Below are 72,089 nucleotides of genomic sequence, written 5' to 3' on the forward strand. Positions count from 1 at the left end.
GAGTTGACTCACTGGAAAAGACTCTGATGCTGGGAGGGATTGGGGGCAGGAGGAGAAGGGGACGACAGAGAATGAGATGGCTGGATGGCATCACGGACTCTGTGGACATGAGTTTGAGTGAACTCCGGGAGTTGGTGATGGACAGGGAGGCCTGGCGTGCTGTGATTCATGGGGTTGCAAAGAGTCGGTCACGACTGAGCGACTGAACTGAACTAAACAGAAAAAATAAGAATAGGAGAGTCTAGAATGATGTCATTAATAATTTAAATATAATAGATTTATATTTAATTAATTTATATTAATCATATCCTACACAAATATATTTAAAATTTTGTATCTCAAACGTTGTTATTAGATGTCCATAAGACATTTTAAAAAACTGGCAAATAGATTAACATTACTAAATTTCAAAAAGTAGAATTCTTTTTTGTGTAAGACTCACTAATTTAAAACCCTTCAAATAAAAGGTCAAGAACAGGGACAAAGGAATTTCTCATTTGCCTTTTGAAGCCTGAGCTCAGATGGAGAGTGAAGAAAGTGAAAGTGAAGTTGCTCAAGTCGTGTCCGACTCTTTTCAACTCCGTGGACTGTAGCCCACCAGGCTCCTCCATCTATGGGATTCTTCAGGAAAGAATACTGGAGTGGGTTGCCATTTTCTTGTCCAGGGGAGTGGTTTTCCAGACCCAGGGATCGAACCCAGGTCTCCTGCACTGCAGGCATATGTTTTAACCTCTGAGCCACCAGGGAAGAGAGTGGAGGGTCAGGCAGAAATCCCTCCTTGCCTTTCCTGTTCTCTTAGGTTCTGCGATGAAGCCTCAGGACAGCCTGTTCTGAGTGTGGGTAGAGAGCAGGGGTTGGACATCCAGAGAGGCTTAAGTTACTCAACTGAATGTGGAGTCCATTCTCTCTGTTGGCGATAGCTGATGGTCTGGCTGCCCTGCCTGAGTAATTAGTCTGGATCTTGGAATCAACAGCGTTGTCAAGCAGTGATGCATATAATCCCAACCTAGGAACTCACCTGGCAGCTCTTTCTCAAATGCATTTAAAAATGGCTGTGACCGAAGTTTAACAGAGAAGTATGACTATGAATTAAGTTACTAATTCCATATTTTAAAAGAACAAACACACTTTCCCCCTTTGTTATTTTTTCATTATGTCCTTGAGCCAAATTTTTCTGGACTTCAAGAGTATTATTATTTTTTCTTTTTTTTCCTTTTTCTTTGCTCAAATCTAGCACCCAAGTATAGCATGGGAAAGTTGATTCAGAAGCATTCTCCAAGTAGTCTACTTGGGGGGTCCAGCCAGCCCTAAATGAAAACCATCATGGCAAGTGCTGGGGTCGGGGGAGACTAAAGTTGGAACACATGCTTTGTAATGGGGGCAAGTTGCCAGGGACTTTCCTGTTTGCTACAAAGATCTTAGGATACTCAATTAGGTGTTCCAGAATGTTCCCTGCTGAGCCTCTAGAAATCTGTGTACACAGCATATGGCTCCTTGACTTATTTTTTTAATTTGGGACCTTTTTTTTCCAAAAATGAAAACAGAGACCTGGGCATCTTTAAGAAACCCCTTCAGCTAAGTGGTAATCTTGGAATACGTGAAAGCCCTGTCTGCAGGAATTAAATAAAGCAGCACCACTCCCTGCCTGCCTCAGACCACCTCTCAGTGTCTCATTGACTCCTTTCCACAGCTCCTAGGGAGCCAGACTGGCTATGGCTCTTTGCTTAGAGCATGGTCTCGTGTTGAGTTTTGTACGCTGCTTCACGAGTTCTGACCCCTGATATATGTCTCATCTTCAGTGTGTCTAAGCCGTGACTTGGGATCCAAAAGACCCCAGTATACTTTCACTGGATGAATCTTATGCCTGAATAAAGGATTTCTGTCTGTTACTTCATTCATTTGACCTTTTTAGTCCCAAGCTGTCCATAAAATTAATAAAGAACCATGATTGTAAAATAACCTTTGCAAGCTCCTTTCCCCATCAAAGAGCTAAATACAACACACAAACACTTCAGTACAAAAAAAAAAAAAAAAACCTTCGGAAATCTAAGATAAATGGGTTTTATCAATGTCAATTTCCTTATTGGGATAGTGAACTATGATTTTGTAAGTTGCTACTGTCGGGGCATGAGGATTACTGGGTAAAATGAGTAAGATCTCTCTTTATTCTTTCTTCTTTTTCCTTTTTTAACTGAGAAAAAAAAACTAGCTAATAAAGTTTTTTTCTTTACAGTTTTATTGAGATTTACTAGACACGCGGCACTACATAAGCTTTAAGTATACAACAACAAATTATATACATCATGCAATAATTAACATTTTAAGTTTAGTGAACATCCATCATTTCATACAGATATAAAAGGAAATGAAAAAAGTTTTTACCTTGTGAAGGGAACTGTTAAGATTCACTCTTAACAATTTTCATCTATGACAAACAGCAGTGTTAATGACATTAACCATGTTTTGCATAATATTCCCTTGTACTTATTTATCTTATAACTGAAAGTTTATATCTTTTGATCACCTCCATCCAATTCTTTCTCTGCCTACTCCCCACTTCCGGTAACCACAAATACCGTCTCTTTTTCTATGAGTTCTTGTTTGTTTTTTGAAGTGTAATTGACCTACAACACTATGTTAATTCTTGATTCACAAAATGGTGATCTGATATTTCTATACATTACAAAATGATCACCATGGTTAGTCTAATTAGAATCTGTCATCATACAAAGATATTATTTTATTATCTACTCTGTTCCTTATGCTATACATTTCATCCCCATGACTCATTCATTTTATGTCTGTCTGGACCTTTTAATCTCCCTCACTATTTAACTTGCCCCCCAACTCCTATGCTCTGGCAACCACCTGTTTGTTGCTTGTAACTATGACTCTGCTTCTGTTTTATTATGTTTGTTTGTTTGTTTTAGATTCCATGTGTAAGTGAAATCATGCTATTTGTCTGACTCTGTCTGATTTATTTAGCTTAGCATAATACTCTCCAGGTCACTGCACATTGTCACAAATGGCATGACTTCATTCTTCATTATGGCTGAGTAATGGAATATTATTCAGTCACAGTAAAGAATGAAATAAAGATTAGTGGTTATGGAATACCACATACTCTTTATCCATTCAACTGTCACTGAGGACTTAGGTTTCTTCCATTTTTTGACTTCTGTAAATAATGCTATGTTGAGCATAGGAGTAACTATATCTTTATGAATTATTGTTTTTGTTTTCCTTGGGAAAATGCCCACAAGTGGAATTGGTGGATTGTATGGTAGTTAGTTCTATTGTTAATTTTTTGAGGAACCCTCATATGGTTTTCCATGGTAGCTGTACCAATTTACATTCCCATCAATAGTGAGCAAGTGTTCCCTTTTCTTCACATCCTCATAAACACTTTTTTTTGTTGTTATCCTTTTGATAATAGCCATTCTGACAGGTGTGAGGTGATATCTTAATGTGGTTTTGATTTCTATTTCCCTGGTGATTAGTGATGTTAGGAATCTTTTCAGGATCTATTGACCATCTGTATATCTTCTTTGGAAAAATGTCTATTCAGGTCTTCTGCCCATTTTTAATTTTTTTGACATTGATTTCTGGTTCTTTGTATATTTTAGAATTGACCCCTTATCAGATATTGTTTGCAAATATATACTTCCATTGAGTAGGCAGCCTTTTAATTTTGCTAATAGTTTACTTCACTGTACAAAGTTTTTTTCAGTTCAGTTCAGTTCAGTTGCTTAGTCGTGTCCGACTCTTTGCAACCCCATGAACCACAGCACGCCAGGCCTCCCTGTCCATCACCAACTCCCGGAGTTCACCCAAACTCATGTCCATCAAGTCGGTGATGCCATCCAGCCATCTCATTCTCTGCTGTCCCCGTCTTCTCCTACCCCCAATCCCTTCTAGCATCAGACTGTTTTCCAGTGAGTCAACTCATCGCATGAGGTGGCCAAAGTATTGGAGTTTGATGCAGTTCCATTTATTTATTTTTGTTTTTGATTCCCTAGCCTAAATAGCCAAAATAAATGACTGATGTCAAAAATAATACTGCCTGTGTTTTTTCTAGTAGTTTTATTGTTTCAGGTCTTACCTTGAAGTCTTTAATCCATTTTGAGTTTTTAGAGTGAAAAAGTATATGTAGTGTGAGAAAGTAACCCACTGTGATTCTCTTGCATGTAGCTGTATAGTTTCTCCAAAACCATTTATTGGTGATATTGTCTTTCCTCCATTGTTTATTCTTGCCTCCTGTGTCTTAGATTGATTGATCATGTAAGTGTGGGCTCATTTCTGGGCTCTCTAGTGTGTTCTATTGCTATGTGTCTTTTTTACACCAGTTTTGACTTAGCTTTATAGTATAGTTTGAAATCAGGGAGTGTGATACCTACAGCTTTGTTCTTTCTCAAAATTGTTTCAGCTATTTGGGTTCTTTTGTGTTTCCATACAAATTTTAGAATTATTTATTCTAGTTCTGTGAAAAGCATCATTAGTATTTTGATAGAGGTTGTATTGAATCTGTAGATTTCCTTAGGTAGTACGGTCATTTTAACAATATTAAATCCCCTCAGTTTCAGTTTGTATGTGTCTTCACGTCTGAAGTAGATCTCTTGATGGAAGTATTTAGTCCCTTTACATGTAAAGTGATTGATAGAAATCTACTTATTGCCATTTTCTTAATCATTTGGAGGTTGTTTCTGTATTCTTTTTTGTTCCTTTCTTCTTGTTTTGCACTCCTCCCTTATGACTTAAGATTATCTTTAGTGTATTATTTGGATTTCTTTTGTGTGTATATATTATATTATTCTAGACTTTTGTGTTGTGGTTACTCTGGGATTTATGTGCATGTACCTGGTCTTCCTTTGACTGTGTGGATCACAAGAAACTGTGGAACATTCTGAATGAGATGGGAATACAAGACCACCTCACCTGCCTCTTGAGAAACCTATATGCAGGTCAGGAGCAACAGTCAGAACTGGACATGGAACAACAGACTGGTTCCAAATAGGAAAAGGACTACATCAGGGCTGTATATTGTCACCCTGTTTATTTAACTTATATGCAGAGTACATCATGAGAAATGCTGGGCTGGAGGAAGCACAAGCTGGAATCAAGATTGCTGGGAGAAATATCAATAACCTCAGATATGCAGATGACACCACCCTTATGGCAGAAAGTGAAGAGGAACTCAAAAGCCTCTTGATGAAAGTGAAAGAGGAGAGTGAAAAAGTTGGCTTAAAGTTCAGCATTCAGAAAAGTAAGATCATGGCATCTGGTCCCATCACTTCATGGCAGATAGATGGGGAAACAGTGGAAATAGTAACTGACGTCATTTTTCTGGGCTCCAAAATCACTGCAGATGGTGATTGCAGCCATCAGATTAAAAGATGCTTACTCTTTGGAAGGAAAGTTATAACCAACCTAGAGAGCATATTAAAAAGCAGAGACATCATTTTGCTAACAAAGGTCCAACTAGTCAAGGCTATGGTTTTTCCAGTGGTCATGTATGGATGTGAGAGTTGGACTGTAAAGAAAGCTGAACGCCGAAGAATTGGTGCTTTTGAACTGTGGTGCTGGAGAAGACTCTTGTGAATCCCTTGGACTGCAAGGAGATCCAACCAGTCCATCCTAAAGGAGATCAGTCCTGGGTGTTCATTGGAAGGACTGACGTTGAGGCTGAAACTCCAGTACTTTGGGCACCTGATAGTGGGAAAGATTGAGGGCAGGAGGAGAAGGGGATGACAGAAGATGAGATGGTTGGATGGCATCACCAACTCAATGGACATGGGTTTGGGTAGACTCCGGCAGCTGGTGATGGACAGGGATGTCTGGCGTGCTGCGGTTCATGGCGTCACAAAAAGTTGGACATGACTGAGTGACTGAAATGAACTGAACTGAATTGAACCTGGTCTTCCCAGGTGGCGCCAGTGGTAAAGAATTTGCCTGCCAATGCAAGAGATGCAAGAGATGAGAGTTCGATCCCCGAGTCAGTAAGATCCCCTGGAGTACGAAATGGCAGCCCACTCCATTATTCTTGCTTGGAAAATCTCACGGACAAAGGAGTCTGATGGGCTACAGTCCACGGGATTGCAAAGAGTTGGACAAGACTGAGTGACTAAGAACACACACATACCTGCTGGTGCAGTATTTGAAACTCATCAGGACTGGTGAGGGCTGGTGAGGTTCACTGATGGGTGAGGCTTAATACCAGCATGGCTGGCTTCAGTGTCCAGGGGGGTCACAGGGCTAATGCAGGCTCACTAGTGAGTCAATATGGTCCCATGATATCTAGCTGTAGGGTCTAGGGTATCTCAGAGCTGGTACTAGTGCACTGTGGCTAAGTTAAGTCCACAGTGCTAATTGGCTAGAGGGAGGCCTCCAAAATGGCACCAGCCTGCAGCAGTGGACTCAGGGCAGAACAAGCTCCCCAAATGGCTGCCACATCCTGAGAAAGTCCCAGTTGCCTCCTGCCTCTCTGGGAGGTTCTCCAAGTTCAGCAGATGAGCTTGACCCAGGGTCCATTCAAATGACTGCTTCTGTGCTAGGTCTCAGAACTTGGGAGCTTTTATCGGTGCCCTTTAAGAGCACCTGCTTTCAAAACCAGAAGTTCTGGCAGCTCATACTCCAGTGCAGGACCTTGGAGCTACGGAGCCCACTGTGGGGCTTGGGCTTCTCTCTCCATGGGGATAACCTCTGCAATTGTAATTATCCTCCCACCTGAAGGTCACTAACCCAGGGATGTGGATATGAACTATACTGTGTCTCCACCCTTCTTACCTGTATCACCATGGCTTCTTCTGTATATCTTCCGTTTTGGGAAACATTTTCATCTAGTCTTCAGGTCATTCTCAATGATAGTTACTCTGCAAATTGTTGTGATTTTGGTCATTCTCAATGATAGTTACTCTGCAAATTGTTGTGATTTTGGTGTGTCTTGGGAGGAAGTGGGCTCAGAGTCTTCTTACTCGCCTTCTTGGCCACTCCTCTCTGTATTATTTCTAACAATGTTGTTGAATCTACAATTATCTTAACATGAAAAGTTTAATTAAAAAAAAAAGTTGACTCCAAAAAGAAGTGTTTTGTGGTTGACATGTGGAGGTCATGCTAGTCCAGTTCTTGTTGATTCTAGCCAGCTGTGCTGTGCTCAGCCCTATTGAATCTAGCATCTTTGTGACCCCATGGATCGTAGCCTGCCAGACTCCTCTGAATTTAGGTCTGTGTGTTAGTCACTCAGTCACGTCCAACTCTTTGTGACCCCAGGGACTGTAGCCCACCAGGCTCCTCTGTCTATGGAATGCTCCAGGCAAGAATACTGGAGTGGGCTTCCATTTTCTCCAGGGGATCTTCCCAACCCAGGGATTGAACTTGTGTCTCCTGTGTCTCCTGCATTGGCAGGTGGATTCTTTACTACTAGCGCCATGTGGGAAGCCTTATTGACTCTGGTATCAACAACTCTTTAAAAAAAGGATCTGTCTTATCTGAGAAAGGATTATGTAGACTTTTTTCTTAAGTAAGAGGTATTGAAATTGATTAAGTTATCTTATTCCATAGAGGATTCTCCTTCTGGATAATAAGAGAACATGCACAGATTTTCCCTGTTGCACTTGTGAGTTACCTTTGCTTATGCCTACTTAGCTTGGTAGAGAGGATTCTTGGATTTGTATTTTCAGAAAACCTAAATTTAGGTCTAGGCCATGGCACCAAATTTACTTTGCTTCTCCTTTCAGATCCGAAGTCCACAGCATCCTTAGTTGACTCTTCTGAAATACAAGAAGATGTGAACATAAAGAATGACAATGACTAGAAAATCTCTCTAACGTCAACTTCATCTAAAAGGTTGTGACTCTGGACTTCCAATCTTAGCACCAATGTTCTTTATAGGCAGAAATAACCCTCCACATTTGGGCTTCGAAGAAAACAGCTGAAGGTACCATGCTTACTCTTGTGTCATAAAGCATATTTTTACCCAGCAAGTCTTGGGAAAACCACTTACTCAATTTTCATTCAAGAAAAGCCAAGAGTTTAAGTGACAGACCTCCAGGAGACCCTGAAATTTCATCCCAAGTTTTGGTAATAAATTGCAATATTTTTTTGCAGACTGGTTAGAACTAGGCTTACTGACTTTTGGAGTGATCAGCATTATTCTACAACCATTTCAGGAAAAAAAGTAGGAAAAGATTATGAGTGAGAAGCAACATAAGGAAAAATGAAAGGACCTTGTACTTAGGAACTCTCAAGTGTTAAAGAAGTCTTAAATCTAAAGATCCATTGTAGGGACTTCCCTGGTGGTCCAGTGGCTGAGACCTTGTGCTCCCAGTACAGGAGGGGCTGGAGTTCAATCTCTGGTTGGGGAACTAGAGCCCTCACACCACAGCTAAGACCCAGCACAGCCAAATATTTATACATACATACATATGAAATGGTAACCCACTCCAGTATTCTTGCCTGGAGAATCCCATGGATGGAGAAGCCTGGTAGGCTACAGTCCACGGGGTCGCAAAGAGTCGGACACGACTGAGCGACTGAACGGAACGGAACATATGTATATGTATGTAAACACACACACACACACACATATATATATATTTTAAGTGATCCATTGCCTGTAATCTGGCAAGCAGAAGGTCTTCTGATAAACAGGAAAATTCTGATGGAGAATGGGGAGAAGAAGAATATTAAGAAAAGTGTTCTTCCAGTTCAGACATTGACTCAACGTTTATCAGAATAATTTTTACCCAAACAGAAGCACAAATTACATGAGAATCACTGTGGCTATTGTTGAGATGTACAGATTCCTAGGGTTTCCCAGGTGACTCAGATGGTGAAGCATCTGCCTACAATGCAGGAGACCCAGGTTTGATCACTGGATTGGGAAGATCCCCTGGAGAAGGGCATGGCAACCCACTCCAGTATTCTTACCTGGAGAATCTCACGGACAGAGGAGCCTGATAGGCTACAGTTCATGGGATCACACAGAGTTGGACACAACTAACACATTTTCACTTTCACAGATTCTTAAGGTCCACCTAGGGTCTATTAGCTAAGAAGCTCTACCTACCTAGGAATCTGATTCTTAATGGGTACACTCTAGGAAAGGCAATCCCTATTTCTCTGCTTTGGGACAGAGGTACTTGTACTCCGAGCCACCAACAGTACTGGGGGCTTCCCAGGTGGTTCAGAGGCAAAGAATCTGTAGGGGACATAGGCGATGCCAGTTTGATCCCTGGGTTTTGAAGATACCCTGGAGGAGAAAATGGCAACCCACTCCAGTATTCTTGCCTGGAAAAATCCCATGGACAGAGGAGCCTGGCGGGCTGTAGTCCATAGGGTTGCAAAGAGTCGGACATGACTGGACACAGACCAATTAGTACTGACTGTCGTTAAATGAGTTGAGTTACTCTCCTGGAATTTCCAATTGCTCAAGTGAGCTTCCTTGCCCACGGCTGAGTCTTTTCTTCTGTCTCCCACCCCAGAACACCTTTCACCCAATTACTGATTGATATGAAGGGAGAAGGGGTATTAACAAAAGCATGGTCCCCTTGTCTAAATTTAGGACAACTCTGGAGGGCCATTCCATTTCTAGAAACTTTGATGGATAGGCTGGAGCCTTGGTTGCAACTGCATCTTAAACAACTTTTTCTCTGTATACTCCTGTTTCTCACACTATCTTCTGTTTTTGTTTTTTGTTTTCCTCTCAAAAAGCAGACTCAATACAAAATGTGGTCCACTGGAGAAGGCAATGGCAAACCACTTCAGTATTCTTGCCTTGAGCCCCATGAACAGTATGAAAAGGCAAAAAGACTCAATAACCATCTGGGAAATAAAAACATTAATTTCAAAGAATTTATGCTGAGGAACTGGATGGAACACTGTAGTTCTGGGTAAGTGCTTAGTTGCTCAGTCGTGTCCAACTCTGTGCGACCCCATGGACTATAGGCCAGCCAGACTCCTCTGTCCATGAGATTTTCCAAGCAAGAATATTGGAGTGGTTGCCATTTCCTCCTCCAGGGGATCTTCCTGACCCAGGGATTGAACCTGTATCTTATCTCCTGCATTGGCAGGCAGGTTCTTTAGCACTAGCGCCACCTGGGAAGCCCATAAAAAATGTTATTGGAACACCAATAAAAAACCAACTTGTTTACATATGGCCTATGGATGATTTTGTGCTACAATAGCAGGGGTAAGTAGTCACATGACAGACCATATGGTCAGGAAAGTCTTTCCTTGTATACCATCTAGCTCTTTACATTAAAAGATTGCCAACCTCTAGTATAGCACCAGTGGCATTTATCAGCAAATTACTGGGACTAGAACCATCACTATGTTGGTGTTCAGAGTGGCAGGAATGTTCAATGGCTAGTGTTTTGTTCTTTCATGTAACTGTATGAAGGTAATGAAGAATTCTTAGAAAGCAAATAATAAAAAGAATTGGGAAATAAGATGAATCTGAGGGATAAGTAGTAAAATGAATTACTATTAAAGCTCCTCAAACCAGGAAATGTTATTAGATGCCCCAACCCACTTTTTGAAAAAAAAGCAACATTTATTGTCCTTTTCTGATCATAAAAGCAATACATAATTAAGGTACTTGGAAAATACAAAAAAATGTATACAGAATATAAATCGGTCATATTCCCACGAGTAGAGATAACCATGTTTTAACATTTTTGTTTTTACAAAATCAGGGTATTATTGTACAAAATGGTTGTATTTTTAAATGTAACATTTCTTCAACAGCCTCATATTCTCTAGGAACATTATATTTAATGGGTAATTATAGTCCATTGTTTGGAAATGCCATATTTCATTTAATTATTACCCACATTATTAAATATTAAATTAGGTTAAGATTTTGTTATTTGTAAATAATGCTATAACAAACTTGCCTATGACGTCTCTGAAATGTTGGTTTTTTTCGTACTATGATAGATTACTATAGTAAAACAACTTCTGTCTAAATTGGGGCTCTTTTCAGGGACAAGGCAGAAAAGAAGATTCAAGAAAGACAAAGTCATGTTAATTGGAACCGTCTCTCTCATTTTTCTAGATTCCCAACCATACTGACTCTAGAGATTTCTGCCTTTTTATTAATAACATTAAATGACCTCTACTGTTGACCAACAAATGTGTATTTTTCTATATACCCCATTCTTAAATCCATACCCTCACAATCAAAATAAAACATTGTTTTGTTTGAATTCCCCCTTCCCTTAGAAAAAAAGGCAATAATCTTATCAAAAATATTTTATTTACAAAAAAATTCAATTATACTATACATCCTATACTGGAAATACATTGAATAATTGCTAAAATAAATACAGGCAATTAATTCAATCTTTTATAAGAATGAGAGAATCTGAATGTTATCAAGCTTAACTTAGAACATAAATAATTAAAAAGGCAAACTCAAGTTTTAGTCTCATTTAATGGCATGGTCTGTTTGTTTCCCACAAGCTCTCCAATCAGTGAGAGTCTACGTTGTAGAAGTTATGTACCTTTTTGTACTCTGAAGGTAGAATGTGCAGTTTTTTCTTAGGCAGGATGGATGGACTATAGATGTCTGTATTAAAAGGAAGCAGAAAGTTAGGAAGAACATGGCCGAATACTTCTCCACATTTCTGCTTCATCACAATGCTTTTCATGCGACTCTACATGTATTTTTTTTAACATGGGTCTACACAGCACCAGCTACAAGGTAAGATGGGTCATGCCAAAAGTCAAACTGGATAACTGAGGGCCCAGAGTAGCTAAATCAACCAGGCTGAGGGTACCTGATCCTTCAGTTTTTTATGTGTCAATTACTCTTGATACAACTATTAAACCTTGATATGTCTACTCTGTAGACACATTTATATAGGCCAAGAACAGAAGAGATAAAGCAATTATCTGTATAATTCAGAAAATATCTTCTCTAGAAAGCTAAAGAGGACACCTGGAGCTTGATTCTGCTGGTTTTGAATTTATATGCTTTATCCTTATACTTTATCCCATTCACCCATATAAACCTCATACTGACATGCAAAGTAAACTAACAAGCTGGGGGAAAAAAAGGGAGGTAAAGTATGTTCCACATATAAACAGAATCCAGTGAATACAGGTCACAGAACAAAAGATGAACTGAATTGTATTTGTCCAAATTATACAGATAATTTTTCCTACATTCCTCTTTACTTAGCCTGGGAAAATACTGTGTGAATGTCCAAAGACTATCTTTGATAACCAGATTTTGTCCACTGCTGGATGCCTAGTATTTTCTTTCAAGAATTAACATTCCCTTTTTCAATCTTTTGAAAAAATTGCACTTTCCTACCCCTTTGGCCTTGATTTTCAATGACTTCTTTGTACAGATAAGTATGAATTTCTACTCTCGAAGTGTGACACGTGTATTGGCCTTTTCTAAAAGAAATTTTTTGAAAAGTTAAAACATTGAAAGTTCACTTTTTCACAGAAATAAACTATTCAATTTTAAAGGTAGAGAGAGAGAGAAATATTTTATTCTTTCTATCATGAACAACGTCAACCAAGCTTCACATTTTGGGTAGAAATCTTTTTAAGTAGGAATTTTTTAAGAACCTATTTTATTTAAAAAAAAAAGGAAAAACAGGTGTATTTTGGCAGAGAAGTAAAATATAAAATATGCAAAATTTGTTTTAAAATTGGCATACAAAAATTTTAAAACACAGTACAATTATATAAAAATACAGCACAGCCAACGGCCTATAAAATTTCCTTTGGCATTTCATTTGGTAGAATTAAACAGAAAAAATCATTCTAAAAAAAAAATTAGCTATCAACACAGTCCATAAGTTAGGTTGTATATGTTGAAAGAACTTTTCCTTGAGTTTCCAAAATCCTTTTCTTCCATGATAACCCACATAAAGCATGGCTAGTGAGGTATATAGGGCAAAACACTGTTAGGCAGATGTACAGTAAGGAAAAAGTGCATACACAAAGAATCTTCCCATTTTCATAGAAATATCAGGTTAAATCTGAGTTGTTCTTCTTGATGTATCATTTTCCTTTGGCAGAATTAAAATAAACCCATACAAATGTCTTTGTTCAAGTCCCAGCAGCAGCGATATGTCTCCTTTGGTGGCGTTATCTGACGCCACAATACCGTACAGTCCCTAGAGGAGCTAAGGTTTTGTGTGTCTGCAACTGCAAACATCAAACATAAGATCATACATCAAGCACCATGTCATACTGTTGTCCCTTCTTCCGCCTGCCACATTTATTGATGAGAACCACATACAGTGTCAAAAGCATGACCCAATAACATGCATAGAGCAACGTTCCAACAATTAAAACTGTCTGTTTGGATTCTGAGAATGGCTTTTTAGATTCCTTATAAATGGTGAAAATCACACCACCCAGGAGTATTGTAAACCAAACGGATACGGGAATGAGTCCTATGAAATTAACAACAATGGTTTTCCTTCCAGATGTCCCCCACCCAGCTTTGTTTATTGTCGCAATTGCAAACATCTTGGCGGGAAGCAGACTTGACATGTACAACACCGAGTAGAGGGACATGAAGACCATAACAATGTTTCCTCTGAGGCAGCTGGCGAAGGACGACTTTATGAGACCCACCAACTGCACAGTTAACAAGAAGAGGAGGATGTTCCAAATTTTACCCCTGTAGAAGAGCTGGATTACCGTGGCAATGAGAAAGAAAGGGAAGAACCCGGTGATGACGGCTTCATAGGTCATCCACAAGTGATGTTTATGAAACCACATCGCATTGTACAGCCACTCTCGGAAGTAGGACTTGCTCCAGCGGGTCTGCTGGTTTAACCATCTGAGATATTCTATAGGTGTTTCAGTAAGGCACTTGGATCGAGCTGTGTATTTCGTTGCATAGCCCAGACTCAGCACTCGGTTCGTTAGATGCCTGTCATCTCCAAAACTACATTGGTTGCCCATAAATTCTTGATTGTACCAGTCTTCCACAAATTCATGCAGTAAGGAGTTTCTGTACATTCCCAGAGGTCCACTAATGCACTGGACACATCCGAAATAAGACTGACAGGCTCTTTCTATGTTAAAAGCCATCCAGTATCTCACACTGCTGAGGAAGGAGATCCAGGAATCATACTTGTTTAAAATCTGCAAGAAAAATAAAAGTAATTAAATAAAGGTAAGCCACCTGATACAAAGAACTGACACATTGCAAAAGACTCTGATGCTAGGAAAGATTGAAGTTGGGAGGATAAAGGAATGACAGAGGAGGAGATGGTTGGATGGCATCACTGACTCAATGGACATAAGTTTGAGCAAGCTCTGGGAGCTGGTGATGGACAGGGAAACCTGGCATGCTGCAGTCCATGGGGTCTCAAAGAGTCGGACACGACTGAGCAACTGAACTGAATCCCCAGCTAAAAATACCAACAAAATCTGCAGTATTGTGAGGTTACTGCCTAGAGTCATGTTTGATTTTTTATCCTTCTATTTTGACTTCTTACCTTTTTAATACGATTTTCCTTTATTTTCTTCACGTATTACTGGATTAACTTGATAAGTGGTGTGTATGTGTGAAGACTTGTTGAAAATAACTTTTTTCTACTTCATCACTCGCTGTACTCTTTGGTTATGTTTTCTGTCTCTTGTTGTAACATTGGGATGTTTTTAGGCTTCAGTTCTCAGCCCTTAAATTATTCTGTCACTTTCTCACCATTCAATATTTGAAGGTTTCTAAGTCCCATCTTCTTCTCTTTCCTGCTCATCCAACCCTATTATTCTCCTTCCTCCCCAGTTTTAGCAATGCTAGTGATGAAAGGGTTTTCTCTGGCTTCACCTCAAAACTGGAATCCTGAAATAAGGCTCTACATAAAGGCTGCTAAAATTATTAATTAGCTTTGCAGGTGGCGGTGGGGGCGGGGGGTGGGGGCAATATTTCTTAATTCTCTCCTCTGTCTCAATTTTGTTCCATTTCATCTGGATTTTGCCTGCTTCTTTTTTATCACCAGGGTATTTCTTTGTCCTTCCAGTTCATTTTCTTTGCCTTCACTAGTACCAAGCATATCAATATGGGTTACACAGCAACATCATACCTACATTTAAAGTCAAAATTCCATGTGCTTCTCACTTTTTCCTAAAATCTAATTGTACTTCTGCAAAGGATTCACTTTAATCTTCATATATGTTCACATATTGTTTTCTCATTCCATAAATTAATATTAATGAATCAACTTCATTAATATTTCTTTCACTTATTGTTTCTCCATTGATGGCAAATAATGGGAAATAAATAATAACTGGAAAATCCACTTCTTTGACTTTCTCTCTAGTGTAAATTTGAATTCCAGTTTCTCTTTTTTTTCCTTAGTTCTCCCAATTTGGATTTTTGACCAGTCATATATTGCTCAGCTTTTAAATATAGAGGTATATGGTATAGTAATAAAAACCACCCACTGCCATACCTCCATTTCTTAATCCTTGCACTAACCTCCAACATCATTTTACCAGAACATTAAGTTGTGGCTTAAGAAGATACAGCAGAAATTACACACTTACATTATATTTTATGTAACTTATCAGCTACTACATACATGTGTTACAACCCACAGCTAAGCAAAGAAATCATAAATTACTTCAATTTAGACAACAGAAGAGGTAGTACAGTGGGTACAAGACACATTCTAATGTGTCTTAGTCTCCAGAAACAACACCTGGCACATAGTCTGGTGTGTAATAAATATATATTCAAAGAATCAACAACTAAGGGCGCTACTGAAAGTGACTCACGGAAAACAAAGCCATACACACCTGGACATCTCCCCCGACACCTCCAACCATGGGATCTTCTTCTAAAACTTTTACCATCTCCACAGATGATGCTGGGTCAAGCATGGTGTCTGAATCACAAACCTGCAAAGTAAGAAATGAGTTAAAGAAAATAAGACAATGAGCGTGCTTCATGTCGTAAAAATTGGACATATATATATTATGTCACAAGCCTATTGTCACAAGGCCTCAATAAGCTAGTATCATGTGGATGTGAGTTTGTTGTATGATGGCCAATACAAAGAACTTGCAAACTCAGTATTTAAGCTAATGACATTGCTGAAAAGATCAAAAGAACTGATGACATAGGCATGACAAGAAAGGTGGTCAGCTTTTCCAGGTTCGCCATGGATGTACTCAATTTTGGCAATGAAAGTCTCTTTTCCCTGGTAAACACCCTAGGTTTCCAGGTCTTGGAAAACATCTTGGGTTGGTCACCATAAATATCTCTTTCTTTTTAATTGCCTTAAATCAAGCTTTTAGATAACTTATTCCTCAGGTCTGAATGATGATGGGAAACTCGTATGGCAGTATTGAAAAAGAGGCATGTTTAACAGTAAATATTTTTTTATATTTTAATATGGTAATTAAGACAGGAAGGCAGTTCTTCCAATGTGGGTTGTATAATTCTAAAACAAAATGTCCATTTGACCTGGATTTAGCAGATGTCATTCCATCAAAAAGGAAAATAGCTTGATGGTCAGATGACCTTTTTAAGAGAATTAAGTATTCATCTAGCTCTTTATATACAAAAGTAGATGAACTGTGAACTTCCAGATGTTCAAGCTGGTTTTAGACAAGGCAGAAGAACCAAAGATCAAATTGCCAACATCTGCTGGATCATCAAAAAAGAGAGTTCCAGAAAAACATCTATTTCTGCTTTATTGACTATGCCAAAGTCTTTGACTATGTGGATCACAATAAACTCTGGAAAATTCTGAAAGAGATGGGAATACCAAACCCCCTGACCTGTCTTGAGAAACCTGTATGCAGGTCAGGAAGCAACACTTAGAACTGGACATGGCCAGATTCCACGCATGATACAGGATGCTCGGGGCTGGTGCACGGGGATGACCCAGAGGGAGGATATGGGGAGGAGGGAGGGGGGAGGAGGGAGGGGGGCTTAGGAGGGGGAACACATGTAAACCCGGGGCGGATTCATGTCAATGTATGGCAAAACCAACCAACATAATATTATAAAGTAATTAGCCTCCAATAAAAAAAATAAATTAAACAAACAAAAAGAACTGGACATGGAACAACAGACGGGTTCCAAATAGGAAAAGGAGTACATCAAGGCTGTATATTGTCACCCTGCTTATTTAACTTATATGCAGAGTATATCATGAGAAATGCTGGGGTGGATGAAGCACAAGCTGGAATCAAGATTGCCAGGAGAAATAATCAATAACCTCAGACATACAGACGACACCACCCTTATGACAGAAAGGGGAAAAGAACTAAAGAGAACCTCTTGATGAAAGTGAAAGAGGAGAGTGAAAAAGTTGGCTTCAAGCTCAACATTCAGAAAGCTAAGATCATGGCATCCAGTCCCATCATTTCATGGCAAATAGATGGGGAAACAGTGGATACAGTGGCTGACTTTATTTTTCTGGGCTCCAAAATCACTGCAGATGGTGATTACAGCCATGAAATTAAAAGATGCTTTTAATTCCAATTTCCTTGGAAGGAAAGTTATGACCAACCTAGACAGTATATTAAAAAGTGGAGACATTACTTTGCCAACAAAGGTCCGTCTAGTCAAGGCATTGATTTTTCCAGTGGTCATGTATCGATGTGAGAGTTGGAGTATAAAGAAAGCTGAATGCCGAAGAATTGACGCTTTTGAAGTGTGGTATTGGGGAAGACTCCTGAGAGTCCCTTTGACTGCAAGGAGATCCAACCAGTCCATCCTAAAGGAGATCAGTCCTGGGTGTTCATTGGAAGGACTGACACTGAGGCTGAAACTCCAATATTTTGGCCACCTGATGCTAAGAGTTGACTCATTGGAAAAGACTCTGATGCTGGGAGGGATTGGGGGCAGGAGGAGAAGGGGACGACAGAGGATGAGATGGCTGGATGGCATCACCAACTCGATGGACATGGACATGACTGGGTGACTGAACTGACTGAGATGTAAATTATCTTAAGCTTTTCTGTGAGTGCTAATTGCTATTCTGAAAAACAAAGTTTACACAGGCCAAAAAAAAAAAAAGCAAATTTTCAAGCAAACCAATTACAACTTCAAGAAAATATTTAGAATTTGTCTATACCCAAGAATGGCTCACAGAAGATTCTACTGGAGGCCAAAGGTGCAGGGTTACAAATAATACTTTTCTTTCCAAGCTGATTTATGAACTTATTGATAAATGAACAGAATAATGGAGATATGAAGCCAAAATATTACCTGTATACTCATAAAGCTGATATGGAAAATAGGGCTCATATCAATGCAGTAGCCAGTTTTATAATTATGTTCCCCAGAATTAGACTGATGTATCAATTCTGAACAGCACCTAAGTGGGACCAGTCTCCTCCTGAAGAGGAGTTAATGGCACTTTGAAAGATATGGTTCCTTCGGAATAGCCCACTCCCAGAAGAAAGAAGGAGCCAGGCTACCCCTTATACCTTCCATACTCCCCAACAAGATTAAGTCACTTCTCTTAGGGAGGAATTAGGTATGTTATACTTGTGGATGGAGATTCTTCCACGTGATCAAAGAAAATCAGAAGTAGGGAAAGAGCTGTCACTTCTCTATTTCTATTAATAACATCATATCTTTTTCTGAAGGACTCAGCCAGGCCCAAGAAGATATAAAGTGATCAAACTTGACACACCATGAACCAGTTTCATATCCCCACCCAAGCAATAAAAGACATGATTGGCAGAGACCAGAGTGTTAGCTGCAGTTCCATTGTTTTTCTATGTCGTCTGGCTACATTTATTAATTTAATCAAGACTTAGTCTCTTTATTTATATAAAAAGCCAGTATTTTTACAGTTCTCTGAACTGGTTTATAAAAATAGTAGGAATTTGATATACCAGCTGTGAATGAAAAAATATGAAAACAATTTTTAGAAGCACAAAGTCGAGAGTTAACTGGAGAAGGAAATGGTAACTCACTCCAGTATTCTTGCCTGCGAAATCCCATGGACAGAGGAGCCTGGTGGGCTACAGCTCATGGAGTGCAAAGGGTCAAACACGACTGAGCAACTGAGCATGCACACACTTTTGAGTTCAAAGGGATTTTCTATGTGTATATTGTAGGAGACCCTCACATATATAACTAGAATATCTCAAAACTTTTTAAAATGTATGCTGCTTAATTTTACTAATAGATTTTTCCGAAAAAATTAATATATTTAATAAACAAATAATGTTGGTGAAAAGTATATAGAGTATCCAAAATTACAGAAATGAAATCACCTCTCTAAACTCAATTAGCTATATGAAAATTAATTTCTGAATTTTCATATTACTGTCCCTATTTAGAAATATGCATTTTCTAAATAACCTCTTGCCCCTTTTGGGTGAGTGGGGGTGCATTCTATTTTGGTCCAGCATGGTCTGACCTATTTTAGAGGAGGAAAAATTAGACAGCCGCTAGGCATTAGTATTCCATTAGAAAAACAGAATTTTGCTAATACTTGGATTTGTACCCAAGCATCCAAATCCTCAGAAACCTAAACGAATTCTTCCAATAGCAATGTTTTTCCACTCTCTTGCCTTGTTTATCATTGTTTTGTAAATATACGGTTATAAGCCTGGCAGGCCAGTGACTAGGGTAGCAAAAAGTGAAGGCAGAAGTTCAACCCACCTTTCAACCTCTCAGCATCCAGAGCTTATGGCCACACCCACCTCTATTGACTCAAGCTGGGAAAGGTAAAACCAGAAAGCTAAAAAAAGGCTAAAAACAACAGGAAGGGGGCAATCTAGAATTAATGTTTGGGTAACCCCTTCTGCTTGTGAGCAGAAACAAACCAAGGGAACTGCTTCTCTGAAATGACCAAACTGGAACCAAACTTCTGAGGTTCTGCATATTTAAGTTGGTCCCACCCCTCCCAATTTCCAACAGCAAAGTGCCAGAAGTTCTCTGAGAGAGATTGTTCATGTGGTGAATTTAACTGTCAGAAGGGAAAGCTCTCAGAAATCCCCTGGGAGGGGTTTGTTATAGTGGGATTAAAGAGTTCTTTATAGAAGTTCAATTTCTGGATGTAACATATTTGGTGATAGAATGCCAACTAGAAAACCACCATCTACGAAAGTCTGTGAAAGCAAGTATGTTCATGGACATAATAGTATTGATTTGTTTGTGTGTAAAGGCTATAACTCTAGCCCTTCTTGAAATCAGTCTAGTAGAAACAGGATTTCTAGCTGTCTCTTCACCAATTAATAACAGTGTATGACTTCATGAAGGTTGGCTGGTTAGCTCTGGGCTAGAAGCTGTGGGGGAAAATACACCAATTCATGAAGAGCTTAACTTGACACTGGGGAAAACCACAGGACATGATCTGCATACAGGAAACTGAGAACAAATCAAACTGTCTTTCTGTCCACCCTGAATGTATCATTCTAATTTGTTTAAATTACATGATTGCCAGTCATAATATTTCTCACTGGGAGATATGGAAACAAGGCAGTCACCAAATTTTGATTAAAATGAATGGAAAATGAGAAGAAAGAAGATGCTATGGGGAGGAACCAGCCACCTCAGTCATAACCACAGAATCATCAGTTAAAGTGTGTAAGGCCATGGCTCCCCCTCATCAGTGCTCAAGCCAAGAGTTAGGGCTGCCCCTTTCTGCATGTCTACAACAGGAGTTGGCAAACTAAGGTCTAAGAATCAAGTCAGCCTTTCCCCTCTCTTGGGACGGTCTATGAGATAAACGATTTTTATCTTTTTAAATAGTTGAAAAAATTAAAAAAAATTTTGTGACACATGGAAATAATATGAAATTCAAATCAGTGTACATCAGTTCAGTTCAGTCACTCGGTCGTGTCCAACTCTTTGAGACCCCATGAACCGCAGCACACCAGGCCTCCCTGTCCATCACCAACTCCCAGAGTTTACCTAAACTCATGTCCATCAAGTTGGTGATGCCATCCAGCCATCTCATTCTCTGTCATCCCCTTCTCCTCCTGCCCCCAATCCCTCCCAGCATCAGGGTCTTTTCCAATGAGTCAACTCTTTGCATCAGGTGGCCAAAGTATTGGGGTTTCAGCTTCAACATCAGTCCTTCCAATGAACACCCAGGACTGATCTCCTTTAGGATAGACTGGTTGGATCTCCTTGGAGTCCAAGGGACTCAAGAGTCTTCTCCAACACCACAGTTCAAAAGCATCAATTCTTCGGCGCTCAGCTTTCTTCACAGTCCAACTCTCACATCCATACATGACCACTGGAAAAACCATAACCTTGACTAGACAGACCTATGTTGGCAAAGTAATGTCTCTGTTTTTTAATATGCTGTCTAGGTTGGTCATAACTTTCCTTCCAAGTGTCCATAGATAAAGATTTATCGGAACTCAGTCATGTACATTTACTTTCATATTATCCATGAATGCTTTCACACTAAAACAGCTAAGCTGAACAGTTAAAATACAGACCATATGGTATGCAAAGTCTAAATTTACTGTCAGGTGTTTTACAAGCAAACTCTACCAACCCTGGGCCTCAAATAATTGGTTGCAGGAGGAGAGTTCTCTGTCATAAAATATTTTTTAAAAGTTGAGATAAAATATGTCCTAAAGACCCAATTTTAATTCTAGTAGATTTTTAAAAAAGATTTCCTCCATCTCCACATGTTATAATTAGTTAAGAGTAACTGCATAAAACGTATAGAATAAACTAGTTCTTCTTCTTTAGCCAAGATTTGCCTATTATAAGAGCAAATATCCTCAGAATCAAGAAGCTTCGATTAATATTGAGTCCTATATCTCACTTCTACGATTTTCAGTAAGTCATAGTGGAGTAAGACATCAAATAGAAAAGTACCTTATAGTTACAAAGGATCATAGGGAAGTATACCATTCATTGTTCATTGGTCAGACATTAAGTTGTGTCTGACTATGTGACTCCGTGAACTGCAGCACACCGGGCTTCCCTGTCCTTCACTATCTCCCGGAAGTTGCTTAAACTCATTTGTGCAGGAAAATAACCTTTACGATTTTATAAGTAAACCCACACCTAAAAGAGCATGGCAATCTTTACCACAAATATATAACTCGATAGAGAGAATCTCTAAAAGGAACATGAAAATTGATTACATATTAAGAATCTCTTAACACAGTGAACAAATTTAAATGTGTCTGGAATTATCTGTAATAGTTATAGACTATCACTGTTTATTCATAACTTATCAGACTATAAATCCACTCTAGTTTACCTCACTTAACATTAATCTACCTCACCACAGTTTTAAATAAAATTCTCCTGTTACATCTTCTATCAAATGTCTTTCAAATTCTGACTCAGATCTAAAACACCAAGTTCCCCATGTTTCACCTTTTTAAAAAAACGTATTTCCTTTCAGACTGATTGGTGAATTCTCCATATCTGCCTGCTTCAAACCACTTCAAAGGGCCCTGAGAGTTACACAGCAAGAGGAAGTCTTAATTTTTTAGGCTGCCTTCAATGAGGAAACAAGGTTGAAAATAAATCCAGACCCCTACTGTTGCTACTGCCTTCATTCTCTGTCTGCTTATAAGGCTCAACCCTTTCTTAACCTTGACCCTTCATCTTAACCTGGATGCAGCGAGACTATTTATTGCTATTATGTTTGAAATTTACCTTTGGTCAGGATCCCACTACTACTTTCCCTTCGACAACTTAACCACATAGTAAATGGAAATACCCTCCTACCCTGTTTTCCTCAGGCCATTGCCTGAAAGAAGTCAGCCAGAATTCTGAAATTCCCCAATAGTTATTCACTAGCAAACATAAGACAGTGCTAGGCCCCTGAACTCAGAACAGTACATCGCCAGAGTAAACACTACTGCAGTGAAAGTGTCACGCAAAACCTTGGAATCAGACAAATTGGAATCTCAATCCACCACTGACCAGTTATATTTACTTGCACTAGCTTTGTAGCCTTAAACTCCTTACCTTACCTTTATAAGTCTCCATTTCTCAGTTGAAAAATATGGATAAGTCAATCCACCTAGCAATTTGTTGTAATGGAGAATAAACTAGATACTGTAGGTATAGCACTTATAAGGGCTAGTAAATGCTCAATAAAAAGAAGTGATAAGTTGGGACTTCCCTGGGGTTCTAGTGGTTAAGAATCTTCCTTGCAATGCTGGGGACATAGGTTCGATCTCTGGTCAGGGAATTGAGGCCCCAGAGCCACCAACTAAAATTCTGCATGCTATACCTAAGACCTGCTACTACTGCTGCTGCTGCTAAGTCACTTCAGTCGTGTCCGACTCTGTGCGACCCCACAGACGGCAGCCGACCAGGCTCTGCCGTCCCTGGGATTCTCCAGGCAAGAACACTGGAGTGGGTTGCCATTTCCTTCTCCAATGTGTGAAAGTGAAAAGTGAAAGTGAAGTAGCTCAGTCGTGTCTGACTAGTAGCGACCCCATGGACTGCAGCCCACCAGGCCCCTCTGTCCATGCGATTTTCTAGACCTAAGACCTAATGAAGCCAAATAAAGAAACATTTTTTTAAAAATGAAGTGATAGATCAAAACCAGAGGCAAAAAGGAAGAACACTAGTCCAATGAAGGAAAGAGTCCTTTTTATCATTACTGTAAATAAACCAAAACTTACTCAGAGAGCAGAAACTAATGCCTAATCCAACGTCCAACAAATTTAAGTTAAACCAGTTGGATTATTGAGCAGGCACCATGAAAGTCCTTAGACTGGGCTGTCTGCTAGGGAAAAAGATTAGAGAGCAGTTTATGGAAGACTGTGAGTGGCAAAGACAAAATAATAAAATCTAATAATTTTAGGACTGAAAAGACCTTTTGAAATTAATCTATGAAACCAATCTAGGAAAAAATAAATGCCCTCAGAAAGAAGCTTCCTCTTGGGAGAGGGACTGGGGATGGGTAGGATTATTCTTTCTTATGGTAATTTGGTTTACAGTAAAAGATCTCAATATAGCCAATAGGAAGCCTCTAAATCATAGACACCTAAACAATTTGGTTGTTATTTGTTGCTCTTTGGTAGAATATGTTCCCCAAACTGTTATAAAATATTTGCCTTCAGGCACCCTAGAATATTTATTTAAGGTGAAAAAGGAGTCCTTTGGTTATTCTCTTTTCTTTTTCAGGAAAGTTTACACAAATGAAAGTTATAGACGGTGCAAAAGCAAAGGTGACAAGCTAGCTGGAAAATGAGAAACCTAACGTTGTCACCTCTAAGAGGTAAGCCAGAAAACACCCTTTATTACAAGTGGCTGGAATTCCCATTCTAAAGAAGGGAATCAGGAAATTGCATAATGGTGGCCTTAAATAAGATTCTACATTCAAGAACCTGACTTTGGGGAAAAGCGTAGATTAAAAATGGAAAGAAAAGTCTAATGATATACTCTTGCAAAGCATAGATAGGTTGCTAGGAAATTAAGACAGCCCTAAACTGGAGTCTTGAGCTGGAAGTGATCTCAGAAATCATCTGTTGTACCAGCTGAGGCCCATAGCAAGTAATCAGTTAAATCAAGAATTCAGATTTCCCCATTCTTATGTCAATATGCTCTTAATTTCATCCTCTAAAATGAAGAACATAGTCACATTAACATTCTCAACAAGGCCCAACAGGAATTTTCAGAAAATAGGAACCAATCAAATGTTATACTCCGTCAATTCTCATTATCCATGGTAGTTATGCACTACAAAGTTTCCATGAACAATGAATTAGCATACATCAGAAAATTGCTTTCAGCAGAAGTACAGAAGAGTTAGGTTCCTCAAAGCCTCTGGTCACAACAGTTTTGCTTAGTGATCAATACCTAACCTTGTTTTATTTGTTTATTTGGGTCACCTTATTTAATATATATTGTTGATTCGTTCACATTGAACTCATGTCCAGCAGCACTGTAACTCAGTTTGCGATCTTAGTTTCCTGACCAGAGACTGAACTTGTGCACTTGGTAGTGAAAATGAGGAGTCCTGACCACTGGACAGACAGGAAATTCCGGTTAACAGCTTCTGTTCTGAACACTAGACAGCACTGCACTTCAGGACCATTTAAATAGCTACATCACCAACAAAAAGCACAAAAATATGAAAAGCATATTATTAAATAAACTAAAGAAGTTGCTTGTTTATCGTATAAAAGTTGAAACAAAAAGGCTAAGCATAATCTCATTTGACCTCAGTTGGAAATATTTATATCAGGTGACTTTTTTTTTTCCCACTTTGAGCATGTCTGTAAACAATCACAAAAGCACTGCAACTATTGATCTTGGGATAATAAATACATTTTTACTCATTAGGCTAATTTGCAAACACCGAATTCATGAACAATTAGGGTCAACTCTACTATCAGGAATGATTTAATCTTCCTTTTCTCCTTCTCGAAAGGATGTTGGATAGCAAGGGTACTGCCAGATTAAATTAATAATAAAATTGCTTCCTATAATCTTCCCTTTGGGAAAATGCTCATACTTATTGTATATTTTTAACCTGGTAAATTTGCAATAGAGACATCACATAGACTGGTAGACACTTATGCGGTAATATCCATGTTCAGTGAAGAGAGATTATCAAATCTAGCTGTCAAGATACTTTAAAAGTCTTCTGATATTTCTCAGTAAATACAAAAGACAAGTGTGATATAACCTCAAAACTGTTTTTAAAATAAGGAAAAATAGAAAAGCATATGCTGATAAATATTAAATTTGATAATCTACACATGGGTCAGGTATTTGCTTCAGATGATTTTTCTTTTTCATTTAAGTATAGCGTATTTACAATGTTTCAGGTATACCACAAAGTGATTCAGTTATAAATATACACCTATATATTCTTCCCAGGTTATTTTCCATTATAGATTATTATAACATGTTGAATATAGTTCCCTATGCTATACAGTAGGTCTTTATTATCTCTTTTATATATAGTAGTATGTTATCTGTTCATCCCAAATTCCTAATTTCTCTCTCCCATCTCTGTTGCAGATGATTTTAGTTTTGCTCTTTGCACTTTTCTATATCTTTGAAAGTTTTTTCCAGAAAATACATTGATTGAAAATTAAGAAAATCTTCCTTATCCTCCTTTCTTCTCATTCCCTATACATTATTTTCTGTTATTTTTCTTCTGCTGCTTTTCTATATTCTCATCTCTGGAAGCAGCCACTAGCATCACAGATGAATTTCCTACCATGCTGGGCTTGTCTTAGACTAAAGCTTCCCTAAATATTCCATGTTGGCACTAATTATTTGAGTGGCTACAAGATTGAAAAAGTAATTACTGTAGAAGGCTAGAGATAGAGGGGATAGATATAAAGAGGTGATAACTAATAAAGCCTTGCTCTGAAAGATACCAGAGGGAGCCAACCCAGAAAGCTCAGAAGTGCAAGTAGAAAGGTTAACCTTGAGATAGGGGGTGAGGCTGGGGACCCTTGAAATTGTAAGCAGAAGACAGTCAGGTCTTGACAGCCTTCAGAGCCCATGCTTTTGCTATTCTCTTTTGTAGGAGGCAAAATCATCTGTTTGTAGTTAAGCAGGGAGGAGTCTGGGTAAGGCCCTGAGAGAGTGACGAAGATATGAAACAACAGACACGAGAGGAATAGGCAAGACATTTATTCAAGATCAAGTGAAAAGAGTGCTGATGAGTGCTGAGGATCCAGCTGCAACTGGAAGCCAATCATTTTGGCCATCTCTCTACACACTTAAGCAGTGTTCTCCAGCCAGGTTAGCAAGTATGAGCAGATGGTCAATTTCTTCCCCTAGTCCCCATTCTCTCTTGTGTATTAGCACCTGAACGTTGCTTCCTTCCATCCCTAACCAACTTGAACTCCATATCCAAGTACTTGGAATGCTCAGGAGCCAAAAACCTCGACTCCCTCCCCCTTGGTCTTCTGCTCTGCAATTCTTGGACCGTGGGTCAGTCAGAAGAAAAGATGAGAACATTATATTAGAGTGAATTTCACACAATTTGTTTTTATAGGGCACAGATGGTTAAAATAGCAAGGGATCTGATGAAGAGTTTAAAAGCAAAGGATCTGATGATAAAATAGCAAAGGATCTGATGATAGTTTACTGGTTTCAGAATACCAGAAGATTTTTTACCCTTCTTTGAGTGCTCTGAATGGACCATAAGGCTCAGGAGGATTCAGGGTCCAGTTAACAGCTGTTGCTAGGGTCAGTCTATCTGGACACATCATGCTGAAAGAAGGAAAGTTCTCAAGCCTGATTAGGGCACCAGAAAAAAGTCTATTATAACATTTTATTTTTTCCTGGACAGGCCCAAGTCAAGTTGCCAAGGATACAAACAAAATTCCAAACAAAATGATGGGAGAAGGGGCTTTGGGAGAAGCAGGTTAAAAAAAGAAGAAAAACTACATAATGACGTGTTGATTAGAAAGGACAAACGTAAATTGTTTTAACTAGAATTAAAGGCAAAACATCAAAACAGATGTTTTCTCATTTTAGGGCCAGAGCTTCATTCTTCAAATCTTCTGTAAGGTCCCTAGCCATCCTTTACTGTAAAAATTTTATCTTATCCTCTCATCTGGTCATGTATGTAAAATGTCTCGAGTTAACTTAATCAGCCTTATTTGCAAAAGTTTTAGAAAATAGGAGACATTTGGGGGTTGAAATCAACTCCCTAGAAGATTTACACAGATGGTATAAACTGAAGAAATTTTCAAATTATTCAACTATTAGTGAAATTAACAACTGACATGTTAATTAGCAATTGAAATTACTATAATTTGCATAAGGACTATATAATATTACTAAAGCATTTGCTTTAGTTAATAGAGTATTATTTTTTATATGATTAACAGCAAATGCTTTTAATGAACAGCCATTATCACCTTGGCTAAGCCCCTGTGGATTCATAATTTGAAATAATTATCTGAAATCCCTTGAAAGATTGGTAACCAGTCCATTCTAAAGGAGATCAATCCTGGGTGTTCATTGGAAGGACTGATGCTAAAACTGAAACTCCAATACTTTGGCCACCTCATGGGATGAGTTGACTCACTGGAAAAGACTCTGATGCTGGGAGGGATTGGGCGCGGGAGGAGACGGGGACGACAGAGAATGAGATGGCTGGATGGCATCACCAGCTCAATGGACATGAGTTTGAGTGAACTCCGGGAGTTGGTGATGGACAGGGAGGCCTGGCGTGCTGTGATTCATGGGGTCACAAAGAGTCGGACAGGACTGAGCGACTGAACTGAACTGAACCAGGTAACCGAGATTTGGGAGGTGGTCCTGCTCAAGGTCAACCAGCTACTAATAACTGGTACTAGAATCTCAGTTGATTGAATTGAGTCCAGTGCTCATTCCCGACCCATTACTCAGAGACCCAGTGGGCATTACTCCTTGTTGATAAATTGCCCTAAAATATATGTTGGATCTCCAAAAAACAAGGGTTTCGTGTTTAAGAGAAGAGGAAGAGGGTTGATTACCTATCTGAAGTCAGATAATTTCTCCTTTCTCAGTATCATCATGAACAGTCTAACTTAAATATCTGCAGAAAATTACAACTAGAAAACTCGTAGGAGCTCTACTAATGTTCTAAAGAAGCAACCTTCAGTGAGAACTAAAAGAGAAAAAACCCTAGAGCTAGCAGTCAGGAAATTAATGAAGAGACACAGTCTGCTTAATTTTCATGCAAGCAAACACCATTACAAACGCTTTCAAAGGTCAAGTTGCAAGGAGTGAGGTAATGCTGTTTGGGGAGTGAAATAAACATGACTTAGATTTTGTTCTGAGAAGGTTGGGTTTGTTTTTTTTCCGTCTTGTTTTTGTTTTCCTTTTCCCCTTTTCTTTTTCTTGGTGTCTTACTTTTGAATTTCTATACTTTCCAATTAAAAATTTCATTGCCCCCATTTTGCCTAGCTTCTGTGAAAAATATTTTATAGCCTTCCTTTGGTCCTGCAGATTTTCTCCAGCTCCTTGTGCTGGGGCACACATTATTTTCTTACATCGCTGGAGAGTTTAAGAGTGTGGAAAATGATGTTGGAATTGATCTGGCAGAACCAAGGGGGAAGAGAAGGTAAGAGAGGGGAAGAGGGTCTCCTGTTCAAAATAATCTTCACTTCCAACCAATCATATTGCACGAAGTAAGCATTTTCATAGATAGTTTTAACCGTTTTACAAGATTTTTTTTTTTTCTCTCTTTCAGAATGTGCTTTCAAACAGTCATGCTGTTTTCAGATGAACTGAAAGGAGTACTGTGTCCAGAAGGGACAAGGATGGGCTATAGCGTGACTGGAGAGATACCAAAGATGCTTTATTTAAATGTACGTTTGTCCTGGCAGATGTGGAGACCTACCTGTACATAATCCACACTTCGCCCCAGTGCTCTGAAGGCCGTGTACATGACTTCTCTTTTTCCACCCCATTTTTGCATGATGCAAATACTCTTGTTGGACAAGACCAACTGGGTGACATGCTGTGAGCTTTCTTTGTGTGACTCATCCGTCTCACCAGGACCCTTCACATGGTAGTTGTTCTTCCAGATATAAGTGGCTGACTTGTCCCTGCCCATGACTTCACTGAAGATGTCCATCATGTAAAGGTCATCTTCCGAGTTTCCATCTATGACCATGACAACTTTGATTCCGGGGTAGGTTAGCCTTTTCACAGATTGCAAACATTTCCGCAAATAGTCTGGATCTTCTTGATATGCAGCAATGCAAAGAGCAACAGTTTTGTTCAACTTAATTGGGGTTTCTAGAGATTTTTTCATTTTTCGGTGTTCCAAAAAGGCAAACAGGCTTTGGATGATGAGGTGTGATGCTAAAAAGGCACCATACAGTCCAAAAGAGAAATAGTAATTATCTGTTTGGATAAATTGGTAGCCAACAATATAAGCAGCTGTGATTCCAAGGAGGAGAGAGACTCCAAAAAGTGTGGTTCCAATTATTCTCAGGATACATAGAAATCTCTCACAATGCATCTGCAAAATAACCACATGATACACTTGGTTAACCACTCTTGTCCCACACTTCTTTACATACAGGGTACCACAGGGAGCAAACTGGTTCCAAGTGTTCTAATCCTGAGTTTCTCACTTAACTAGTTCAGTGACTTTCTGCATCTCAGTTTGGCATCTCATTGGCAAAAGAAAGATAAGAACGTCCTTTTGGGGACTTCCCTCGTGGTCCAGTGGCTAAGGCTCTGCATTCCCAATGCAAGGCACCCAGCTTCGATCCCTGGTCAGGGAACTGATCCCACATGCCATAACTAAAACTCGATACGGCAAAATAAATGATCTGGAAAAAGAAGTGTTTAAGAAAAAAAAGGAATGTCCTTTTGGCACACCTCAGAGGATTCTTTCAAACATCATATGAAATGGTAGTGTATTGTACCATTGAAAACTATAATGTATGAAACAAATATATGGATGCATCATTTTTAGTACATTAGATCATTTATCTAAGGATATAGTCTGTGTGTGTGGTCATAGCTAAGCATAACACCTAATTTTTTTTAGTGAGCAAGGCACTCTTGCACCATCATATTCCTTCACTCATAATACTGACCAGTGAAAATTCAAAATTCATAGGCCTTGCTCAATTTCTTATGTATCATTTTATCTCAGCTCTGATGGAAATCCCTCAACTTGTATCTTTCCCATGCAGCTAGCTGAGGTTGAACACAAAAATACATGGATTCTACCGTTCTAGCTCTTCCATCAATTTGCGTGACTTTGAGCCAGTCACTTTTCCTCTCTAGGCTTCAGTCTTGAAAATTTGGTAGGGATTTCCCTGCTGGTCCACTGGCTGAGACTCTGTGCTCCCAATGCAAGGGGGCAGGGTTTGATCCCCAGTGGGGGAACTAGATGCTGCAACTAAGATCGAAGATTCCACACTCTACAACTAAGACCCAGCACAGTCAAATAAATAAATATAAAGAATAAAATTTTTAAAAATTTAAATCTGTAAAATAAAGGCATTTAGACTGGATTATTTCCCAAGTCTCTGTTGCCATTAAAACTACCTTATGCATGGATATCCTACATAGACATTTATCAAAGCTCCTGAAATTCCAAATTATAGTCCTTTGTTTATACGACTGTCTCCTTCATCCATCATCCACACCAGCCAGTTAGAACCTGGTAATCAGGAACTTTACTGGAACACAGCAAGGACACAATAAATGTTTGCAGAAGTAAATTATATAATTAAAGAAGAAAGCATCATGCTTAATTCAACAGGTAAATTTTCTGTTGTCTGAAGAACTTGAACAACTTAGACTTTAAAAACACATTTCAGTTCTTAATAATATCCAGTTTTGTACTCCTCCCCAGTTTATAAATCTCCTGAAATATTTTGAATGTGAGTACAAGAGGATCATATATTTGGTACTCCTCAAAGCATCTCCAATTATGACCACAGACAAGGTGCTTAGTCTTGTTTCCTGGATCCTATTCCTATACATGCCACAAACAATTCTCTGGACACCTCTGGGTGTCCAACAATTAAATCAATGTTGGCATCATATGCGTGCAGTATCAGATTCCACAGGTTCCATCCTACGAGACTGGCCCCTCACAGACCCACACTCAGATGTTAATTGCAAGCCCAAGTTGTTACCGGTAATTATGATAAACTGGTTAAAACTCATAGGATCATGAACTCCCCTCCTGAGTTCAATTAATTTGCTAGAAGGACTCACAGAATCAGAAAACCTGTTTACACATCAATTACTGGTTTAATATAAAAAAGATGTAATTTAGGAATAGGCAGATGGAAGAGATGCACATGTCCATTAATCCATAAGCTTGCTGAACCCTCTTCTTTGGGGTTTTTATGGAGAATTCATTACATAGAATGATTAATTATATCATTGATCATTGGCAATTAAACTCCATCTCTAGTTTGTCTCCCCTCCCCACTTATCTGGGCAAGAAAATGGAAGTTATTCTAAAAGTCACCCCATGAACCTAACAAAAGACATCTCTAAATCTGTAGGAAATGCCAAGCATCTTAAGAGCCTCATGCCAAGGACCAAGTCTATATTTATTAGAATTAATCACAGTATCATAAACTTTCCCCTGAAGTCTTTCTTTTTTCCTCCCCTTCCAATAATGAACTCTAACAAGGGACAAAATTTGTATGACCTTCAATCATTTACACCAACTTCAGAGGTTTTGTCATATTTGCATATAATTAATATTTAACCTTTCCCTTTAGTTCAGCTAGTTTTTGAAAAGTTAAGTAAATTTATTTCAAAAGTACCTTGGGTTAAGTAATTATCTCTGCAAAATCTCTTCCTGGATATATTATTTATATTTTCCTACTCCACATTAAGACTTAAAATTGAGTGTGTTGATGTAAAATCTGTAAACATCTTGGTTGTTACTAGTTGTGTGGCTATCACATTACTCAATTCTAAGTGACACCATTTATATTCTAGGCCCTGTGGTCATCATTGAGGTGGTCCTGAGTGCATTATGCCTTAGGGTAACTTAATGTGACTGCTCACCAACTGTATTTCCACTCCTGAGCAGACTGCTTGATGTGGCCATGGCATTCCAGTCTTTAGAATTCTGAAATGTGCCATTTCCAGTAGGGCTTTTAAGGGATAGAGTGGGCAGGCTGCAATATCTCTTTTTCCCTCCACAATCTTGATGTACATATTAACATGTCCTTGGAGATTGCAAAGCCCAAAGATAGAAGGAGCTTGGTCCTTGAGCTGCCACATGGAAGGAAATCAGTCACTAATGCCATCAATCAGGACTAATGCCATCAATCAGGAATACCTGCCTTGGACTCATGTTAACAAGAAATAATTTCTGAGTTTGTGTTTGTGTGCCTGTTACGAATATTGGCTTTAGTGTCTCTAGCTGATTACAATTCAAGCCATGCAAAGCAGGCTGGAGACCAGGGTTTGAGCTTGTAGACATCAGTTTCCTTTGATAAAATGGTGATGATACTTGTCAAGGACCCTTCACAGGACAACAATCAGGAACAAAATCAAAGTGTTCAGAAATACAATGCAGTTTAAAGTATCAGCTAACATGGAAGCTAGAAATAAAAGACCCAATGTGCATTCCACTTTTAGCACTTATATAGGACACCATAGTATGTAACATGTGAGCCTGATAAAGGTAATCATGACACATGGAAAGTGCAAGCTGCTGGACAATGGTGAAATGCTGAGTTTTCAGAGCACAGCATCCCTTGTTAATTGAAACCACTGGCCGGATGCTGAAAACTCCCAAAGTGTACATTAACCAATGCTGAAGGTGCTGGGAGCACCAGACTAGGAACTTGTCTTTTCCAAGACATGAGTCATTCTCACAAGAGTGAAAAATTTCAAGGGGACGAAAATACTCTGCCTGGGAGAAGCTCAGAAGTGTGTTCTGCTTGTGTTTCAAATCACCACAGCCAGCAAAAGAACTGCCTGTCATTCTTTTCCATTATTCACATTTTCCTTGCTTTTATCAGCACATGTAGACACAGAGTGTGTTCACATAGCATCTGCTGGCCGCTGCCGAAGTGGGAACACCCTCTTACATCACAGGAGTCCACAGAATGTCCTTCTGCAGCCTGGGAAAACTTGCTAGTAAACTGCAGCAGTAGAATCTATTTCTGGGAAGTCTGGATTGCTGCCTAGGGTGACACAAGCAGCATCTCGGCGCAGCCCAAAGGGTTAAATAAAAGGCATACTTAGAGCCAGCTGCACTGAGGGAATAGATTGATCTCAGGAACTGACACACAGGATGTGTTTCTTTATAATTTCAGAGATATGGGCACCATATGTGTGAGACTTTCTGAGACAATCCCCGATTCAAACACTCTGTTTCATAAGCAAACCCTTCTTGTCTGACACATAGTTTATTGCTAAATTGGAAAATATGGCTAGCTTCATCCTAGATCATTTGCTGATAGACTTAGAAATCTGCCTCCCCAAAATATTAAAAATGTAAAACTTGGTTTTGCCCATTATTAGACTTTATTGATTGATTTTTAAGTTGCTGCATAGAATTCTAGGCCAAACCAAATGCTAAAAGAGTTTGGTGCACCATATTGCACACTCTAAGTCAACAGATTATGTGTGTGTATATATATACAACGTGTATCTGTGTGTGTTAGTTATCTGTCACTCAGTCGTGTCTCTTTTGTGATCCCATGGACTGTAGCCCACCAGGTTTTTCTATCCGTAGAATTCTCCAGACAAGAGTACTGGAGTAGGTTGCATTTCCATCTCCAGGTTATCTTCCTGACCCAAGGATCAAACCTATGTCTCCTGCACTGCAGATGGATTCTTTACCATCTGAGCCACCTATATATGTATATATAATTATCTTCACTAATGTCCCCCAAGGACATAAAATATTGTTGGACTTACAGTTGGTATTCAGAAAATATTTGAATGATAGATTTAACTTTATTCATCAATATCATTAGCATCATTGTGATATCACTGACTTTTTAATTCATCATTTCTAAGCTCCAGACATAGAGTCAAGTTTTGTTTTCTTGAATAGGGAACAATCCTACTTAATTTTAACAACAAATATAAAATACTGTTATTTTAACAACAAATATAAAATACTGTATTTGTCATGTTACAAACCACACATACATATGATGAGGCAGCCAAGACTGAATATTTAAGTAAATTGCCCCAAATAAAAAACTTGCCCCAATTCCCATGGTGGCATAAATGCCAGGTGGTTAGGCTAATTGCAGTAAATATTGGCTCAATAGATTTGAACTTTCATGAAAAATTAGGTGGTGTTCTTTGGTTTCTGCTTAAAAAGCATATTGTGTAAGGAAAGATTAAAAAAGAACTTGAAAACTGTTTTCCTGCTGTAATAGAAACATGAGTATTGATATGTACTCAGGAAAAGATACAACAGCCAATTCCCAGAGATTTCTAGGCTCATGTATTTTCCTACATGGCTACAACCAAAGGAACCTGGAAAGATGTGGTGCCAAAGGGAATTGGCTGGTGGTTCCATTTAGGCAACAGCAGTGCTGTTCTTAATGCTAACAGTCAAAATCCTGGTTTACTCTAAGAAAGGCAAAGACTGAAGAAGGCCCTAGGCTCTGCCAGTCCGCACTGATTACTTGAGTCTAAATGGATTTTTCACTTGTTTAAAATGTATTTATTGAATAACTACTTCGTGCTAAACCTGTTTTTTGGATACAGGAATACACAGTTGATTGAGACACACCAGTATATACAGCTATGGGTACATTCTAAGTCACTTTAGTCATATCTGACTATTTGCGACCTCATGGACTGTAGCCTACCAGGCTCCTCTGTCCATGGGAATCTCCAGGCAAGAATACTGGGGTAGATTGCCATTTCCTCCTCCAAGGAAGGGATCTTCCCATCCCAGGGATAGAATCTGAGTCTCCTGTGGCTCCTGCATTGCAGGTAGATTCTTTACTACTGAGCCACCAGAAAAATCCATCTATAGCCAGAGTAAGTGCTACTTAGAAAATCAAGGGGAGACAGTGCCATAGGTTCCACCTGTAGAGCAGATATAAGCCTTGCTGTTTGCTCATAGACCCCAAGTGGGACTCTGTAGGTCACTGGGCAGCACTGGGCACCATTCATTCCCTTTGACTTTCCTCTACTAACCAGAGAGCAAACAGTGGATGAGAGAGAATAACAACTGCTCTCATTGCCCTAGTGCAGTGGTGAGAACTAAGTTCCCACAGCTTTCATTATTGGGGCTTCCATTTTGGATCAGGGAGAAGCTGAAGTGAATTCTAATGAGTCGAGTCAGCATCTGGGAAAGGTGTGGACATTAGGCCAAGTAACACCTCTTCTGAGAGGTCCTAGCTTACCGCTCCTTCTAAAGTAATTCCCCCAGTAAATCAATTCTACTCCAACAAAAAAAATTAAAAAGGAAAAAAAATAAAATGAAATATTAAAAATAAATGAAAATAAAGTAACTCCTCCTCCCTGACATCTCTTCACTGCCTGTCACTATCTCCTTTGACCCTGCATGATTTTATACTTTTTTAATTAATATTTATTGGAGTATTGTTGTTTTACAATGCTGTATTGGCTTCTACTGCACAGCAAAGTGAGTTAGCTATGCATATACATATATCCCCTCTTTTGGGGATCTTCTTCCCATTTAGGTCACCACAGAGCACTGAGTGAAATTCGCTGTGCTATACTGTAGATTCTCATTAGTTATCTATTTTATATATAGAATCAATAGTGCACGTATGTCAATCCCAATCTCCCAATTCATCTCACCTAACCCCTGCTCCCAACTCTGCTTAATTTTCTGTGTTACACTAAGCACACTCCTGACTATAGGAACTTGTGTATCTCAGTCAACTGTATATGCCTGTGCTATACAACAGGATGGTTGTGGTTTAGTTGCTAAGTCGTGGCTGACTCTTTGAAATCCCATGGGCCCACCATGCTCCCCCGTCCATGGGATTTCCCAGGCAAGAATACTGCAGTGGGATGCCATTTCCTTCTCCAGGGGATTTTCCTCACCCAGGGATGGAACCCAAGTCTCGAGGCTCCTGCATTGATAAGCAGAGTCTTTAACCACTGTACCACACCTGTGTCGAGTGTGTTAGTTGCTCAGTTGTGTCTGACTCCTTGCAACCCCATGAACTTGTAGCCTGCCAGGCTCCTCTGTCCATAGAATTCTCCAGGCAAGAATACTGGAGTGGGTTGCCATTCCCTTCTCCAGGGGATCTTTCCAACCCAGGGACTGAACGCAGGTCTGCTGAATTACAGGCTGATTCTTTACTGTCTGAACTACTAGGGAAGCTCTTAGAAGCCGATAAAACAGGGTATACACTCAATAAATACATTTTAAATAAGTGAATATTCATTTAGACTCAAGTAGTCAGTGTAGCCTGACAGAGCACAGGGCCTTACTCAGTCTTTGCTGCAGAGGCAGTGAATATGCTGAGTCCTCAGGGTATCCTTCATCCAGCAGATTTTTCGCTCTTTTAAAACCAGTTGTGTAATTTCCTGCCCAGGTCTTTAAAGGTAATGGTTGGGGTGGGGTGGTATCCAACCAGCTCTAGAAAACCTTTGGATAAAAAAAGTTATAAAAGGCAAATGATCCTGAAGTTGTAAGTTGCAGTCTGAGCAAGCTGATGAGTTCCGGGGTCAAGTTTGGGGTATAAGGGATAATGAGGTCATATTTTTTCCATTTGAACGCTAAGTAGTTTTCCACTTAACTTCTATTGTAAGTAGTCTTACAGTATTTATTGTCCATTAACCTACACATTGCTTTGTGTCTTGCAATGATTGTGAATGAGTGTATGTGTTTGTGTGTGTTTGAGTGTGCACACCCATTTATACTGGCCTCTGGAGCCACACTGAGTTGGAATAGACTCCCAACTATCTTTCAGTGGTTTCTATTAAAGGTTGGGTAGCCTTGAACACGGAGAAGGCTATGGCACCCCATTCCAGTACTCTTGCCTGGAAAATCCCATGGGCGGAGGAGCCTGGTGGGCTGCAGTCCATGGGGTCGCAGAGTGGGACATGACTGAGCGACTTCACTTTCACTTTTCACTTTCCTTCACTGGAGAAGGAAATGGCAACCCACTCCAGTGTTCTTGCCTGGAGAATCCCAGGGACGGCGGAGCCTGGTGGCCTGCCATCCATGGGGTCGCACAGAGTCTGACACGACTGAAGCGACTTAGCAGCAGCTGCAGCAGCCTTGAACACGTTATGTAATACTTGTCATCTTCACTTTCTTCATCTACACTAAGTCACTTCACTTGAGTCTCACTCTTAGCAGCCTATGGACTATAGCCTGCCAGGTTCCTCTGGGCATAGGAATTTCCAGGTAAGAATACTGGAGTGGGTGCCCATTTGCTTGTCCAGGGCATCTTCCCAACACAGGGATAGAATCCACGTCTTACATCTCCTGCATTGGTAGGTGAGTTCTTTACCACCAGCACCAGCTGGGAAACACTTCTTCATCTTTAAAATGGAGCTAATCATAGTGACTTCACCTAATTATGAGATTAAAAGATGGATCTCATTTCAATACCTGAAAGGAAACTATCAAGTTAGAGCTCAGTTCTGTTAGCTCTCTGTGGGTTACTAGCCTACTAGTAATCACCTACTCAGCCTGACTCTCCGTCCATTTAAGTTGTTAGTTAGTTAACAAGGGATAATTTTGACATAGTGGAAAGGATAGCAGGACAGGGAAGAAATGGATTCAAGTCCAAGCTCCCTCTGCCTCATATTAGCTATTCAACAAACCACTTGAGGGTTCTATGAATGAGCCATGTGTCCTTGGACAATTGATACCTCTGAACTTAAAAATGTTTAGAGGGATAGATAATTTTATTCGTTTTAATGATTTTAAGCCACAGTTACCCACAGATGAGTGTCTAGAAGGATGGATGTAGGTTGCACTGTAGGTAGTCTCCTCAACATAGTCACCTGAACAAGGATGAATATTAAGTGTAAATCCCTTTCCGTCTCCATTTTCTAAGCCTCATTTCCTCATCTGCAAAATGGGAATGATAAATTTTCCAGGATTACTGGTAAGGAATACGTATATTTATTATAGAGTCAATGGAATATTAATGGCATTAGTATCTTAACATAAAGGAACATAACTCAAGTTATAAAGTGACTTGCACTTTCTGTTTCTACAAGGTATTGAGTTGTTGCTTAGGATCTCAATACAAAGGGTTATAAGGCACATTTAGAACCAGCTTTACTGAGGGAAATAGACTGACCTCAGGGACTGACACATAGGATGCATCATTATAGTCCAAAATCTAACAAAGAAAGACCAGGTCAATGTCCCTTCACTTACAGCTGATATTTAAACACACAGAAGCACAAAGGACAAGAGGAGATATTTTTTTAAATATGGTTAGTGAATGCATGACTCAAGGTCACCTCTAATAGCAGAAATGGTTTTAGAACACAGGTTTTCCTTACTCTTAAACTAATGTGTGGGAGGAGGAAGAAATAGATCAAGTCATATGTAGAGTGATTCGAGTTAGAAATACTTAGATAGGTGACACTAGCAAAGCATCTGGAAATATATTCCTTTGTAACAGGACATATTCTGCTTTTGGTCATTTGCCTGCAAATGGTGGATTAGAAAAGATGGTCAACAAAAGGCTAAAAAGCAGTGGTTCCCAAATATTGATGTATATCCAATTCCCAGGGAATCTGTAAAAATTACAGAAGTGTGGCTCCTGCAACATTCTGAGTTAATTGGCATGGGGTGCTACAAGAGTGTCAGTTGTTTCTAAATCTCCTTACTACTACTACTACTAAGTCACTTCAGTCGTGTCCGACTCTGTGTGACCCCATAGACGGAAGCCCACCAGGCTCCCCCATCCCTGTGATTCTCCAGGCAAGAACACTGGAGTGGGTTGCCATTTCCTTCTCCAATGTGTGAAAGTGAAAAGTGAAAGTGAAGTCGCTCAGTCGTGTCCAACCCCTAGCGACCCCACGGACTGCAGCCTACCAGGCTCCTCCATCCATGGGATTTTCTAGGCAAGAGTACTGGAGTGGCTTGCCATTTAAGTAACTCTAATTTCAACAAAGTTTGGTGATCAAAGTCTAAGAAAACTTTCACGACCTCATTTGGACAGACACACATCCCTCGGGTGTATTGCCCCTGCTACTGTCCTCAGCTAGAAATCCTAAGAGAAGTACCCAAATGATGCCTCCCAGGAGTCTTCACATTAGAGCACATGACCCACCCCTTCCGACCTCGTCTTCCTCTCTGGTTTTGAAGTTGACCTTTGTCTTTTCCAGTACCACTGCACTTATAGCAGAGACCCTGGAGCTAATTCTGCAGGGGTTTAGCAAAACACCTTTCAAAGACCTGGATCCAGAACTTTAGATTTCAGATTTCTCTTCTTTTGTACCATGTTGATCAATGGCTTCCTAAGATGCCCATTCTCCCAATTGCCTATTTGTTCCCAAACTTAACCATTCTAAGCTTCATCCTGAAGTTCACTGCAGCAAAGGGGGGAAATTACAGAAAGACCTGACATGAAATCCTCACTCCATATGTGGCCATATATACCAGTGTCAAATCCTTACATGAAATCTCCCCTGATCTCTCTCAATCAGGTGTGATACCTCCCCAGTTTGAACCCTCATAAAACTTTACTAGTCCAACTGTAGCACAGTCCAGCTCAAGGGTGTTATATTCAAGAAATCTTGAATTAAATTCCACTCACTCTCTTTAGTAACACTGTGATTTTGAGTGGGTTGCTTTACTTTTCTGAGGCAAAGTTTTTTTTCCATAAAGTTTTCTTGTTGGGGGGCATGGCAAGGCACTAGATACAATTCATATCAAGTATCTACCTCAATGCCTGATACATATTAAACAGGTGATAAACAGTAGCTATTACTTTACTTCTTTATGGACAAGACTGCATTTTACCTCACACTATGGTTATTTAAAAACTTCTTTGACTATGCTTTTCCTATGATGCATTCCATTTAGATGTGTACTACATCTTGTTCATTTCTAAAATAAATTGCAGTACAGATGTATGCTTTTAAGAGACATTCATATTTAAATATTTTACATTTAAATTGAAGAAAAATTTAAGAGTGTGAAGTTATATTTGACTCAATGACATTTTTCTAGGTTGTGAACACGGCAATATATTATGAACTCACATAATAACATTCAAAATATTACTGAATTTAAGATATATACAGTGGGATAATACTTAGTCTATGCAGACTGCTGCTACAGAGAAAAGGATTAAAACCAAGTTGGGGTGATGAAAATTATTTTTCTGCAGGGAGCTGTCCCCCCATTCAGTGTCATACAAGCTGCCACAGGTTCTGTCCTTACATCCTGTTAGTGGAACACAGCCTGGATGAGCATGGACCAAAAACAGAACCTGTAAAAGGACTGTGGGGCTTATGCTCTATTCTCCAATTACATTAACTTATAGCTCCCACATTATATAAAAGCCAAGAAGTTAATAATATGCTACTTGTTCTTAGATTAAAAATACAACTGTGTAATAAAACTTTGCTAAAAGGTCTCTCCCAGTGATCCATAAATGAATCAGTGGAAGGGATGAATTTAACAATTCAAGAAATATTTCTTAAAACAATCTCAGTTGGTAAGGAATCCATGTGTGAAAAAAATTTACGAAATTCAATATTGTGGGACTATTCTACAGACTTTACAATAATGGTTAGTTTTGATATGACTTACTTTCTAGTAAGTCTGTTACCCATTTGTTGCACAATTCTTGTTTTCCAAGAAGGTAGGTGACTAAACACCATTTTTGTTTGGAGGAGAGTGGCATTCAGATTTGGTACTAGTCATTAAGACCTTGAATTCTTCTTATAGTTGCCGTAGCTTTCTCTGAAAACAAAGGATCCAGTTCTAGGTACAGTACAAGTAACTCCGGTAATGAATGTTTGTCACACTTCTACAAGAAGTTTTTCTATTCATCCAGCTCAGGTATTATATAGATAAAAAGAAAAGAGGAGAAATTATATCTTCATTATAATGCTATAATCCAGAAATGTCTTAGAATTTTGAATCATTAGTCCCAATATTGCTTAATTCATTCACAACATAATATATATACTAAAATTTTTACTTTAAAGAGTCAAACTATTGAAAATTTAAAAGAATAGCCAAAATATTTGGAAAACCTCTGCTGGAATATGGTAAGCATTTTAAAAACAGTATTTCAGTTGTCTGAATAATCTTATTTAATTTAGCCTTTGGAAAAATGCAGTGAAAACCAGTTTAATGAATGATTCAACCTGTGCATATTGGAATGAAAGGAAAAAGTTTAGAATTTAGGAGTTCTTTTCAAACCTATTCTATAACATTTTCAATTGTATCTACAAATAGTTTGATGGGCATAACTCTTTGTTCTACCCAATTCTACATAAATAAACAAATTTTAGCCTTTCATCATTGGCATGTTTGAATGTGTGCTGACCCTCAAAATATTTTGTTAAAATGACCTTTAAAAAAATCATAATCCTTAAACTTTCAAAGGTACATTATCATATGTCTTCACTGAAAAGAGAAATCTGCCGGAAAGAACCTTGAAATCTACAATAGACATTTAAGTTGTTCTTATCTGTCGCCTCCCTTTCCCAGCAAAACTCAACAACCAACTTCCTTGGCTTTGCTCTCAGACCGAGTTGAAAGTCTATATATACTCAGGCCGCCAGTTGGGAAAGCCCTCGGTGGCCAATCAGAGCTTCCCGCTCTATTGCGTCACACCTCCCCCCTGGGTGTGACGTCAAAGGCAATCCCAGGCCAGCCACGTGGATTGGAGAAGTGTAGCCTTTCTGGGCAGCTGTTTGGGAGACACCAGGCAGCAGTGGCCCCCAAGGGTGAGGAACCCGGCTGGGAGGAGCCGGCAGAGCTCCTCCACCCACCTCCTGGGAGCAGGGCTGCAGCAGCTCGCTGGGGCCAGAGGCGCGTGGGGTTGGTGACTCCCAAGTACTTGGCGCGGCCCGTTTGGGGGATGGAGGGAGTGGCCGCGGGAAGCTGGCACCTAAGCCTGTGTAATAGGACCCGGGTCTTGTAAACCCTCCTCTCCAGGCACCGCCTCTCAGCTCCCAGCCCCTCTTTCCAGACTTAATTATCCCTTCAGAGCCGTTTCCCCTCGGCCGCGTATCCTGGGCCAGAGGAACAGCCTCTCGCCTCCCAGTCCTCGCCTTCACACAGACCCGCCCTCCTGTTCGCAGGGACCCATTTTGTAGCCCTCGCTCACGCTGGGCGGGAACCAGCTTGACGAATTCTGCCCAAGGTGTTGATTATCCAGCCCAACCTAGCCTCTGGCTCGCCTCCCATCTTCACCCACGGCTCCCAGTGAACCCCCAAGCCCCAAGCCGGGGCTGGGCGCTGGGGACGGCACCCCCCAGACCCCCCACCCGACCGTGCCCCGCGCTGCAGCTGCGGAAAGAGGCGCCAGCGTGCCCGATGCCACGTCGGAATTGGCTCCCGGGACGATGCAGCTGCCTGCGCGCCGCACGCGGTCCCCATGCACGCCCTGCCCCCGGGGGCTCGGCGGCCGACTGAAGGGAGGCGCGCTCTCCTCCCGCTCGGGTTCCTCCAGTGCCACTGCCTGGGTCGGGGACCCCTGGCCGTAGTGAGGCTTCCGGAGCCGGGCTGAGCCCAGACAGACCCACTTTGACACTTAAATGGGGGTGCAGAGAGTGCAAAGAGGCGGGGGTGGGCAGGGGAAAAAAGGGGAGTGGCTGAGCGAGGCCGGTAGCGGCGCGGAGGTGGCGAAGGACCCTCCCTCCCTGGGGCCAGAGCTGGGACCCGCGATCGCTTTAACCCTTTGCATTCCAAGAAACAGGCTTCCTTCCCACTTAGAAGGAAAACGCGCTAGGCTGTTCAGGACTTTTCTCCCCACACCGTGTGGGAAAAAAAGGAGAGGTGATGAGAATGGAAGGGGGGGGGAGGGGGTGGCGGCGGGGAATGCATTTTCCTTACACAGTGGAGATGCTTGTTTCCTAGCTCGGGAGCCCCTCAGCAGCTCCGGAAGATGTGGAATGGAAAAGTACATCCCGGGAAGTGCAGCCTTTCCCAGGCAAAGAGGTTACCTGTGTTCCCATAAAGGCAGCAGATTTCTGGCGAGCGCCGCAGAGATGGGACAAGCCCCGGGATAGGTTACTAAGCTTGCCAGGGATCCGAAATATCCCGATTTGCAGCCTGTTGGAAATGTTCAGACCTCAAACTTTTCTGTCGAACATGGACTTAAAATTGGGTTTAACTCTTAACATGGGGTAATGACTTCCCCCTCCCTGGCCTATTCGGGGACCCTCACCGTTCACCGAATCGCGCCAGTGTAACGTACCTTGTTCAGCTCTTGGTCATAAAGTTGTCCTCGGCCTCTCTGTGTGGTCCTGAAGGGTCGGTGGCGGGCAGTTTCCAAAATTGAGGTAATAGGAGATCAGATGAATTTGAGACGACCGGCCAAGAAAAATAAAAAATTTAAAAACAACATTTAAAAAGGATGGGGGAGTCTCAAATGTTTAGGTCTCCCCCACTTAAAATAAAATCACTAGTATTTTTTAATATTTCCGTTGCACTTCAATCTTCTAACTCTTAAAAGAAAATGTTATCTGTGCTTTGAAAATAAATTAACTTTATTTTATTTTATGCTCTAGTTCCTTTCCCCTAATATCGGAAAGTCTCTGCTCTCTTTTTGTATTAAAGGAAAAAAAAAAAAAAGCCTGGTGAAAACTCAGCAGAACCCAGGAAGCGTAGAATCAGGAGAATGTCTTTGGCTGGGGCTGGTTCAAGTCCCTGGTTCAATGGGCTGCTGGAAGCCAGGACTGGGTAATTCTTTCCAGACGTCTTGACTTCTCCTTCCTCGCGGTTGTTGCCTTTCTGCCTCCTCCAACTTAAGGGGGTCTTAACAAGTGAGCTGGTGGGTGTTTTAATAGGGCGGAGGAGGGAATAGGGGTGAGGGGAGTGGAGAAGGGAGGTGCGGACTGGGAAACCGGAGGGGAGGGAACTGGGAGCGCGGGCGGGCGGGCGGGAGGCGGGGAGGGGGAGAGGGCGAGAGAAATTGGCCATTCAAAGCTCTCTCTGAGCTAGAGGCCGGTTCTAAACTCCAATGAATTCAATTAACTTGATTGCAAACGTGTGCAGAGCAATGCTGTGCACACAGGCGGCCCACCACCTGAGTCCCTCCTTTCCTCCAGCGGAGGAGCAGGGAGGCCAGGCTGCGTAGACATCCCTGACTCTTCTGACTTACAGGGATTCCCACTTCGCGATGCACTGCCAGTTCTGTTTAAGTAATTTGCTTTAAGACCAAATGGTGCCCTTAGGCTAAGTAACGGCCCTGGGAAGGGAGAACTGGGGTGTGTGTGTGTACACCTGGAGCCTCCGAAAGCCGGCTGAAACTCTTTAAAAAATCAGTGACTGGTCTCCCACTGGTTAACCCTTTCTTCCCTCCAACTCGAAAGTTTCTGGGCTGATGTCAAGTGTCAAAACTCTCCTTTACATAGAAGTTTCGCCTTAGGTAGGCGAAAGAGTAGAAAAATAAATGTGTTTTTTCCTTAACCTGATGCCCTAACATTAAAATACGCCAGCAGCGAGCATTATAAATAAAATATAACAAAATAAAAATCGTCCTCTAGAGAACTAACTCCAGAATAGCGCGCTAAAAAAAAAAAAGGCCGTGTCTAAGGAAGCTGCGTAAGTGGCTTTTGCTTCTTGAGAGACTTTTAAGAAGATAACAAGTCAAAATACTTATTTTTGCTTCGTGATGGCCTATTCGCATCTTTCTTCCAAGGACCCAAGACTGGGGGTTAATTTTCTCCTTTCCTTTCCCCCTTTCTTTATTTCTCTTTGGTCTTCGCCAAAAGCCTCCTGATGACTTCAAATGGACAGTAGGTGGCACTGTTTAGGAAAAAATGAACGTGAGCTTACAATTTAACTATTTCGGTTTGGGGAAATTTCGCCGAAGTGATCATAGGATAAAAAATTTCTTTTTTCTTCCAACGTTCATCTGAGGTGTGGACTTACTTCGAACTCGACTGGGCCTTGAAAACTATGTTCTTGCTCCTTATCACGTATCTTGTACAATAATGAACAAGTCAAATCAGAAAAGTCAGTAACCTGGGAGCGATGCTTTTTCAACACGTCCTGCAGGATGTGGTGGAGGTGGGGGGTGGAGGTGGGGGGTGGGGGTGGGGAGAGTGCTGTGATTAGAGGTCAAGAATTTTACTGCCATACCTGGTGTCAGCCAACCCAGTCCCCAGGGGCCGACTTGCAAAGTACTACGCATTTCCGCCTATCCCCTCACCCCCACCCCACACACACAGCGGTCACACCTCTGGCAAGTATTACCTTGGCCTGATGACTGTACAACGCTCCAGGGAAACCCACTTTCTAATTTTTTCCTGCAAACTTTGCAGCCCTCTGCCTTAGGTGGTCAACTCTTGAGAAACTGGCTTAAATTTCAGAGCCCAATTTCATCTCACTGAATAAGAATTAGTGATTTGCAGTTGTATGGTTGTTTTTAAATACTGAGTTATAATTGAAAACATATTATCTAATGTAAGTATTCTTACACATAATGTGAATTAAACAGACTTAGGAGTAGGGTGGAAATTGTGGGATGTCAAGTATCTAGCTGTGGAACCCCACAGGAACACAACCTCAGCTCTAAATTTCCATGAATATTATATGTAACACAGTGTTGTTGATTATTCCTTGGTAGCATTTAGCTTTTTCTGTGCTAAGAGTTTGAGCAATGAGAGCATTTAGTAAAATTGAGTTTCTTAAACAAAAATACACTTGTTATTTGTCCCCTTCTACTTGTAATTCATGATTCATAAAGCAAAAGTAAAATGTCTCCTAACACTAGATGAATATAAAAGCTAATTATACATCCATGCATTTCTATCAGTCCTTCCCCTGCAGCCAAGCCTAACAACACTCCCCCAAAAAAGAGAGGGAAAAGGATAGCACAATTTAAAGTCAGAGGAGAAAACTCCTTGAAGGCAGAATATTGTTAACTGACAGATTTTCTTAGGGGATTCAAAATAAGAAAGACCTCACAAATCCCACTTTTGATGCAAGATTGCATGATATAGGATCCATTTGTATAATCCTGGAATCATATTTCACCTCTTTAGACCTTTATTACCTAGCTGATCAATGGAGAAAATACCTACATTACAGAGTTGTTATGAAGATAGAATGTATTAAGTTATATTGGCTTGACCAAAAAGATTGTTCAGATTTTTCTGCACGATGTTAGGGAAAAACTTGAACTTTTTGGCCAACCCAATGTTAGGAGATTAATGTGTTACCTCTCCTTTAGATAGAGCTTCCAAATGTAACCCACTGATTCTTAATATAACCAATCTGGATATTAAAAAAAAAAAACTTTAGTACCCTTCTTCTTGCTTTCTATTCTTTATAAGCATTAACTAAAGTTTTATCCTATGCTCACTTATTTGACCTACTTCAGCTTTCTTCTGTCCCATCACTGACTCATAGATTAAATTCCTCTGGGTGCCCCTAGATATACCCCAAACCGTCACATTTAAATGAAATTCCTTTCTGAGTCCTAGGCCTGAATTACAGCTGCTGCTGCTGCTGCTAAGTCACTTCAGTCGTGTCCGACTCTGTGTGACCCCATAGACGGCAGCCAACCAGGCTCCCCCGTCCCTGGGATTCTCCAGGCAAGAACACTGGAGTGGGTTGCCATCTCCTTCTCCAATGTGTGAAAGTGAAAAGTGAAAGTGAAGTCGCTCAGTCGTGTCTGACTAGTAGCGACCCCAAGGACTGCAGCCCACCAGGCTCCCCCGTCCATGCGATTTTCTAGGCAAGAGCACTGGAGTGGCTTGCCAGTGCCTTCTCCGGAATTACAGCTACTAGCCATCTAATACTGATTCATAAGCAACAAATTAAAAGACATGAAGTCCAGTTCACAAACAAGCTATTGTTGTTGTTAAGTCCCTCAGACGCGTCCAACTGTTTGCCACCCCAAAGACTGCAGTACACCAGGCTTCCCTGTCCTTCAGTATCTCCCAGTGTTTGCTCAAGCCCATGTGCATTGAGTGGGTAAAGCCATCCATCCATCCATCTCATCCTGGCCAACTGAATAACGTTTGATAATTAATTTAAAATTTAGCTTTCTATTTTAAACATAAGCTGTTTGGACCAGAAAGTTACAGATATTTTCAGGTTTTGATATTCTAAGGCCAACTTCATACAACCTATATCTATTACATTTTCAACTATGCAAGATAATGTAGCAAAAAACTTCTGAAGCAGATTTACTGGAGTCCATATGAGTTGTTACTGATCTCCTCCCTCTCAAAACACTAAGTGTTTATATGTCTGAGAGACAAAGTTTCCAAAACAAGGATTTTTTTTTTTTTAGCTCTACCATGAAGTGAAGTGAAACTCTACTATGCAGAGAAATCTGTATGCAGGTCAAGAAGCAACAGTTAGAATCGGACATGGAACAACAGAACTGGTTCCAAATCAGGAAAGGAGTAGGTCAAGGCTGTATGTTGTCACCCTGCTTACTTAACTTATATGCAGAGTACATCATGAGAAATGCTGAGCTGGAAGAAGCACAAGCTAGAATCAAGATTGCTGGGAGAAATATCAATAACCTCAGATATGCAGATGACACAACCCTTATGGCAGAAAGCAAAGAAGAACGAAAGAGCCTCTTGATGAAACTGAAGGAGGAGGGTGAAAAAGTTGGCTTAAAACTCAACATTCAGAAAACTAAGATCATGGCATCCAGTCCCATCAATTCATAGCAAATAGATGGGGAAACAATGGAAACAATGAGAGACTTTATAGTCGTGGGCTCCAAAATCACTGCAGATGGTGACTGCAGTCATGAAATTAAAAGACGCTTGTTGCTTGGAAGAAAAGCTATGACCAACCTAGACAGCATATTAAAAAGCAGAGGCATTACTTTGCCAACAAAGGTCCATCTAGTCAAAGCTATGGTTTTTCCAGTAGTCATGTATGGATGTTAGAGTTGGACTGTAAAGAAAGCTGAGCTCTGAAGAATTGATGCTTTTGAACTGTGGTGTTGGAGAAGGCTCTTGAGAGTCCCTTGGACTGCAAGGAGATCTAGGCAGTCAAACCTAAAGGAAATCACTCCTGTATATTCACTGGAAGAACTGATGCTGAAGCTGAAACTCCAATACTTTGGCCACTTGATGCAAAGAACTGACTCATTGGAAAAGACCCTGATGCTGGAAAAGATTGAAGGCTAGAGGAGAAGGGGACGACAGAGGATGAGATTTGAGTAAACTCTGGGAGTTGGTGATTGACAGGGAAGCCTGGTGTGCTGCAGGCCATGGGGTCACAAAGAATTGGACACGACTGAACGAGCGTCTAAACTGACTGACCATGAAGTGGTTTGCAGGATCTTAGTTCCTCAACCAGGGATTGAACCCACACCCTTGGCAGTGAAAGCACAGAGTCCTAACCAGGAGACCACCAGGGAATTCCCCCAGAAAAAGGATTGACTACCTTCATAATTCTTTGCATAAGAGAATCTCAAACATTTTGGGGTAAAGGATCTCTGTATACTTTTAAAATTATTGAGGCCTTCAACAAACGTGTCCATGTGGGTTATAGGTATCAATAGTTAGCATGTTAGGAATAAAACCTGACACAACATTGTAGATCAACTATACTTGAATAAAATAATTTTTTAAAAAGAAAAGCTGACTGAAAGAGTTTAAAAAATATTCATTAATTCATTTAAAATACTGCACACAATGACTAGTCAACTTGATAACATATTTTTGTGAAATGTGGTGTTTTATTACATGTTTTCAGTTCTCTACTATCTGGTTTAGTGAAAAAAAAAGGATTCCCATATCTCCTTCATCATTCAATTGTTACTTGAATTAACGATTGACATTTTAAAACTCTGGTTTCCAACAGATGTATAATTGGGAAATGGAATATTTTAATAGATTTTTTTTGGAAGTTTTTTTTTTTTTTTTAGCTTTTTTTTTGTTGTTGTTCTTTGACGCTAACAGAGTAATTTTTTAAAGGTAAATTGCAAGGACTGCCCTGGTGGTTCTGTGGTTAAGAAAGTATACCAGTCACTGAGTCACGTCTGACTCTTTTCGACCCTATGGACTGTAGCCCATCAGGCTCCTCTGTCCATGGGCTTTCCCAGGCAAGAATATGGAGTGGGTAGCCATTCCCTTCTCCAGGGGATCTTCTCAACCCAGGGATCAAACCCAGGTCTTCTGTATTCTTTACCCACTGAGCCACCAGGGAAGCCCGACCACTTTCCAAAGCACTGGATCCCACATGCCTCAGGGCAATTATGTCTCAACTTGAGAGCCCGCAAATGGCAACTGTTTAGCCTTCAAGCCCTAGAGCTCATGCTCCATAACAAAAGAAGCCCCCAGGCTGCAACTAGAGAAAGCCTGATCCTCAACAAAGACCTAGAGGAACCAAAAAAATAAAAAGTTTTAAATAAAAAAAAAAGGTAAATGGCAATGTTGAACCTGAAACAACAGGAATGAACTTTGTGTACTCTGTCAAATTAAAATCTGCTGGTTTATCTTACACCGTAATGCATCTTTTACAACCATTAATGAATTTGTGATATCGTATCAGTCATTTATAAAATATCAGCTCATTAAATTATATAAAGTTCCCAACTGTTGGTATATTTCATTATTCCATATTTTAAAAATCATAACCATTGAATTACCACCAACCTTCTCCAAAAAATCCACTATTGGGAAGCTGTCATGGTCATGGTGGCAAATAAAGTTTACTGAAATTCTAATATTCTTTCAAAAGCTCATATATTTTGGCTAGCATCAAATAATGTCAATCATTTTCATCACAGTGGCAAGTTCACTTATTTTTCAAAAAAATAAAAAATATCTTCCAAAACACCCAAGTCTGAATAATAGTTTGCCTGTGAATTATTCTTTCAGGTGAAAATGGTATACCAGGATAAAAGTGGTCCCCTCAGCTCACAGCTCAATCACAGCTTTTTCACCAGACAAATATGGTAACTTGCTATTTCTTCACGCAGAATGTTAAAAAGACATACACTCAAAGATTGACATTTAATAAAATGAATAATTTTTTTTACTGTTTTACCAAGAATTTTCTTAAAGATTTTTCTTTTTTTTTTTTTTGGATGTGGACCATTTTTAAAGTCTTTATTGAATTTGATGCAATTTTGCTTTTATGTTTTGGTTTTTTGGCCAAAAGGCATGAGAGATCTTAGCTCCCCAATCAGGGAGCATGCCTTTCATTGAAATGTGAAGTACCAACCACTAGACCACCAGGGAAGTCCCTCAAGAACTTTCTTAAATTTGTTTTTTATTTTTTTTTCTGTATGAGGGAAAGAATACAAAAACTGGTAGGACTGAGAGTACAGTTTAATGCCACTGCCTTGATTCATGCTAAGGTATAAGCAGCTTTATTCACCATTATTTTTGCACCACCAGTGTAAGTGTCAATGTAGTGAAAGATGCAGATAATTTCTTAGTCTTATTTTAAAAATAGTGTTGATCTTGCTGGTTCTCTGAAAGGGTCTTGGAGTACCCAAGCATCTACAGATTACACTTTGGAAAATGCCAGTTTACATTAAGCATAACAAATGTAGCGGTATATAAATCTGTGTGTTTCACTTTAACAATATAGATAAACTTTCACATTGAGAAGAGATCTACCAGTGGGAATATTAGGGGAAGCACATTGACTGAAACCAGCCCACCCTGGCGAGGAACCATAGTAACCATTTGCGTGAGTTGTTTTATGACAGGAGGTCCTGGTAAGGAACACGGAACTGATAAACCACCACCAACTGGAAGAGTTCGGGAAAGATCAAAAGGAGACACCAGATGTCCGACCGCCTCCCAGAATCCTCGCTGGCATCCATCTTGGCACCACCAGGAAGGACTCTGAGTCAGAATGACTGACTAAAGACAACCCGGAAACTAGTCCCATCACCGTAAAACCCAAGACTGGGAGAGCAGTTCTCCTGGGTTTCCTTACTCTACTGCTTACCGCCCAGGCGCCCTTTCCAACAAAATCTCTTGCTTTGTCAGCACATGTGTCTCCTTGGACAATTCATTTCTGAGTGTTAGACAAGAGCCCACTTGAGGCCTTGAAAAGGGTCCTCTCTCCTGCAACAGGAAGAGAAATATTAATAGTAATTCTGTCATATGAAGCATGCCTATAGGAAACAGCAATGCCCAGAATGATATTTCAGAGAACAGAAAGGATTCAGAGAACCTAACAGACATGGAAAGCTTTCACAATGCTGGCATATACATGTGAGACTTAGCATATTCTCTATGAGCCAAAGGGAATTAAAACAATATGTCTCAGCCTCATAAAAGGTAGTATTTTGTAAGATTCTGTATTGTGCAAAGATAATAAAAGATTGTTCAGGAATTTAGTGAAAGTGTTAGTCACTGTCTGTCCTGTGACCCCATGGACTGTAGCCGAATGGGCTCTTCTGTCCATGGAATTCTCCAGGCAAGAATACTGGAGTGGGTAGCCATTCCTTTCTCCAGGGGATCTTTCCGACCCAAGGATAGAACTTTACCATCTGAGCCACCTGGGAAGCCTATCAGAAATTTAGTTTTCTATTAATAGTTCCCAGCTTAGATAATGTGAAGAGGTTTTCAGTAGTTCATTGAAATTGGACTGCATATTTTTAATGTTAATTCCAAAGCTGAATTCTTGAGGCTCCAGGATTAATTCAGATGAAATTTTGAAGGTAAGACTAGGTTTTTCACTTGTGGGTAGAGGGAGATATTGAAGCATCTATCAGACACCCAGGAAATAAGAATGAACAGATTAATTCACTAATATATAGAAGAGGATGTTTTAAATCTCATCGTAGTTTTTGAAGATCTCACTGTATCAGGCAAAGGCAGAATAATAATTTTTCAATTGTTGATAATTTTAAACTAGATTTTGAGTATTATTAAAGCTGTGCATTAAAGATTACCCAAAAGAAAGAAAAGGAACAAAACTCCCTTTCCTCATCAGATACTCTCTTTATAATCTTCTTTCAATATCCCTTTCCATGGATAAGGAAACTAGTTTTAAAATATTATGTGGCTTAGTCTAAAAGATTACTCAAAAGTACCTGAGACGAATGACTGTGATTTGATTGGCATCACAATACCCAAATACAACCATCTGAATAAATTATTGAAAAAGAAAAAAAAGAGAAAACCTTATATTTTAAAACTTTATCTTAAAGCAGCAAATATATGAGAGCTTTGCTTTCATGTTATTGGACTATTTAAATTTTAAGAATTATCCCCTGGCTCATATGGGATTCAGATTAGAGGGGGACAGAGTTGTTTCATGTAACCTAAGTGACATTTTTATTACTTGCATTTTCTGACCCAGATTACAGAAAAGGACAGAACTGTTTATTCTCAATTTAAATACCAACAGCTCCATCAATAAGGGTTTATATTTTACATGAGAAAACAGTAAAAGCAGAAAGAACTAGTTGAAGGGAAGTCTAAATCTAACTGTCCTTTGATATTTTAATAGTCTTAATTGTAATGACTAAGGAGATTTTGAAATAGAAGTGCTCACAAGCAGTTGTTAATAGTTGTAATTGTGAAAATATAGCTACATTGTCTACCTTATCTTCTTTGAATATTGGGTGGCATTTCACCTTTTTCTTGAAAAGCTTAATAAGATTTCCAGCTTTAAAAAAATCTTAAAGATATACTTAATTTCTGGAAACAAATGTATTTCTTATTAAAGGGGATTGTTAAAAATCTTCTAGGTAGAGGAAATTTCTTTTTATATATATAATTAAGGGGGGAAAAATGACTCTGCTCTCAGAAAAGTGAATATATGCTCATAAATGACCATACAATTTTAAGGGGTTCACCGATTGCTTTCCTCCAAATCTGTTCAAGGGCAAATTAAAATTTTCCTTGTCCAACAGGAGTGTTGTTAGGTCTTTGTAAATACTATAATACCCTAAACCTTTAATTCTTTAGCAACTATATCATATACTTAAAAGTTTTTTGAAAGGACAAAGGGTTAAGCCTTTTACTCTCTCTAGTGATTCACGGTAATTTTTTTCATGCATCAATTTAGGGAAGGTAAAATCTCAAATTAAGGAAATCAGGCATTTGGGAGAAAGTCATCCGAGGGGAGTAGGAAACTGGAAATAGAAGATTTTTAAAGAATACATAATTTGCCTTTCCTTGGGAATTGAAATCTGATTCTATACATTTATACTTTTAGGAGAACAACAGCAACAATAACAAAAGTCCAAACTCTACTTCAAGCTTTCGAGTAAGAAGACTGCCTTCCAACGCAAGTGGCTGAGATTATTAGATTATTAGCATTCAGGAAAATGCTGAAACAATTCAGTAAAGTGAGACTTCCTACCTTGTCCAAGCGAGGTGTAAGCTCCAAAACCCAATTAGCAGAATTATCATTCCAAAGGTACCTGCAGGCTGGTACGGCACTCTCTGTCCTACAAAATGCCTTTAAGAAATGTGACAGCTTGCATTGCCTTAGTCACATCCTGCCTACCTTAGACTTAAGGATAACTTGAAGACGAAAGCAGGCCATTGTCATGCTAGTCAAAGGAGTTACATTCTCCTGGCTTGTAGGAATGATCTCCATAGCACTGCTTTCCAGCATTTTAAAAGTTCAAAGTTCAACCCAGATCCATGTGGATCTGAGAATATAGTGTGGAGGGGTGCCATCTATTTAACTATGCTTAAGCTAAGAAACTAGAACATATTTTGATTTGTCTCTTGCAGACAGCACCTGTTATTTGTTCACACTGAATTTGTCAGGCTTCTAATGAAGCAATTAGGGAAGTTGCCTCATTGTTTATTTTGAAAAGCCAGGTGGTTCCAAGAATCAGAGGTGACAAGTAACTTAGACTTCTCAAAGTATGGACTGAGGGCAGCCTCCATTGGGGTAACCTGGCTGCTTTTAAAAATACAGACACGTCTGTGTCCAAACTCCAGACCCAGTTCACCAGAGTTTACAGTGGTGAGTCCTGAGAATCAGGGCTCTCCAGGTGGCACAGTGGTAAGGAGCCCACATGCCAATGCAAGGGACATAAGAGATATGGGTTCGATCCCTGGGTTGGGAAGATTGCCTGAAGTAGGAAATGGGAAACCACTCCAGTATTCTTGCCTGGAAAATTCCCATGGACAGAGGAGCCTGCCAGGCTCCTACAGTCCAAGGGGTCACAAAGAGTTGGACATGACTAAGCGACTGAGCACGCACACCCTGAGAATCTATTTTGAAAGCTTCCTTGGGTAATTCTTATGTACTTTGAAGCTTGGGAACTTCTGCTTTATGAGTTTCTTGGGCTTTTTACACATCTTTAAATTTCAGTTTTTGGTCTTAACTGTACTTGGGAAACAAAAGAGCAAAAACTCTTTTGCAAAATGCAATCAAATTGTGAATACCAAAGAATTTCTTTAATGACACTATGATTGTCTTGAACATGATAAGGTTTGTATAATCAGTAAGTATTTTCATTGGTGTATTAACCTAGTGATTTCTACCACAAGTGAGGCAATATCATGTATAGACCTGAGGGCTCTTGGACTAGAACTCTGTGTTTTTGGCACCCACACAGCTACTACCTGTGTGGTCTTGAGCAAATTGCTTATCTCTCTAAGGTCTCAGTTTCTCTTTATGTAAAATGGGGAGATTACTAAAACTTTACCTTAGAAGCTCATGTTGAAAGTAAATAAAATTATCCCCGTTACACTCTGATACCCTGTTAATCACTCAGTCATGTCCAACTCTTGTAATCCAATGGACTGCAGCCCACCAGGATCCTCTGTCCATGGGATTCTCCAGGCAAGAATACTGGAGTGGGTTGCCATTCCCTTCTCCAGGGCAATCTTCCTGACCCAGGGATCGAACCCCGGTCTCCTGCCTTGCAGGCAGATTCTGATAATTGTGCGATAAATGTTAACCATAATTACTGGTGTTGTTGAAAAGAAAGTGCTTAAGAACTTGTTCCTCTGTTGTCACAGAGATGTTCAATTTCTCTTCTTCAGGTTAAAACTGTTACTGTACTTCTAGAATATGCTCAGAGTTCAAAAATTTAAAAAGCTGGTCAAATCTTTTTGAAGATGTAAAAGCTACAAATTTGGATTTTGATTCTTAAAGAAAATCTTTTTAAAGTACTCATTGAATACCAGCCGTAAGTATATAGTTCAGAAGGTATATGACCATTCACTGAGTTTACCTAAATTATAAAAAGCCCTCGGTTGAAGAATTAAAAGCCAAATTTAAAATACTTCTTTGAAAGAGTTGAATGTTCTTTTTTTTTTGCATAATGTATTTACCCAAGGAAGCTTACTTAGATGGAGCATCTGGTTTTCAGCACATTCTTGCTTTACACCTATATTTCCAGCTGAAAACCTCTGAGGTGAAGAGAGGTCAAATGAATTGCCCCACGTCACACACAATGAGTCAGTGATTCAGGCCAGATTGAATCAAGGAGTTTCTTTGGTAGGAGTGTCCAAAAATAAATAGTTAACTGAAAATAAATCTTTATACCTCTGTTTTTAGAGCAAAGAGAAGGGCTATATTTGTTATTTTTCGCATCTTTATTTAATTTAAATTCCTAAATAAAATAAAAGATATTTCTAAATAAAACAACTTGAGCATGACTTCCCAACTCTCTTCCAAATAACTGAATTTAGGCTGTTTTCTGACTATATTGAATTGGAAATACAAACATTCTAAGAAATTCTGGCCAATTTGTCATCTGTCTGTCATCTCTCCTCATTTGGAATCATTGTGTTCACTGTTACCGACTATTCGTTCATCAAAAGTTGATTGAGCGTCTACTATGGGCCATCTGAGGCAGGAGATGGATGGGCCCCAGGCTGAACAGTTTACCCCTTGTGGTCAGAAACTCCATAATAGCAGAAAACCAGAAATTCAAGATGATGCAGGAGGCTGGGACCTGCCCAGATAAGACATGAAAGAATATATATTCCTCATTCTCAAACTCAAGGATACCTACCTTACTACAGATGTGCAGAAAGGCTCCTTGGAGGTCAAAAGAAAAGGGGCATCACCTCATAGTAAGCGATGTTGAGGCAGGCAGTAGCGGCAGGCAGTAGCTGACTCCCTCCCTGCCCAGGGTAAAGTGATTGGACATTCACCCCCTATAGACTGACAGTCCATGACAAGAATAGCAGGACAACTAAGGGAAGAAGCTAGGCCCTGCCCAGACCACAAATTTCTCATTCTCAAAGTCAGGAGATCTCCCTGACCACACATGTACAGAAAATTTCTTGGAGGTCAAAGGGAAGTGATGCCAAGAGAGGCTCATCACCCTGAGTCCTTTGCAGTAGAATTCATCTTGGCTAAGAGATGCATGAGCACATATGGGAGGATCCTGAGATATATCAAATATGGACTGTGAACCAGAAGAGTCAAAATGATTGGCCAAAGGAAACCCAGAAGAAATGCCCCATAAATATTATTCAAAGTGCCACAAGGGTGTGACTCTGAGACTCTCTGTCTGTCTCTGAGTCCACGCATGTTCCTATCCACATGTAATGTACCCTTTTTTCCTCTTAATAAACAATTCACTTGTTTTACTACTTTCCATCTTTGTGGGAATCCTTTCCTGCAAAGTTGAAGAGCCAGGGCCCTTGTCACTGACCACTGGTCTAGTGGCTAGGATCTCATTTTTCTCACCACTGCAGCCCAGAGGGAACCCAAGCTCCACTCCAAGCCACTGCCCGCCGAGGCCACCCGAGATCCATGCAACTACCCATGGACCTCTTTGCTAGAATCCATCTTGGCTAAAAGATGATGTACACAGGGGAGGACCCTGAAATATACCAGATATGGACTCAGAATGAGGTAAAGCAAGATGACTGGCCAAAGGAAACCTAGAAGAAATGCTTCATAAAAATAATTCAAACTACCATTAGGGCGAGACTGTCCCTCTCTGAACCCACCTTTGTGTGTGTCCACATGCACTGTGCTGTTTTCCTCCTAATAAACACACAACCACTTTTTGTCTCTATGTGGGAATCCATTTCTACACAGCTGACAGGCCAGGGCCTTGCCACTGACCCCTGTCCCTGGTGGTCTAGTGGCTGGAATTCAGCGCTCTATTTCTGGCTACCTGACCTCAGTCTCTGGCTGGGAACTGAAACCCTGCTTCAAACTGCTTCAAGCTGAGGCCACCTGCGGTCTCATCTACAGCCTGACCACTAACCTTCATAGGACTCAGCACAGGTATTAACAGAGGCTCACATGACACATGTCTAAATGCTTAATATTGATGAATTAAGTGGGCAAAGTATTCAGTAAAATTAGTTCCTCTTCCTACCTTGAAAAAGGTACCCTTGTACAAACTTGCAAGGCCTGTTTCAAATTTAGAGTTCTCAATGCTTCAGCATTTTGTGCCAGAAACACAGTCTGAACACTCACTACCAGCCACCATCCATCTGGTGCCAGTGAACTGCCTCTGGTCTGACAACCATTTATGTTTGTTTTTTTCCCCACTTCTGGCTATATCCTATAATGTGATGGGCGGTGCAGACATGCATTGACTATACCAGTTTACACATCCAAGCACATGCATCGTTCCCCAAATCAGGCACCCATTGCACCGTTATTTTGAGCTCTGACTTCCAATTCCAGGGTAGAAACTTATGCTGGCCTTGAAAATAAGCTTAGTACCAGGGTCCTTCATGCCTGGGTGTCAGGGTAGTACTTCCAGGCACCGCACTAGGACATCCATGAGGAGAAACTGCTCCACAGTATAATCTGAGCATATCCTTCTTCTATTGCACAGTATCACCACTTTCCATTGTCAGCTCAGCATAGGTCCAGTGGTCCGGTGCTTCAGTCTGATGTTGCCTTGAACATTCCAACCTGACAGCAAACCTTTCCATGTAAACTTTTTACACTGGGTTAAACAACTTACAGCACTTTTCCATCTCAGTACCTTAGTCTGTTTGCCCTTCCTGCTCTTTTCTCACCTTGGTCCAAGTGTAAAAATTCTTATTATCTCACCCTCCTCTTGGTTTTAATTTTTTTTTTTTTGGCTGCATGAGGTTTTATTGCAGCGTGCAGGTTCTTTGTTGTGGCATGCGGGGTGTTAGTTTGTGGTATTGTGTGATCTAGCTCCCTGACCAGGGATTGAACGTGGGCCCCCTGCATTGGGAGTGCTGAGTCTTATTCATGCCTATCCCTTTATAATTTTATAGTGAGGCTTCCTTGGTGGCTCAGTGGTAAAGAATCCGCCTGCCAATGCAAAAGACTTAAGAGACGCAGGTTCAATCCCTGGGTAGGGAAGATCCCCTGGAGAAGGAAATGGCAATCCACTTCAGTATTCTTGCCTGGGAAATCCCAGGGATAGAGGAGCCTGGAAGGCTGCAGTCCATGGGGTGACAGAAGAAATGATTTAGCAACTGAACAACAACAATTTTATAGTTATGTTTATATATACAATTTCTCCTAATTTTGGTTGTGGAAGCTTTGAAGACTAGACCCATGCCATTTATTTACTTTCAATTCTTTGAAGATAGTTTTATTGGTTTTGTAGAAATCTTGTTTATTCATTGTAAATAAGCTACACCATAAAAGAGTTCAAAAAGAGTAAAAACTCAGAAATGGTGCCAGCTTTTTCATGTAGACACATGAATCAATGTACAGAAGTTACACAAAGAGGAATATTTACTTTTTGCAACTCTTTTCTTCATTTAACTATTTTGTGTGTTTTCAGTTAATGATTTAGAGATCTACATAGTCCTTTTAATGACTGCGTATGATTCTATACTAGTAATATTTTGTGAATATATCTAACCAGTCTTTCTTACTTGATAGTTTATTCTGTTCTTTCATATCTGTTATGAAAGCACTGAAGACATGGCCTTCATTTAAGTGACCCCTTATGATAAATTCTTAAAACTAATATTTCCATATAATATCAAAGGAATTGTTTCATTCGCTTTTATATCCCTTGGAGTACTGTGTACAAAGCCTTAAAAACAACAGATATTTCATAAATATTGACTGAATGCATTCAAGAGTAAATTCATGATTGGTTACTTAATATCTAGTTACATAACTAATACAGTATTGTGATTTAGACGTTCTGGAAGGAGCCAATCCAGAGCTATGCTATCTTTTTACACAGAAAAAAATTTCAAAAAAAAAAAGAAATAGTAAGGCATGAAATAAATAGAGTGAAAGATAATTGAAGTGAACATTCAGTTCAGTTCAGTCGCTCAATCGTGACCGACTCTCTGCGACCCCATGAATCACAGCACACCAGACCTCCCTGTCCATCACCAACTCCCGGAGTTCACCCAAACTCATGTCCATAGAGTCGGTGATGCCATCCAGCCATCTCATTCTCTGTCGTCCCCTTCTCCTCCCGCCCCCAACCTTTCCCAGCATCAGAGTCTTTTCCAGTGAGTTAACTCATCGCATGAGGTGGCCAAAGTATTGGAGTTTCAGCTTTAGCATCAGTCCCTCCAATGAACACCCAGGATTGATCTCCTCTAGAATGGACTGGTTGGATCTCCTTGCAGTGCAAGGGACTCTCAAGAGTCTTCTCCAGCACCACAGTTCAAAAGCATCAATTCACACGTGTTTATTTGTTCTTCTTTCCCAGCAATGTTATGAGAAGCTAAAACTAATATAATTGCATCCATTTTGCAGAGCAAGCATTTTACCGTTAAGACAAATTATTGACCTGAAGCCACGGGACTTAGAGTAAGGAGGAGCCTCACACTTCTTCTTGCCACCTCCAGCCCCCTCACCGTGTTCTCTTAAATATGCCACACTGACTTTTAGCTAAATAACAGTTTTCCACCATTGCATCTTAATAAAGTACTCTGAGTCAGGAACTGGTTTCTTAGAATAGCTGTTTGTACGGAGGATCCTCTTTTACCAGGAAACACAAACTGGAGAAGACTAACCACCTTTGTTTCTTCAATGACCTCTAACTGACCAGTTACACCTGAGCATGACTAGGCCTTTTACTAAAAAAACCTGCTTTGCCTTTTTTCCAGCAGGTGAAGACTGCAAGTTTGTTGAAAATTTTATACCTTGTTTAGATGAGGAAGGAATGTGCCCTGCTGACTTAAACACATGTAGTTCACTTTAGAACTACCCCATATTTTAATTAATCCTTAGCACCAAGCATATTGTCTGGACCATGATAGACTGACATACATATGTATATATGTACATACATACATACATATATATACACTTCCCTGGTGGCTCAGCAGTAAAGAATCCTGCAATGCAGGAGCCCCAGGAGATGCGGGTTCAGTCCCTGGATTGTGAAGACCCCCTGGAGGAGGGCATGGCAACCCACTCCAGTATTCTTGCCTGGAGAATCCCATGAACTGAGGAGCCTGGCGGGCTGCAGTCCATAGAGTCCTGAAGAGTAGGACACAACTAAAGCGAAACAGCACACATGCACACATATAAATTTCCATATATATATACATACATGCAGAGAGAAAGAGGAGGGAGAGAGAGAGTCTAATATCTTCTACAAAGCGTTCATCTTTAGCAATGGCTGTTATTGGCTTATTTTTATTTTGATAGGTAAAATTTTAATCATCCCTAAGCCTCTACAAGTGACTGATCCAATAAGGTTAAATCAGCTTTCAAATGTTCTTTGTTCTTCTTCCTTTCTCCAAATGCTCCTATTTATATTTTGAAATAAGGGACCCAATCTGAAAGGCTAAGAGGCTTTTTTTTTGCTTCTTGAACTCATGTCCATTGAGTTAGTGATGCTATCTAACCATCTCATTCTCTGCCTCTTCCCTCTCCTCTTTCCCATCATTAGGGTCCTTTCCAATAAGCTGGCTCGTTGCATCAGGTTTCAGTTTCAAATATTATAAACAATCATTCACTTAATATACATGATAGAATTCATGCAAATTTGAGTTTGGGAGGAAAAAGTGGTGTTGATCCCTACAGCTAACATAAATAGTATGTTCTATAAGATAATAGTGAAAGCTATTGGCATATTGTTGGAAAAGGAAATGGCAACCCACTCCAGTGTTCTTGCCTAGAGAATCCCAGGGACGGGGGAGCCTGGTGGGCTGCCGTCTATGGGGTCACACAGAGTCGGACACTACTGAAGTGACTTAGCAGCAGCAGCAGCAGCATTGGCATATTGTGTGACAGCTAGAACACATAAAACCAGAGATAAAAATAAGTCCAATATAGCAAAAGAAAAGTGATAGTGTTGGTCACTCAGTTGCATCCAACTCTTTGCAACCCCACGGACCAGGTTCCTCTCCTCACGGGATTCTCCAGGCAAGAACACTGGAATAGATTGCCATTCCCTTCTTCAGGGGATCTTCCTGACCCAGAGATTGAACCTAGGTCTCCTGCATTGCAGGCAGATTTTTTACCATCTGAACCACTAAAGATTGTAATAAATATAAATACACGTATTAAGCTTACCTAGAAAAGACAGATTTCCATTCTATCACACACATATACACACACACAAAAGATTTTACTGTTTTCCCCCTAAATAGACAATTTTTCACCAAAAATGAAAGCCAAGCCAAAAAAAGAAATTTAGAGGAAACTAGCAGAAATTTCAGAGAAGGCAATGGCAAGCCACTCCAGTACTCTTGCCTAGAAAATCCCATGGATGGAGGAGCCTGGTAGGCTGCAGTCCATGGGGTCGCTAAGGGTCGGACACGACTGAGCGACTTCACTTTCACTTTTCACTTTCACACATTGGAGAAGGAAATGGCAACCCACTCCAGTGTTCTTGCCTGGAGAATCCCAGGGACGGGAGCCTAGTGGGCTTCCGTCTATGGGGTCACACAGAGTTGGACATAACTAAAGTGACTTAGCAGCAGTAGCAGCAGCAGCAGAAATTTGGAAGTGATAAATGATACACAGAAAATGAAAGACAATTTAAGTTGCTACTTTATTCTACTACTCCTAAATTGTAGGCACATTTCTTACATTTTTTATTTGTTATTCATTTTGGTAATTAAGAAATATGCTTTTTTGTCCCTTAGATGTCTAAATTTATAAATTAGCAGTAATAGTAGTAGAATAAAGTAACAACTGGTAGGATTGTAAGAATATATGGATTGGGATTTCCTTGACAGTTCAGTGAATAAGACTCTGCATTCCCAATGCAGGGAGGCTGGGTTTGATTCCCAAACAATGACTTATATCCCACGTACCACAACCAACAGTTGGCATGCCACAACTAAGACCAGGTTCAGTTCAGTTCAGTTCAGTCGCTCAGTCGTGTCCGACTCTCCGCGACCCCATGAATCACAGCACGCCAGGCCTCTCTGTCCATCACCAACTCCCGGAGTTCACTCAAACTCATGTCCACAGAGTCGGTGATGCCATCCAGCCATCTCATTCTCGGTCGTCCCCATCTCCTCCTGCCCCCAATCCTTTCCCAGCATCAGAGTCTTTTCCAGGGAGTCAACTCTTCGCATGAGGTGGCCAAAGTATTGCAGTTTCAGCTTTAGCATCAGTCCTTTCAATGAACACCCAGGATCGATCTCCTTTAGAATGGACTGGTTGGATCTCCTTGCAGTACAAGGAACTCTCAAGAGTCTCCTCCAGCACCACAGTTCAAAAGCATCAATTCTTCGGCAATCAGCTTTCTTCACAGTCCAACTCTCACATCCATACATGACCACAGGAAAAACCATAGCCTTGACTAGACGGACCTTTGTTGGCAAAGTGATGTCTCTGCTTTTTAATATATTATCAAGGTTGGTCATAACTTTCCTTCCAAGGAGTAAGCGTCTTTTAATTTCATGGCTGCAATCAGCATCTGCAGTGATTTTGGAGCCCAAAAAAACAAAGTCTGACACTGTTTCCACTGTTTTTCCATCTATTTCCCATGAAGTGATGGGACCAGATGCCATGATCTTTGTTTTCTGAATGTTGAGCTTCAAGCCAACCTTTTCTCTCTCCTCTTTCACTTTCATCAAGATGCTTTTGAGTTCCTCTTCACTTTCTGCCATAAGGGTAGTGTCATCTGCATATCTGAGGTTATTGATATTTCTCCCAGCAATCTTGATTCCAGCTTGTGCTTCTTCCAGCCCAGTGTTCCTCATGATGCACTCTGTATATAAGTTAAATAAGCAAAGTGACAATATACAGCCTTGACATACTCCTTTCCCAAATAAATAAATACATTTTTTTCTTCAGAAAAGAAAATATGAATTAATCTAAATTAATAGCTATACTTTTAAAAATTTCTCTCATGATTATTTAGATATGTCCTTTTTTCTAATGTAAGAGTGTAGAACTATACACTTCCCTCTCATCAATGTTTTAACTATATGCTACAGTTTCGTTATATTATATTTTTATTTTCATTCTGTTATGTGTACTTTTGATTTACCTTGAAAGTTCCTCTTTGACCCATGGATTATTTCAAAGTATGTTGCTTAGTTTTCACACATTTGGTGGTTTTCTTCCCTTTGTGTTAACAATTTCTAGTTTTAAGTTCATTGTGGTCAGAAAATACCCTCTGTATGACCTTATTTCTTTTACAATTTTTGTTTTGAGATTTGTTTTATGGCCATAATGTGGGCCATTTAGGAATGTGTTCTGTGGGTACTTGAAAAGAATATATTCTGCTTTTGGTGGGTGGAATGTTCCATAAGTGTTGATTGGATTCTGTTGGTTGATGTCATCAGTGCTATTAATTTCATGATTTTCTACCTGGTACATATTTCAACAATTCTTGAAAGATATTGAAGTTTCTAACTAAAATTGTGAATAATTCTATTCTCCTTTCAATTCTATGAATTTTCCCCTCACAGAATTTAAAGCTTTATTGTTTAATACATGTATATTTATGAGTACTGTTTTCTTATCTGTCCCTTCAGTTCAGTTCAGTTCAGTCACTCAGTCGTGACCGACTCTTTGCGACCTCATGAATCACTGTGTGTGATATTTCTGTTGCTTTGAAAGCTACCATAACTGATATTAATATAGTTACTCTCACTTTGCTTTCTATTTACATGATATATCTTTTTTTATTCATTTACTTCTAACCTGCTTATTGGAGAAGGTGATGGCACCCCTACTCTAGTACTCTTGCCTGGAAAATCCCATGGACAGAGGAGCCTGGTAGGCTGCAGTCTATGGGGTCGCAAAGAGTCGGATATGACTGATCAACTTCACTTTCACTTTTCACTTTCACGCATTGGAGAAGGAAATGGCAACCCACTCCAGTGTTCTTGCCTGGAGAATCCCAGGGACGTGGGAGCCTGGTGAGCTGCCATCTATGGGGTCGCACAGAGTCGGACACGACTGAAATGACTTAGCAGCAGTAGCAGCAGCAACCTGCTTATATCATTATATTTGAAGTGAGTATCTCATAGACTGCATATACTTGCATCATGTTTTTTTTTTATCTACTCTGCTTATCTGCGTCTTGTGATTGGTATATTTAGAATATTTACATTTAAGTCATTATTGATATATTAGCACTTAAGCCTGCCATTTAAATCTTTGTTTTCTGCCTCTTCTGTTTTTCATTTCTTTTTCCCACTCTTTCTTATGGGTTGCTAAAACATTAAAAACAATTCCATTTTGTTTCATCTACAGTTTTTTTCACTGTATCCTTTTATATAATTTTTAAAAGGGTTTCTCTAGGTACTACATTGGGTTCCCCTGGTGGCTCAATCAGTAAAGAATCCGCTTGCAATGCAGGAGACCTAGGTTCGATCCCTGGGTTGGGAAGGTCTCCTGGAGAAGGGCATGGCAACCCACTCCAGTATTCGTGCCTGGAGAATCTCCCTGGACAGAGAAACCTGGCAGGCTGCAGTTCATGATCTCAAAAAGAATTGTACATGACTAAGCAACTAAGAACAGCAAAACACTGGTACTACAATATATATATATAATTTATCACAGAAAACTGGTGTTGAGATGTTTACTAGCTTGAATGAAATTTTAAAACTTTATTTCCCTTTGTGTTTCTTTAAATTCTATTTTTATAATTGTTCTAAACATTTCCTCTTCACAAATATTAGATTTGTGACAGTCCCACTGATTCATAGGGCTCTGTTAATCCTTTTTTATCCACTATGTATATTCTTTCTGTTTTTCAAAAACAGACCTTTCAAGGTCTTTTTTTTTTCCTGCCTTGCATATAATTTCCAAAATTTTATCTTGGTATATTTAGTAGAAGGAATAGGGAAAAACATATCTATTCCATCTTTTTAAAAATAGAAGCTTATTCCATCTTTTCAGAAGTAGAAGCTTACTCCATTTTTGATAGTTATTATTATGATTACTTAGTTTAGTAAATCATACAAGAAAGCAATGTGTTTGGGGGATTAATTGATCTGTAAAACTAAAATTGTTTGAAATCATTGTTATCAAACTAGGTATGGATGAGAAGGAATATTGAAGGTTTCTGCATTGAAATTTGAGTTTCAAATGTTCCCAGAGTTCTCACTCCATTCTAAGGAAATCACAATCAGAAATAATAGAAATTCCATTACTGGCATAGCTTATAAAGGTTAGATGGCACAAATTAGTTGATATGTACTTCACTCCCCCTTAAATGCCATAACTGTACATCAAAAGACTGACAAATTAATGTGCACTTATATGCAAACCTAAAATATACTATTTATTATTATTTTTAATACTCTACCTTTTGAAATCTTGATTGGGAAGGATAAGAGAGAGAAGCATCCTGCTTGAATTTGATTTCCTACTTTTAAATATATTCTTTACAATTAACTGGACTAGAAAATTTAAGTTGTTTCTTAGAAAGCTTAGTTTTATTCTTTGCTTTTTTTGTACAAGACCTAGATTATTACTGACTGAACTCTAATCAGCTTTGACAGTAACAGAAAAATCTACCTGAAGAGCAGTTCTAATTTAATTTCAAGCTTTTATAACTTATCTTTTAAAATATGCATTTTATAAAATTTTGTCTTTACTGTGCATATGCATACACACACACAAACATGAATATGCTTCATAAAACAAAGCTAGCTATATCCTGCACCTGAGACTTCTGGGTGGTAATAACTTGAATTACATTGAAACTCCTGTGACGGAGATGTTAATTTCTCTATTCTCTTTGGATAGTGGAACAGATGCTATCTTAAACTTCAAAGGGATTTGACTACTTTCTGAGTTTCGTTAATGAACAACAACTTTTCACAGCCCAGTTTAAAAAAAAAACTAAGAAAATATACAAAGGAGAAAGATCATTGAAGAATTCATCAGTCTTTTCCTTCTGAAATATTTTTTAGGGGTAGAAAGGAAGTTACACTCAAAACATTTGATCTTTCCCAGGAAACTGAAAGGCACTGTATTTATTGCTTTTCAAATCTGACAGTTCATCCTGTGGTCTCGTGTAAGCAGAAGTTGCTTCAGTTGTGTCTGACCCCATAGACTGTAGCATGTCAGTCTCCTCTGTCGATGGGATTCTCCAAGCAAGATGCCATGTCCTCCTCCAGCGGATCTTCCCAATCCAGGGATCCAACTCATGTCTCAGGTCTCCTGCATTAGCAGGCAATTTCTTTACCACTAGCACCACCTAGGCCTGTGACCTCACATCATGGTAAACCACCTAGTCCTAGGAGGAGACGGGCTTTGGGAGATAATTGTTAAAGAACTTGATTTTTAAAAGAGAGAGAGAGCACAACTGGTGATAAGTATTTTCATTTTTGTCCTTCACTGGGCTTCCCTGGTGGCTCAGATAGTAAAGAATCTGCCTGCAATGCAGGAGATCCAGGTTTGATTCCTGGGTTGGGAAGATCTCCTGGAGGAGGACATGGTAACTCACTTCAGTATCCTTGCCTGGAGAATTCCATGGACAGAGGAACCTGGTGGGCTATAATCCATGAGGCCACACTGAGTGACTATCACTTTTACTTTTTTTTCACTTTGATTTAAAAAAAGAGAGAGAGAAAACCCAACTGGTGATAAATATTTTCATTTTTGTTCTTTGTTGTTTAGTTTAGCTCAGGTAATGCACTGCTGTGTGGCCAGGATACTTGGTTCTAGGACCTTCTGTGTTGTTAACTGGTATAAGATAACAAATAATGATGGAATCTGACAGTAATTATTTCTTATGAATCAGGCAGTGATCTTAGCATTTTGTAGTTGTTGTCATTTAGTCACTAAGTTGTGTCTGACTCTTTGTGACTCCATGGACTATAGCCCACCAGGCTCCTCTGTCCCTGAGATTTCCCAGGCAAGAACACTGGAGTGGGCTGCCGTTTCATTTTCTAGGGATCTTCTCAGTCTAGGGATTGATCCTGCATCTCCTGCTTGGCAATCATATCCTTTACCACTGAGCCACCTGAGAAGCCCTCAGCGTTTAAAATATGTTAATTATTGAATCTCTTTATTGACCTTACACATAGAAATTATTATCATCCCTATTTTTTTTTTTTTGGCAGTGCCACATGTCATGTGGGATTTTAATTCTTCCACCAGGGATTGAACTCTTGCCCCTTGCAAAGGAAGGCAGAATCTTAACCACTGGACTATCAGGGAAATCCCTCATTGTCATTTTACAGATACTTAAAAAGGCACAGAAAGTTTAAACAACTTGCCTAAAGACACAGAACAAGTAAGTAAGCAGTGGAGGCAAGATTCAACTAGGCATTCTGCCTCTAGAGGCCATTTCTCTGAAACACCCAGCTCTGTCTCCACAACTCTATAAACATCCCATCAACTCTCTGAGCTCTGGCTTTCTAATTTTTGAAAGGAGAATAAAAATGCACATTTTAATTTACTTGATGTTACAAACTCATCAAATTTGGCATTTAACAAGGACTTTAGTGGTTACATAGGCCAAATTAACATGCTATAACTAAAGAAATTAAGTTCTGGAAATTAATTAATTTTGTCAATTAGTGGCAGATCAGGAACTTGGTCCTTTGAGCCAATCCTTATTGAATGTCGAATACATCTAATGAGGATACACGTACTAACAGGATTGAACATGACAGCCCACATTTCATAGTTTGAAAACTAATAGTAAGCACATTAATTTATCACTTTGATATTAGGTACTATAATAGATCATCGACTCAATGGACATGAGCTTTTGCAAACTCAAGGAGATAGTGAAGGACAGGGAAGCCCGGCATGCTGCAGTCCTTGGGGCTGCAAAGAGTTGGACTTGACTAAGCGGCTGTACGACAACTATAATAGAGATATATCATAGAGTAACATACAGAACTGAGGGCAGTATAGCTAACATTGTTAGGTTTGTGCGGGAAAATAGTAAAACAGAAAAAAAAAAAAAAGAGGAGACAACTTTTGAACTGATTCTTGAAGGATAAGGAGGAGTTGCTTTGAAGAAAAAGAAGAAGGTTCATTGAGGTTGAGAAAAATGTTTGTTCAGGTTACCAATTCAGAAAGCACACTCAGAGAAAGGAGATTTCCTTGTTGGTAAACTTCAGGCCATCTGAGCTCCAACTGGAAGTTATGTGACTAGTGTAAGACCACAAATGTCTTTGGCCAATTAGAATCTCTAACCTTTTAAGTGGGTTTCCCTGGTAGCTCAGAGGTAAAGAATCTGCCTGCAATGCAGGAGACACAGTTTTAATGTGTGGGTCAGAAGTTCCCCTGGTGGAAGAAATGGCCCTTTAAGTATCAAAATCAAGAGAATGTTTTGGTCAGCTGGAGTTTCAGAAACATAAAGATTTATGTTCAGAAACACAAATATAAAGGCTCTAGTGCCCAGGTTTCCCAGCTCTCAGTTGTGAGAAGCTAATTTTAATTCTTTCTTTGGTTTCTTCGAAACAAAGTGGGACTAAGGACAGGATCCTTTTTCTTATCTTCATATCATCATGGCCTGATTCAGTAGCTGAAACTGAATAAAGTTTATTTAACAATAAAAATAAATTTCTGTTGTGGATTTATAGATGTCAGGCACTATACTCAGAATTACATGTATATTTTCTGTTTTAATCCCCACATCTGACCTATGAGAGAATAATTGAGATTGGATCAGAGAACTGGAAGCTTAGAGAGACTAATAGTATGTCCAGGACCCCCGATGACACAGGGGCACAGATTTTGAGCAATCCCCCCTGCCTTCAAAACCTTTAGCATTTTCAAAGTGTAATGAATTAACTTACAATAATTTGCATGATTTTAATGTTTCATAATTTTCCCAATGCAAAATGTACCTCATGAGAACTGATATGTAACTTTAAAAATACTACTTTGCATAGAATGAATAAAAGTGTTTATTTGTTTTAAAGACAAAAAGACGAGATTGCTATGCTTTTCAAGAAAAAATTAAAATCCGACCTCAGTGTTCACTGAGATATTTTTAATGTACAAATAACTTTTTAGGAGTATAATAGAAGAGCATTCTTCTATTTTCTTTTAGAAATCATTAAGCATTTTCTTTTTAAATATAGCTTATACAGAACATGATTATCATATGAAAAGCACTTTTTAAAAAGCCCTTTAAAAAACTGTTAAGTGTATGTAAACTCAAACACATGTGAACAATTGCAGCCTTTTTTCATTCTGCTTGCTTTCAAACCCAAACCTATAGAGAAGGCTAGGCTCTCCTAGAAGACAATTTCAGAATTAAAAGCATCCAGAGAGTTGGGGAGTTCATACATATTCCAGTCAGCCTGTTGATTAAACCAGCCCTAGTGCTCAATTCATCAGGCTGACTTTTTCTAAAAGGATAGAAACTCTACAAAATAATTAGCTGGGGATAGATTCTAGGTGCTGATTTGCATGTCTCTACAATACTGCCTCTAAATCTCTTATAATCACTCTTAAGGCAGCCCCACCCCACTCAATTCTGTTTGCTGTTTTAATTGAGAATCTTGAGAAACTAAATTAACAATACAATTCCAGAAAGAGGTAATTAGAGTAAATTGTGTATTTGTTTATTTTCTTTTCGGCCATGTGGCATGTGGTATCTTAGTTCTCCAACTGGGGTTCAAAAGCATGCTCCTTGTATTGGAAGCATAGCATTTTAACACTGGGCGACCAGGGAAGTCCTTGTGTAAACTGTGACGTTAACCAGGACTTGAGAAGCAGCAGAGGCAAATGACCTCACAAACTGCCATCAGTTTGATTCCAAATCAGTCAAATTAGATTGATTCCAACTAAATCACTCCAGTGGGATCTTATCAAACAGGACAGAGGCCCACCATGTTCCCTATGCTGTTTTTCAGTGGATAATTCATATTGTCTCTTAAGTTTCCTATCAGTTCAGTTCAGTTCATTTCAGTTCAGTTCAGATGCTTAGTCGTGGCTGACTCTTTGCAACCCCATGAATCACAGCACGCCAGGCCTCCCTGTCCATCACCAACTCCCGGAGTTCACTCAAACTCATGTCCATCGAGTTGGTGACGCCATCCAGCCATCTCATTCTCATTCCCAATCCCTCCCAGCATCAGGGTCTTTTCCAATGAGTCAACTCTTTGCAAGAGGTGGCCAAAGTATTGGAGTTTCAGCTTTAGCATCAGTCCTTCCAGTGAACACCCAGGACTGATCTCCTTTAGGATGGACTGGTTGGACCTCCTTGCAGTCCAAGGGACTCTCAAGAGTCTTCTCCAACAGTACAGTTCAAAAGCATCAATTCTTCGGCGATCAGCTTTCTTCACAGTCCAACTCTCACATCCATACATGACCACTGGAAAAACCATAGCCTTGGCTAGATGGACCTTTGTTGGCAAAATAATATGTCTGCTTTTTAATATGCTATCTAGGTTGGTCATAACTTTCCTTCCAAGGAGTAAGCATCTTTTAATTTCATGGCTGAAAATACTGGGAGATAAAAAATGAAGGTGACTCTGCTGAAAGGATGTTTATAATCTAATAGAGATAAGCCATAAAAACCAATCAGGCCATTCTATGCAGTGCTGTGGACAGGTTTCCATGGATTAACAGAGGCCAGAGAGGCATGTACTCTACTGTATTTGGAAGGAAAACAGAAGGGGAACTGTGGAAGGCAGATAGGGATGTCAGGAAAGTGCGTAATTTTCTCGGTTCTGTCTTGTTGCAACAAAGATTTGAAATAGCAGACCAGTGTTACAGCTACAGCTCCGTTAGAGCTCAGAGTTTTATTTGGTAAACAAAGGATAGTACACCCCAGATCTGAAGGAAAGGCCTCAACGTGGCTTGGCTTCCTCATTTTAAACTTTATGTCTCCTCCCCCCGACCCCCCTGCAGCCTGCCCTGTGCAAATTAGGGCTAGTACCCATCATGGATCAGGAAGGGGGATGGGTTTGTTTCATCTGAGGTTCCCACTCCAGTCTGCAGATTTTTGCTTTGTTCCCTTTTCTCTGGCTTTTCCCCCCTTTCTTTGCCTGTCTTTTAGCTGCAGACATTTTGGACTCCCTTTTCTATTCTAACTAACTAACAGGGGGATCCAAGAAGACGTCATAAATATCTCTGGATTCAGTTTGTGCCTTGAAAGGAAGGTACAGTTTCTGAAGGCTGGAAAGGAAGAGACATTCAAAAGGGAATGAAGTATGTGAAAATGTACTGTAATCACAGCGCGCAGGATGCAAGGGAAAGCACAGCTGAGGGTGGTTTCACTAGGGTGCCCTGAAATCAAAGAGTCAGGATCCCAAGACCTTTGCTCATTCAGCAAGTAGTCTACAGGTTAAAAATAACAAATTACTCACACATTTTTTTCTGCCAGTTATTTTATTTCCGTGTGATATTTTAATAGCTATTTACGTATGCGGGTGTGCTAAG

At 39.8% G+C, this 72,089-nt stretch overlaps 1 protein-coding gene across 1 annotated transcript; it reads right to left on the reverse strand.

Moving 5' to 3' along the window:
- Positions 1–12,592: 12,592 nt before the first annotated feature.
- Positions 12,593–44,312, reverse strand: HAS2 (hyaluronan synthase 2). Its single transcript, XM_055432378.2, has 4 exons — positions 43,711–44,312; positions 29,244–29,870; positions 15,775–15,876; positions 12,593–14,115 (listed from the first exon to the last, which is right to left on the reverse strand). The coding sequence occupies exons 2-4, from the start codon at positions 29,868–29,870 to the stop codon at positions 13,186–13,188; spliced, it is 1,659 nt and encodes a 552-aa protein (XP_055288353.1). The 5' UTR covers positions 43,711–44,312; the 3' UTR covers positions 12,593–13,185.
- Between the last annotated feature and the right edge of the window lie 27,777 nt (positions 44,313–72,089).

The sequence above is a fragment of the Moschus berezovskii genome, chromosome 16, assembly GCF_049115385.1.
Source record: "Moschus berezovskii isolate FMDL1 chromosome 16, NW_MosBer_1.0, whole genome shotgun sequence".
NCBI classification, from domain to species: domain Eukaryota; kingdom Metazoa; phylum Chordata; class Mammalia; order Artiodactyla; family Moschidae; genus Moschus; species Moschus berezovskii.

What these genes read in the sequence shown, in the direction of transcription:
- HAS2 (XM_055432378.2), bottom strand. Translation starts at nt 29,870, where the DNA reads ATGCATTGTGAGAGATTTCTATGTATCCTGAGAATAATTGGAACCACA. An exon ending in GAAGTGTGGATTATGTACAG is followed by an intron (nt 15,877 to 29,243) that starts GTAGGTCTCCAC and finishes CTTACTTTGCAG; the next exon opens with GTTTGTGATTCAGACACCAT. An exon ending in GTGTCGGGGGAGATGTCCAG is followed by an intron (nt 14,116 to 15,774) that starts GTGTGTATGGCT and finishes TTTTTCTTGCAG; the next exon opens with ATTTTAAACAAGTATGATTC.